The following is a 71,052-nucleotide window of genomic DNA, read 5'->3' as shown; positions in this document are numbered from 1 at the left end:
CTTTTAATTTTTTTTATTTTGAGACAGGGTCTCCAATTCACCATCCTCCTGCCTCAGCCTCCCCAACCACTGGGATTCCAGGTGTGCACCGCCTTGCCCGGCAGATATTTTTATAGACAGGGTACTAGATTTAAGGACCTATGAACTTTGCAACAGCTGAAGAAAAATACAAAATTCATAAATGACTACAAAATGTGTCATCATGCTAACTGGCATCTACAACTGGTAGTTTTTAGTAGACTTTCAATCCCAAGAGCAAAATATTCTTTTTTTGGTGGGGGTAGGGGTTACCAGGGATTGAACTCAGGGGCGCTTGACCACTGAGCCACATCCCCAGCCCTATTCTGTATTTTATTTAGAGACAGGGTCTCAGTGAGTTGCTTAGTGTCTTGCTTTTGCAGAGGCTGGCTTTGAACTCACAATCCTCCTGCCTCAGCCTCCTGAGCCGCTGGGATTATAGACGTGCACCACGGTGCCCAGCCCAAGAGCAACATATTCTAACAAAATTATCTTTTTTTTTTAAGAGAGAGAGAGAGAATTTTTAATATTTATTTTTCAGTTTTTGGTGGACACAACATCTTTATTTTATTTTTATGTGGTGCTGAGGATCGAACCCAGCGCCCCGTGCATGCCAGGCGAGCGCGTTACCGTTTGAGCCACGTCCCCAGCCCACAAAATTATTAACTGCATACTTAATTTTAGAACATTTCAAAAATCATATGTTTCATTGGACATGGAATGTGGTTGTGCTTTAGTATTGGGTGTCATATATGGTAGGGGCCACCAAACAAGGGAGCCTGGGTCTATTGCGTTTGTAGGTAGTATCTCCAAAACTGCTGTGACCTCGTGTGGACTGCAGGAAAAGACCCTTGGTGAACAAACCCCATCTGCCCCTCTCCAGGCTTGCTGAAGTCACAACGTGAATTCTGCTGTTTTGTTTTTACGTCACTTCTGTTCTCTCTCCTGTAATGTACTGATAGCAACTGGACTTAAAATTTCATTAAGAATGGACACATGGGCTTGGGGTGTGGCTCAGTGGGAAAGAGCTTGCCTAGTGTGTACAAGGTCCCAGTTTCACCTCAGCACTGCAAAGAAAAGGACAAAAAAACAGGAATGTGTCTCCTGAATGGAGCATAAAGCACAGTGGGTGTCCCAACGGGGTGCAAGACTTGGGACAGGCCTCTCAGGTTTCCCAAAACTTGCAAAGGCCCCCAGCATCAAAATGGCCACTCCAAGAAAAACCCCTGGAGGGAAACCCGCAACCTGAATTTGAAGGTGCACCCAGGAGATACAAAAGTGCCCTAAAACTTATTTAATAACGGCATTAACTAAGATCTAGCTCATGCATATTACAATTCACAAAACATTCAAAGTGTACAATTTAGTCCCAGGCCTGGCGTGGAGCAGGAAGGCCATCAACTGAAAAATATAATACGATTTAGCCAGAGGAGGTAGTGTACACCTGTGATCCCAGCAACTTGGGAGGCCGAGGCAAGAGGATCCCAAGTTCAAGGTCAACCTGGGCAACTTAGCATGACACTTTCTCCCTGGATATGCAGCTCAGTGGTAGAGCACCCCTGGGTTCAATCCCCAGCACCACACACACATACACACACAATGTATGGCGTGGGGCTGGGGTGTAGATCAGTGGGTGTAGATCAGTAAAGCACATGCTACCAGAGGCCCCGGGTTCCCTTCTTAATACCACAAAAACAAAGCAAGGCCTACAACTTAGTGATCTTGGTATATTCATAGTCACTGCAACCATTACAACTATCCATTTCACCACATTTTCTTCATCCCAAAGAGGAAACTGTACTCATTTCTCACTACCCCCGACCAGCTCCAGGCAAATATTAATCTCCTTTTGTGTCTATAGATTTCCTTATTTCTGGACATTTCATCAAAATGGAATCATACAATAATGTGGTCTTTTCTGTCTGGCTTCTCAGCCTTGTGTTTTCAGGGTTCATTTGCGCTATGACATGAATCAGAACCCACCTGCCTTTTCTCCCCCTAAATTTTGAGGTCACCGAATTGGAGGTTTTAAAGTTCTCCCAGAACATTCTGGTGAGGGTGTTTTGTTTGTTTGTTGTTTGGGGGGTTTGTTTTGTGCTTGTTTTTTTACAGAAGAAACTCAGAATTTGAATAGAGTAGCCTGGTTTGCCAAGAGAAAACGGATGCTTAGACAGGGGAGGTCTTCTGTCCAAGTTCACCGAGAGAGCCTCGAATTGTTCTGGTTCTACAGCCTCTATTTTTTAATTTGTGAAGTGTACAATCGTCTACCTTGGTGGAAAAGCCTAATGGATTTAATATATGCTGTGCACATAAACACCTATAAACACAGACAGGTGGAAACCTACACACTTTATCTATATAATACCTTCTAACCAAGTAAGTCATATGTGACAGAATATGACAGAGTTGTATAACCAAGCTCAAAGGGCTGTTTATTTCACTCGGTCTTGTAGCGTAAACAATGAGACAGTCATTGAAACATTCCTGGGAAGTGTTTATCTGAATTTAAAAGTTCCCCCACCAGAGATAGAAACGACTCTTGGCTCAATAATAGATCCAGAAGATACTGGCAGAAGCTTCCTCATTTGGAAAAATGGGTGGGAGAGTGATAAAAAGCCTTGCATGTCTTCATAGCTAAGCAGAAAGAGAGCTGGGCGCGCTCGGAGGGCGGTCAGGGTCTCTCCTCTGTGCTCCTGGAGCACCATCTTGGCCCACAGAGTCCCTTTTATTAAGCTGTCCCCTTGCCTGCTAAGTCATGGTGAGCACCTGACTGGTGCCTTCTTGAAAGTCCTTTGGAGAGTCTCTCTATAAATTGGGACTCAGTGAATCAAGCTCCTTGGAAACTTCCTTAGCCGGTTCCATTCACCTAAGCTTTATTTTCTATCTATTTCCCCCTTCAGGCACAATTCAGATCTGAGGGAAGAATGCAGAAACAAGAAAGGGGGGGCTGGGGCTCCACAGTCCTTTTTATTTTTATTTTAAGACAAGGTCTCCCTAAGTTTTTGAGGCTGGCCTCAAACTTATAATCCTTCTTCCTCAGCCTCCTGAGTACAGGTATGTGCCACCATGCCCAGCAAGAACTTTCTAATTTTAATTCTGGAACTATCTTTAAAGAAAACTAGTGGGATCTTTAAGAAAAAGAGCCAAGTCACATAAAACGAGGACGACAAAGAAATAATGGCAATAAAGAGAGCCCAGGGAGGTGTGTGTGTCCCTTCAGGATGAGAATGTCCCTCTCCTCCCTTCCATGGGAAACCTGCCCCTGGGTTGTAGACTTACAATGAGTTCCCCAGATGTCGTTCCCATGAGCGAGGGCTCTCAGAGGAATGAGGGGACTCCAGAGGCTGTGTTTGCTTTGGCTCTTCTTGTTTTAGTAAGGTTTTGAGTAGGTGATCCCTCCAAGTGGCCAAATACTCACAAAGCACATCAAATGCTGGAACTTAACACTGTCCTGTAGCGGCGTGTTGCCCCCTGTCGCGTGGCCAAACACGGCTTTTGAAATATTTTGCAGAGTGTCCTTTTGGGTTACCTTGTGAATATACTATAAATATATATTATGTTCTCCCCTTTTCACTCAGATTGGCCCCTGTACAGGTGTCGGGCACCGTGGGCCTCCACTGTTCCTCTGGACTCCTGCACTGGCTCAGTACGCACAGAGCCTCCTCACCCCTCCCCATGGCCAGCATGTCCCACCCTCAGCATCTTTGACCTGTTGAGTCAGTTCCCACTGGACGGGCCTTCTGCGTATCTTGGGTCTTCTACCGCTGTGCCCCTTTGACTCATCTGGGTTGTGGCTCATTTCACATTCCAAAGAGTTCATTGCCCATTGGCCAGGAGGAAAACCTTGTGCCTGTGATATGATTCACACTGCCTTTTCGTGCCTTCAGTTGTGTGTGTGTTGGGGAGGGTGGGGGGTTGCTTTGATTTGGTTTTATGGTTCTGTTTTGGTTTAGTGCCGGGCAGTGGTAGGGATCAAACTCAGAGCCTCAAGCCTTCTAAGCAAGAACTCTACCCCTGAATTACCTCCCCAACCCAGTCATGCTTTCTTATGCTACCTTAATATTTGTATTCAAGTTACTTAGAGTGCACCTGTGATCCTCCAGAGGCTGAGGCAGGAGGATCACAAGTTCAAGGCCAGCCTCAACAACTTAGTTAGACTCTCAGCAACTTGCTGAGATCCTACCTATCTCTAAATAAAAAAATAAAAAGATTAGGGGATGTGGCTCAGGGGTAAAGCACCACCGGGTTCAATCCCCAGTACAAAATAAATAAATAAATAAATAAATAAATAAATAGACAAATAAATTCAAGTTACTTGCCAGGCATGGAGATACACACCTATAATCCCATTTATCTCAAAAAAAAAAAAAAAACAGCTGGGGAGGTAGCACATGTGGTAGAGCTCTGCCAGGCTGAATCCCCAGTATGGGGTGGGGCAGGAAATCCATTCACCTCAAAATTGACCGTTATGATCAGTTTAATGCCTGTAATTCTAGGCTTTCTATGCACTTAGGTTTTCATTCATACACACGTATCTGTGTATAGTCAGCCTCCACTTCCAAGAGCTCCATGTCTGTGGATTTGACCAACTGCAGATCCAAAACATTCAGGGAAACAGTTGCATCTCTGTTCCCAAGATGTGGACCCTGTTTCACGTTGCGATTCCTAAACAACACTCTACAACCGCTGCTCACCGAGCTTTTGCTCTGTCTTAGGTATTGTAATAATCTGGGGATGGTTTGAAGTGCACGGAGGATGTGTGCGGGTTCTGCGAGTCCTGTGAGGAACTCGAGCATCCTCAGATCCCGGGTCATGCGTCCTGGGGCCAATTCCCTCAGGTACCGAGGGATGACCTGGATCTAGTTAGGCAGGTAGACAGGTATTTACCTGTATAAGACCCAGGTATTTGGTGTGTGGAAATATCAACTTCCGCAGCAGTGCTTTTCAAACTTCAGTGTGCCAGGGAATGGCTGTGAGTCTGTGTGAATTTGTTAGGATGTTAGGATGCAGGTTCTGGATCTTGGGCAGGATCTGAGACTCCCTGTTTCTTTTCTTTTTCTTTTATTTATTTATTTATTTATTCATTCATTCATCCATTCATTCATTCATTCATTACCAGGGAGCCACATCCTCACCCTCTTTATTATTTATTTTGAGACAGGGTCTCTTAAGTAGCTGAGACTGGCTTTGAACTTGCAATACTCCTGCTTCAGCCTCCTGAGTTGGGATTGTCAGTGTGCCCAGTTTTGACTCATTGATGAAATTAGGCCTCCAAGTCCACGAGTGGCTTCTGATGAGTTCACTACCCTCTCTGGGCTCGGAGGGGTAGTGTGTCTTTTAAGAATGCAGCAGACCGAAGAGAGGAGGTCAAGCTTCTCGACACGATCAACTTCATTGGCAAAAAAACAACAAACAAAGTTTCCACCATGTGTTAACTAGCGCATAGAGAAGTACACAGGACCACCAAGTCCCCTCTCCATGCGTGCTGTTCCTCACTCGGGCAGGGTACTCTCCACCAAGATGAAGGCGAGGGCAAAGCATGTTTCTGGAGAGCGTCAGCGCCTCACCAGGACGTCCAGCCTGAAGATGCGAAGACCAGGCCATGTGCCTGGCTCCATGGATGCCCTCACTGCGGCGGTCACACTGTGGTGGCCTTAGAGCCTAGGATGATGCCTGGCATTGTGCAGGCACCAGGAGGAGGCAGAAGTGTCCAGCGGCCTCAGCCTCAGGGCCTTGCCAGAGTGTGGTCAACAGCCAGGAGTGGCTGCTTCCTTGGGTGTTGTGCCAGGTGCCTGGCATGTGGCAGGTGCTGACTAAATAGCTGTCAAATGAATGAATCCAGGTCTGTGGAAAAGGCAGATCTCTGAGTCCCCCTTTCCCCAGATGTTTTGACTTCTGCTTTGAGCAGCCCAGCACTAACCTGGTAACTCTCTCTGACTCTGGGCCTCCCAGGAGATGTTGATATTGTCATCACCCAGATACCTGTGGTGACAGTGACATCCAGCCCTTCCAGACCTTCACATCTCTGTTCTCTCCAGCTCTTGCTGGACCATTTGACAAGTGCTAGGACAGTGAAATCGGTCATTCCTCATCCTTGGAAAGGAGCCCATTGTATTCCATTAAGTGAATAGTCCTTAGGAGCCAATCCCCTGTGGATGAACATTCATGTTAGATTATGTGTAACCATGAGCGGAGGGCTGTGGTGCGCACCTGTGATCTCAGCAACTTGGGGGCCAAGGCAGGAGGATCACAAGTTTGAGGCCAGCCTCAGCAACTTAATGAGATTCTGTCTCAAAATAAAAAAGGGCTGGGAGTGTAGCTCAGAGGTAGAGTATACTGGGTTCAATCCCCAATATGACAAAAAAAAAAAAAAAGATTAAAAGTAATTCAGGATTCCAGATTTTTTTCAGATGTTTACACAGACCTGATTATTCCTGGCTTGTTTTTCTACCCCAAAAAAAATGTTCTTTGTGAAAAAAAAAATTTAATTAAATAATATAAATAAATAGAAAGTAAGAAAACCTGCATCTATACAACCTTCAGTTCTTACTCCCTGGAATTTTTAACCTATCACTATTAAATGTTTGACAATTATTCTTTCAGATCTTTTTGCGTTCACATATAAATATATTCAAATAATTTGGAACACTTTTGCAAAATATTGTATCAAAAGTGTTAATTTTTGCCAGGAGTTGGGGCACACACCTGCAATTCTAGCTGCTTATGGGGGGCTGAGGCAGGAGGATTGCAAGTTCAAAGCCAGCCTCAGTGACTTAGTGAGGCTCTAAGCAACTCAGAGAGACCCTGTCTCAAAATAAAATACAAAAAGAGGTGGGGATGTGGCTCAGTGGTTAAACACCCCTGGGTTCAACACCTACTGCCAAAAAAAAAAAAAAAAGCTAATTTTTTTCTGGAATGTTTTGTATGTGTTTGTGGTTTTGAGGATTGAACCCAGTACCCTGTTCATGCTAGGCATGTGCTCAACCACTGAGCCACATCCCAGCCCTTAGAATGAATTTCTCAAACATTGTGTCTTAGGCATTTTTTTCTATTGCTACCTATGATTTTAACCCTTTTAAAATTTGTTTTTTTTTAAATATTTGCATAGTATTGTAGAATATTAATACATTAATCTTGGGGCTGGGGATGTGGCTCAAGCGGTAACGCGCTCGCCTGGCATGCGCGGGACACTGGGTTCGATCCTCAGCACCACATAAAAATAAAATAAAGATGTTGTGTCCACCGAAAACTAAAAAATAAATATTAAAAAATACATTAATCTTTAAACATTCTTGTTGATCAGAACAAAGTTTTTAAAAATAATTCATTTCAGAAAGAAAATTTTTAGTTTATTATGATGGATACAGACAATGGAGCAAAGGACGATTATTTATTTATTTTTTTAAGAGAGAGAGAGAGAGAAAGAGAGAATTTTTTTAATATTTATTTTTTAGTTATCGGCAGACACAACATCTTTGTTGGTATGTGGTGCTGAGGATCAAACCCGGGCCGCACGCATGCCAGACGAGCGCACTACCACTTGAGCCACATCCCCAGCCCAAAGGAGGATTATTATGCAGTAATTATAAGGAAAGAATCACATTTAACTTCATCAATAGATCTGGAAGTTTCCATGATAGCACCTGAACATAAGAGTCAAGGTTAACATCACACATCATAAGACCCTGGCAGCACCAAGTTCTTGATCTGATTCACTGAGGACACACCACCTCCATGTATTCTTGCCAAAGATGCATAACCTTATTCTACTCATGAGAAAGCCTCAGATAATCCTGAACTAAGGCACATTCTAGGAATACTGACTCGTATTCCTTAAAATGGCAAGGTCATGAAGGACAAGGAAGACTGGAGGAATCGTGGCAGATGAAATATGGGATTCTGCACTGGCTCCTGAAACAGAAAGCAGGGAGGGGGGACATCAGTGGGAAAACTGTCAAAGTTTGGATGAAGTGTGTAGTTTAGTTAATAGTATTGTACTAACATGCATGTGCTGGCTATAATCACTACAGCATGTTACATAATATATCGTCATAAGGGGCAAAGGCTACCAAGGAATCTCTGTAATATAACACTTTTGAAAATCTAGAAATCATATAAAGAGTAAAAAAAAAGACAAGAAAGTGAAGTATGCAAATTATTCGCAGAAATTAAACATATACAAATCAACACTATATATATATGTGCATTACAGATACATGCATATTTAAAGATATACAGCATAAATAAAGGTAGACATACTGATTCAGGTACCATGGCATGCACCTGTAATCCCAGCAGCTTGGAAAGTTGAGGCAAGAGGTTGGAAGTTTGAGGCCAGCGTGGGTGACATAGCAACACCCTGTCTCAAAAAATACAAAGGGCTGGGGATGTAGCTCAGTAGTAGAGTGTCCCTGGGTTCAATCCCCAGTACAGAAAAAGGAAAAACAGTGTTACCTTCCGAGCAGAAGTACTGGGAGGAGGAAGTGAGATCTCCCCAGGACAGCTCTCAGATGCTCCCCGTGCCTGGTCTTTCACTGTCTCTCAAACACTTCATCAGAGACAGCTTCTGGAATCTAGAGCACCAAGCAAGAGGAGGAGAAGACAAAGCCTAATTCCAGAGGTGGCTACAGACCCGCCCCGGGTGGGGCAGCTTCGGCTCTCCCTCTTGTCTCAGTCCTCTGCACAGAACTGAGGTCTACAGCCGGCACAAGCTGCTGAAGGCCATCATCGGGCCAGGGCAAACCTGGGCCATCCATTCTCCCTCTTTCCGCCTGTTCCTGTGTTTATACTACCCTGTTTAGTTTAATGCACATCCCAAGATTACCCCTAATACACATCCTCAGAAATGTTTATGGAAATTCTTTATAAGCAAACGGTTTTATTTCCCTTGAGTATCTGCAGATACAAAGCAGCGGTCACTTTTTTTTTTTTTTTTTATTGACAGGCTTAAACACCTCAAATGCCCCTGGCTCCCACCCTGTGTGGATCTGTTGCCCCAGCCCACCCACGCTTCTGTGGGGGGGATGGCAGCTATGAGGGGCCAGCGCTCACCCAGTCCAGAGGGGTCCTGGATTCCAGCCCCAGCCGTCAGTCCAACGCAGGACTCTTGACGACTCCTTGATTCTCTGGTTCTTGCCTCGGGTTTTGTTCAGGTAGGAGGAAGAAGGGCAAGGAGATCACATACCCTTTTTCATTTGTCCCCATCCACCCACACCAAGATTGACTGTCCCCTGAGTGCCGGGCACCTTTTTAGGGGTTGGAGATTCATCAGTGAGCACAGCAGTCGTCTGCCTTCAGATACATCCGTCTGATGGCAGAGGCAGGCACCAAAGAAACACGTGGGTAAATATGATGGCTCCTGAGGGTCACAAGTGCTCCAAGGGCAACAGTATCAAATGACGCAGTTGGGAGTTGAAGGGTAGGCAAGAAGGTGGGCGAGAAAAGCTCAATCAAGAGGTAACATCAGAGCAGGAACTTGGGACAGGGAGGAAGCCAGGGTCCTGGGAAGGGCATTCCGGGCAGTGAGGACAGCACAGGCAAAGGCCCTGAGGTGGGTCCCCTCATTACCTGGGAGGAAAGCTGAAAGTTCCTGCAGCTGGAAAGCGGCCATCAGGCAGTGGAGGTGACACTGGAGAGGCACACAGAGCAGGTCAGTAGGCCTTGGAGGCCAGAGCACAGGCCTGCAGACTGTGGTCTCATTTCAGTGAAAATCTACCAGGAGGTTTGCGCAGGGAGAGGCATGATGGGATCTGTTCTGAAAGCCCCCCTGGCTCGTCTCTGGGGACAATCAGCAGAGAGCCGAGTCTAGGAGACCACTGACTTGTTCCAGAACAAGATGCCGGCTGGTGTGGAGGTCTGACTGGCGAGACGGGAAGAAGCGAGCGGACTCGAGACGGGAGGTGTCCGCGGGGATCTCCAGCAGCCCTCCAGGGCACTGGGAAGGAGGGCAGTTACCAGAGCAGCGTCAAGGAGGGCTTGAGTTCCTGGAGCCATACCCAGGATGGATAAGAGTGGAAAGGAGCCACCTGGGCAGCATGATCCCCGATGCCGGCGGCCATCGAGTGGCGATGGCATCGGGAGTGAGCAGCTCAGCCTTCTCGGCAGTAACAGCCCACACTTCACACTGGCCATGACCCAGGCTCTTGGGAAGCACTCCCCACCACTGTTCCACGGCATCCCTGCCACCATCCTCAAAGTGACTGTGGCAATGTCGTCCCCTTCCTCAACAATGACACGGAGACACCAAGCAGCATGGATAACTTGCCCCAGGAGACCCCGCCTGGATTTAAACTCATATATCTTGGACTCTGTTGTGTGTGGAATTGTGTCCAAATGTTGCAATCCTCACCACTACCTGAAAGTGTGACCCTATTTGGAAACAGCATCTTTACAGAGGTAATCAAATTAATGTGAGGTCATCGGGATGGACCTTAATTTTAACATGACTGGTGTCATTTGGGGGAAATTTGGACACAGTGGCAGACACAGGTACAGGGAAGAAACCATGGAGGGGGTCCCAGGGAGGGCAGCCATCCACAGGCCAGGAGAGAGGTCCCGCCCTCACTGCCCTCAGTAGGAACAGCCCCGCTGACCTCATCTTCTGGCCTCCGGAACGGCAACAGTACATCTCTGTGGCTTGAGCACCTGGTTGCTGTGCTGTCTTACAGAAGCGCCGGGAGACTGATGCGGACGTGGAGCTGTAAGCTTGTATGCTCCTTCTGGGGTGTCCTCCCCACTGAATTGCCCACGGCTGAAAGGGCTGAGCTTATGCATGGCGTGAATCTCTGGTCCCTGGTTTGGGGGTGAAAGGCACCTGATAGATCTCCAATGTCTGTTGTTTGACTTTAACCTTGATCTTGACTTCTCTGCAGTAAGGACTGTCTTCCCACTGGGTCAGGAAGCCACTATGACACACGGGCTCAAGCACTTATGAGAACTTATTTCTAATCACAATATGCTGTGAATAAGCCTGACCATTCAGGGTCTCCGAAACACTGAGGCTCAAACGGGGTGCTTGAGAAGTTTCTTCTCTTTCTTTCTTTCTTTCGTACCAGGGATTAAACCCAGGGGCACTTTACCTCTGAGCCACATCTCCAGCCCTTTTTTTGATTTTTAGAGACAGGGTGTCACCAAGTTGCTTAGGACACACTAAGTTGCTGAGGCTGGCTTTGGACTTGAGATCCTCCTGACTTTTGCCTACTAAGCCACTGGAATTACCTGAAGGTGCCATCTCCGGCTCTGAGGAGAGTTTAATAAAGGGCACCTTTACAAAGATTCAGGCAGAGTGTGGAGAAGGATGGAGAAGCCCCCTGCAGCTGCCAACAGCAGGGAGCCCTCACCTGTGGTGGGGGGAGGGGCTACAAAGGTGGAGTGGGGGGAGGGGCTACAAAGGTGGAGCAGGGAGTGGTCAACACCAAATTTCAAGAGCTCTACCCACAGGAGCTGTGGCCTTCAGGAGTAGGTCCCTAGCTGGCCAGGGAGGAGATAGATACCCAGCCTCACTCCTCCAGGGCCTCCCAACACTACCCCCTTGTTCCCTATTGGCCAAACCCAACAAAGAACCAAGAGATGTTATTCCTGCAGGTCAGCCTCTTGGACACAGAGCAGGGAAGATACCATAAGGAGTGGACCAGAAGGTGCAAACAGAATATTCCACACACTCAGGATGTCCCTGGGGTTAAGACTGGATGGTGGACAGATCCCATTTATTGAAAATCATCCTCTCCCTGCTGGTTATTTATGTTGTTACCCTTTTGCAAGAACCACATAAAATATTTTACATGCTTTTAAAACTCATAAATGTAATGAAGCCAAGATGTTTCCTCAAATGTGCTCCATAGACAATTCCTGCCAAAGATCCGCTGTTAGCTGACGTCAGGGCAAAAGGCGCACCTCGAGACCCACAGAGCATCTGACATTGAAGCCCATAAACTCATCCCCTCGACCCACGGGGCTTCCAAGATGTCCAGGCTGCGAGTGGATCTTGCAAATATATTTGTTCCTTTATTCACTTCCTGCTATTCATCCCTCATGAACACTTGCTGCTCTCTAAAAACCCCAGTCATCCAGTTGGAAATGCATCTGTGGAGAGAGTCTCCTGTGCTGAGTTCAGGCAGAAATTGTGCACAGAGCCCCCGGTGCAACTTCCCTGAGACGTTGGTAAAAATACATGCAGCCTAAAACTTGTGCTGAGAATCTCTCGGGGTTTGGCATAAACATCAGTAAGGGTGTAGCATCAGGTTCCGGGGGGCAGTGAGGCTAAGTTGTCTATGCACCATGCTCCAAGTCTGGTTCTAGCCTCTTCTGTGTAACGGCCACATCCATCCTCCTTGTGATGGGCAAGTGAGAGCCAGCAGAGAGTAGAGCAGGGAGTCAAATCTGATTCCAGAGGACACTCCTGGTCTCCCACACAACTGCACAACTGCCTCCATAAATGTTCATGCAAAACCAGTCGAGAGCCGGGCACAGTGGTGCACGCCTGTCATCCCAGCGGCTTGGGAGGCTGAGGCAGCAGGATCACAAGTTCCAAGTCAGCCTGGGCCAGTCTTGACACTGTCTCAAAATGAAAAGGGCTGGGAAGTAGCTGAGAGGTAGAGCATCCCTGGATTCCATCCCAGTTGAGAGAGAGAGAGAGAGAGAGAGAGAGAGAGTGAGAGAGAGAGAAGATACTAATACTCAGAGGCACCTACAGTCTGGAAAAGGAAAACTCTTGGTCAAGTAATTTCACAAATACAGCAAAACCATAATTGTGATCAATGGTGTGGTCAGGGAAGTTCTCTGAGAAAGGAAGACGTGTGAGAGCCTCAAAGAAGCAAGGGTTGGGCCACATGAATCTCTGCAGCAGAAGTGTCCCGGGTAGAGGGAAAGGTAGGCCAAAGACAGGACCTGGAGGAGGACTCGGGGCAAGACCAGGGGCTGGAGCAGAGAGAAGAGGGCGGGGGAGCAGCCAAGGCCAGAGGAGAGGGGACCGACCCTCCAGGAACATGTTCGGGCCCATGTCTTGGGCTTGGCTAGGTGCACGGGCTCCTTTTCTGCCACCCAAGGCCAACTCTGCCCCACTCTCCCTGCCTCGTGACTACCCAGCTTCCCTGCTGGATCCCTTCAACACTTTAAATCTCTCCCATCTTTAAAACAAAAAAAAAAATGCCCTCCCTTGACCGCTATTTCCTCAGCCACGGCCGGGTCGCTCTCCTCCCTTAACAGCCTCACTTAATCAAAGGCTCACCTGCTCTGTCTCCCGGCTTCCCTCCCTCAGCTCCACTTTCATGGAAACTCTCCTGACACAGGTCACCCAGGGCTCTCCCTGGCTTCCCGGCTCTTATCGCTGAATGCAGTAGGCATTTCCCCAGTTCTTATCAACACCACTTAGCAGCATCAAGATACTAGCGAGTGTGGACAAGTCCTGCCTTCCCAGAGAGCCCTGCTGACTCTCACTCTCAGGGAAGAGGCCCACCTCTCCGTGCCTCCTCCTCTGCCTCCACCTGGGGACCGCACTCCCTGTAGCACCCCAAACCCCAAAGCCAGTGTTCAGGGAAGCACCCAAGACTCTGCTCCCTCTTCTGGGTACAGTTTGCCCTCCATGTCTGTGGACTTCGTGTCCGGGGATTCAACTAAACTTGGATCAAAAACATTTGAGGGCTGGGGATGTGGCTCAGTGGTGGAGCACTTGCCTAGTATGTGCAAGGTCCTGGGTTTGATCCCCAGCACTGAAAAAACCAAAATAAAATGGCATCTCTACTAAACATGTATAGGCTTTATTTTTCTAATCATTATTCCCTAAATAAAACAGTATGACAATTATGTAGGTAGCACTTACATCATGGTGGGTCTTATAAGTCATCTAGAGATGATTTAAAGCATGAGGGATGTGCGAATGTTCTGGGACTTGAGCATCTGAATTTGGTTCTGGGGGTCCTGGACCAATCCCACCACACTGAGCAGCAACTGCACTTTCTCCCAGTGACCACCTACTGCTGCTGCTCCACCATGTATGAACCAGCACCTCCCGGTCCCATCTCCATCCCAGATCTAAATCTGCAGGAGCGACGGTCATCTGCCTTCTGTCGGACAAGCCCTGCCCCACATGCTGGGCTTCAGAGCTGGGACAGTCCTGAACCCCAGAACCCGCAGTTCTAGTGAAGGAGACAAAGGTGTGTCATAGCCTGGTCCCAGCTCCTGTGCCTGGGGCACTCCCTCCTGCTGGGGTGGACCTTGGAGCGCTCATAGAGGCATTCGGGCACAACCTGTCCGTCAGAGCATCAGGGCTGTGGTGTTATCAGAAGAATTATGAGGGTGAGACGCGCCAAATGCCCCACACTAAAGAGAGAGGTGACACGCGGCAGTTCATCATAAACATTATTTATGTATTTGCGATAAATATTTTGAACTAGTACAATTTTATAAAAACATGGTGTTTATGACAATAATATTTGCCATTATTCCTATAGTGTTCTTGGGGTTTTTTCCCCCAAGACTTTATTTGACTCTTCAAATTAGGCTGAGATGAGCAGAAGTAGCTAGAGTCAGGGGTCTCCATTGAGGGGCGGTAGCACAGCCAGGTCCAGAGGAGCATGGAACGGGCAGGAGTCACACATGTCCTGCCTGTCTTATGGGCAGGAGTGAGTGACACATTTCCTGCCTGTCTCAGTGTCACACGGGTAGTGTGCCATCTAGACAGGGGCTCTCAGGGGCAATTCCCTCCTTCCCTGGGGGCACATAGCCATGTCTGGGGGTGTTTTTGTCATACCAGGGGGGTGGGGGATGCTCCTGGCATTGAGTGGGTGGAGGCCAGGGCTGGGCACTCCACAGTCACAGGACGATCCTCACAACACAGAATGACCGGACCTCAGACATCAGAAGTGCTCCGGTTGAGCCAGGGACAGGAGCGTCACCTGCGATTCCAGCTGTGAAGGCTGAGGCAGGAGGATCCCAGGTCCAGGCCATCCCGGGCACCTCAGCCAGACTCTGTCTTAAGTACTTAAAAGAAGGGCTGGAGATGCAGCTAAGGGGCAGAGTGGCCCTGGTCTCAACCCTCAGTATTGCAAAAAAGAAAAAGAAAGTATGTAAGGGGTCCTGCCCCCACTCATTGTACTCCCCCTTAACCAGCCAGGAGGGCCCCGGGAGGATCAGACGGAAGCTGTTTTCCTCCCTGATCTCAGGGACAGACCTGGGCTGGGGCAATGGTGTCCATGGAGGGAACCGTCTCCACATGGCCTCCACCTTGTCTTCTTCATTCTCTTCTCCACCAGTGCCCAGTCTGTTTCCAAGGTACATCAGGTCACATCCATCCCCTGCTTAAACCCTCAGGGGCCCCCACGATGACAGAGCTTGTAAGGCCCCTGTGGTCTGCCGCCCCCCCTTGCTGACTGCACACAGGGACGGTGGCCTCACTGCTCATGCCCCCAAGCTCATTCCTGCCTCAGGGCCCTTCGCTGCTTTCTACAGCATTCTTTCCTCAGCTGACAGACTCTCAGGTCCCAGGGTTACCCATGAACACCCCAGTTCCTTCGTGATTCATACGACAACTTGGATTTATTTTGTGTCTCCCTCCCCATGGGGCTGTGAGCTCTATGACATGGGACCTTCATTGCAGAATCTAGGGCAGCTACCCTTGCCCGCCCCCATCTCCCCCATGGATTGCAGGAGGGACAAATGGATGGCCAGCAGGTGGACAAGTCAAAGCACAGGCTGATCTTCATATTTCGGAATCACGTACCTTCCGACAGGACACACCCCCATCTCAGCTTCTGTCTCTATCTGTAGAATAACAACATCTGCCCCTCAGAGTAGAAATCTCCGTAGATATCTGAAGGTAATTACATGAGGGCCCTAGCACATTGCCTCAAGTAGAGTTGAAACCTGAAAGATCCTGGTCTTTCCACAAAGTCTCGGAAGACTGGCTCTCCAGCATCTTCCCCCTTGCCCTCCAGCTCCGGCATATTCTCTATGAAAATGTCTCAGAGGTGGCTGGTTGCAGCAGCGCACGCCTGCAATCCCAGTGGCTCAGGAGGCTGAGGCAGAGTGATCGCAAGTTCAAGGTCAGCCTCAGCAATTTAGTGAAGCCCTGAGCAACATAGCAAGACCCTGTCTCAAAATAAGGACTGGGCCCTGTGGCTCAGTGATTAAGCACCCCTGGTTTCAATCCCTGATATCAAAACACAATAAAATACCCCAGGGTGTATTTTAGCCCACAGGATACCCACGTGTAGCTATGGAATTTTCCATCAGGGGTAGATACTGAGACAGTGGTGGCTTTGCCCAGACTTTAGTTACCATTCTCTGGATTTTGCTGACCTGGGCAGACCCTGTCTCCAGTGACATCTCTGAAACTGGACTTGTGTGGCCCCTCCTGCTAAGCTCCCTGCCCTACTGAAAGATCCACCAAGTTCAGCCGCCAGCCCCAACTCCCCTCCACTCCTCACAGCCCCTCATTCACTCATGCTTTCCTCCTCATTCCCTGCCCACTCGTCCATCCAAACCCCCCAGGGCTGGCATTGAAGCCAGGATCATCTGTGAGTTAGGCGCCAGTGACGAGGACAGTAACCTCAACCATCACAACCAAGATTCTTGAGCATTGCCTCTACCGACTTGTAACTAGGGCCCAGAGGTTGGCAAACGCTCTGTAAAGGACCAGGTAGAAAAATTTTAGTTTTTATGGGCAAAGAGGGCATTATATAGTCACACAAGAGAGAAAACAAATCATCACAAATTTTCAAAGGGTAAAATTCAAAATGCATTAGTAATAGATTGCCATTTCTTCGAACACAGATCTATTAAGGAGAAAAATGAAAATTTTAATTCACTTGAATTGAAAGTAAATGTTTCCTGTCGTTGAATATTGCAGATGTTCCGCTGTGAAACCTGCTGTGTGATCTCCCTTAAGCTCACCATTCCCCTGAAGCCCCCACAAGAGCCCCAGGAAGCAGCTGTAGAGCAGCGACACCACCCCCTCTCTCCCACCCCCTCTCTGGGTCCCCCTGGCTCCCTGGCTACCCTTTCCCAGTCACCTTTGTAGTTTCCTCCTCTACGTCCCTCTTTATTTTTTTTATTTTTATTTTTTGGTACCTGGGATTGAACCCAGGGGTGCTTAACCACTGAGCCCCATCCCTAGCCCTTTCATGAATTTTATTTAGAGACAGGGTCTCCCTGAGTGGCTTAGGGCCTCACTAAATTGCTGAGGCTGGCTTGGAACTTGGGATCCTCCTGCCTCAGCCTCCCAAGCCTCTGGGATTACAGGTGTGCCACGGCACCCTCCCTCTTCCCTCTTTAAGCCCAGTCGCTCCCCATGCCTCGCCCTTACTCTGTCTCTTCTTTGTCCACCTTCCTGGCCTAGATGATGCCAGCCAGCCCTGCGACTCCCATACCATCTTGTGCTGATGCGAACAGCCTCCTGGTCCTCGCCCTGGACTGCAGACCCTTGCATCTGGCTACTGGTCTGACTTTTCCACTTGAATGTCTGAAGTAGCAAATCAAATACATCCCAAGTGAGTGAAGCCCCCCTCCCCAACATCTGCTCCTCCCTCAGCCCTTCCTATTTCTCTACCTGTTACTTGCCTCCTTCCAGGTGGTCAGGTCAAAAATGTTGGGGTCGTCCTTGACCCCTTTTTCTTACATCCACGTCATCCAATCTGTGCCCAAGTCCAATCAGTCACGTGATTACGACACATTCCCAGACCCCAGCATCTCTCGCACCCCTACGGCTTCCATCTTGGTCCACCGCCATCTTCAGGTCCCTGGACCTCAGCAATGGTCCCCGCACTGCCCTCCACGTCTGCCTTTCTCCCCCCTGTTCTAGTGGATCACAGCATTTGGGGTTCTTCCTAAAAAACAAGAAAGATGACATCCTTCCTGTGCTCAGCTTTTCATGTCACTAGAAAAAAGCAAAGTTTTTTTAAAAGTGGGAGAAAGTGTCAGGATCGATGGTGCATGCACCCCTATAATTCCACAACTCAGGAGGCTGAGGCAGGAGGATCAACACTTTGAGGCCAGCCTGCACAACTTAGTGAGGCTCTGTCTCAAAAACAAAAAGGGCTGGGGGTGTGGTTCAGATAAAGTGCTTGCTCTGGGTTTCATCCCCAGTACCATAAATAAGTAAAGCCCTTTGGCTCCTTTGTAGTAACACTGAGCTTAAAACACAGACACATTTTACAGCAGTACAAAAATATTTTCTGTCTGCCCTTATTCTTTTTTCTTTTTTTCTTTCTTCTTCTTCTTCTTTTTTTTTTTTTTTTTTTTTCTGGTACTGGGGATTGTTCCCAGAGGGCTTTACCCCTGAGACACATCCTCAGCCCTTTTCATTTTCTATTTTGAGACAGGGCCTCACTAAGTTGCTCAGGGCCTCCATAAGGTGCTGAGGCTGGCTTTGAACTCGGGAATCTCAAGCTCCGGAGCTGCTGGGATTATAGGCACGCACCATGGCGCCCAGCCTGCCCTTGTTCTTTAAGCTTCTAGTTTAAAAAAAAAATTTTTTTAAGTGTTTTACTTTTTAAACTATTTCTCATTTTCTTTCTTTCTTTTTTTAAACAAAGAAAACACAAGCACACACCCTAACCCACACAGGATCAGCTCATCATCTCCATGTCTCCCAGTTTCACATCTTGTCCCACTAGAAGGTCCTCAGGCAGTAACACCCATGGAGCTGGGGTCACCTATGATAACAAGGCCGGCTTCTGAAATCCCCCTGAAGGGCCTGCCTGAGGCTGTTTGGAGTTACCTTTTTTTTTTTTTTTTTAATAAGCAAAAGTAGTATATCCTAAACTAATAATAATACAAAGCGTGGGCAAATACTCTACCACTGAGCTACATCCCAGCCCAAACTTTTCCACTTTTAAAACCCTTTGACTTTGCTAGGCACGGGCCTGATCCCAGCTACTCATATATGGGGTAGGCACACCAGCTCCACAGTTGTCCAATAGCATTGCAGCCATTCCATGCGGCAGCTGACCATATTGCTCTTCTTTTACGGGCACTGCAGTAGGTCTATCCACACCAGTATCACCCCACCTGCTCAGGTGCTGTACCACAGGGACATGATGTCACCCAGCCACGGGAACTTTCAGCTCCTTTGTAATGTGATGGGACCATCATGTCCAGGCAACACATAACTGAATTTGTTTATCCGTGTTGAAGGCCAAAGCCTCTCCTGTCCTGGAACGTCTATTCTAGAAGGGGCTGTGTCCTCAGTATGTCTTTCATGACTTCATCCCACCCAAGCCCTATTCTGGGCAGAGCCAAAGTACCCTGCATCACCATTTCCACACAAGCCCACAGTGTGGACATGGATCTACACATTTAAGACTTGAGAACCCCTTGAGTTTTTCATCTCTGAATTCCCAGTACTAAATCTAAGGCCTGGGTCATTACTGGACAAAATGATTACCACTTAGATGAATGTGAATGATACAATGAAGAACCACATAAATAAAATAGCTCTGACCCCCAAACTACCATGTACATTGTTTGTCTACTAAGTATGAGAAAACTGGGATTCAACATTCCTGCTGTCGTCTAAAATAACTTGATAACACAGGCATCCCGAACACCAAGCATGTCAGAGGCTTTAGGCGAATCCTTTCCGGCTTTCACAGCAAAGTCGCAAACAGAGAGATCAGACTCCCCATTTGTAGGGGAAGAAATCTAAGTACCATGAGGTTGACACCCTGGTGAAGTTATATATTAGATGCAAACTGCAAACCCAAGATCCACCTTGGGCTGTCCCTGCACGCATGTCCACCCTGCTCTCTTGCAGTAGATACAGTTTTTCCTGCAGTGCTAGGGATAGATCCCAGGGCCTCCTGCATGCTAGGCAAGTGCTCTACAGCGAGCTACACCCCCAGCCCTTCCACCCTGCTCTCTTTAAGAAATTAGCTTTCCTATCGCCTGGAGGGCAAAACCAATAGGTAAATACAGAGGGATGTTCTTACTTTCTTGCATCTTCACTGTTTGACTCTTGATCCCAGCAGATCCTGTTCCCTGGCACCTAGTTCCTCTACTCTCCCCCACCCCATCCACCCACCCCTGTCCCCACCTTTTTTTTTTGTTCCCTCTCGGGTCCCTTCCTTTGTTTCCCCCACCACACCTGGGGCCAAGTCATTTGTTTACTTGAGATGCTGAGCCAGGGGTGTGTGTGGGGGAAGAAGCTAAAATCTCTCTACACATTAAAACAAAGAAAAGAGCACTTTCTATTCCTTTTCAGGGCCAGAAGACAGTCCTCTCCTCTGCACAAAACCCACTGAGGGTTTATAGGTGGTTAGTTATCTTAACAATAACCCCCTTTGCTTTTCCTTGTGCCAATTAACATTCTCAGTTGGCTGGCTCTAACTGTCTCACTTTTTGTGATTGGGGGGGGGAGGGGGGCAGAATTTTCTGACCAGTTTATTTTCAACTATAATTTATCTTGCAAAGATAGTTATCAATGACAGGAATGTTTCCAGTGTGCTGGACTTTTAACTCCTGAAGCTTTGTTATAATGAAGAAACTTGAGGCAAATTTACAAAAGTGCCTTCTCAGTGGATTTTTTTTTTTAAAAAGATGAGGTCCGCGATAGGCACTTTTTGGGTTGGGGGATAAGGACAGGATTTGAGCTTGGTAGATTTAAAAAAAAAAACAGAAGAAAATCTTTAAGAAAGGTTTTGGGATGTCAGTAGAGAAATATTTAAGAATGAATCAGAGCTACTTAAAAAGGGAATGAAATGGACCGGTTTTCAACCCAAAAATTATTCAATCAATTGACCCTTCGACTTGTTTTTGAAAATCTATACATTTATCTTGTCCACTTACGCAATATGTGAGCAACCTGATAAGCATGTTTTTGGGATGACCCATTTAGCTGGATCACTCAGTTACTGAGTCTCTGGTCTTGCACAAGAGCCCATGAAGGAACTAGTACAGTAATACTGCAAAAAAAACTCCTAAGAGCTGTGAATCCATGAAACACCAGCACTCGTTTCAGAAAGACTGAAGGTATTAGGTCTTCAGGGAAGAAATCCAACATTCCAACAAAACGTCATCTGAAATGAAGACAAGGAACTCAAAATGTATGACAGAGATTGGTGAAGTCAATTAAAGTCCACCCACAGAGTGAAAAACTGTATTGTAAGGGACGTTTACAAAGATTTCTTTTAATGCAGAGGATAAAGCCTTCTAGTATCCTGTTCAGAGGAATAAACAAAATTCCAAAATGTTATCTTTCTTTAATCTCCAGGGGAAGCAGTTAAATTACTCAAATCACACCACGAGTGCATATAAGATCTCAGTTGTGCAATCTTGGGGGGAAAGGGTCAGAATGCAGAGGTTCAGTTTAATTGGGAAGATTAAGAAGCTCCCCAAGAGAAGATAGGAAGACTTGATTGTGATTTAATACTTAACGTTTTGTGAGAAAGTCCTTAACTATTTTTTAAAAAAACAGGTAGATGCTATCATGGCTTTTAAATCACACTACCTGTAGGCTTGTTTCTCAACCCTGGCTCTGTTGACATTTTGGATCAGGTAACTCTTTGTTGTAGGTCCCTATACGATGGTCAGCATGGCCCCCTGCCTCTACCTACCAGGTAGTTGTGATAATGAAAAACATCTTCAAACATTGCCAATGTCCCCTGGTGCAGAAGAGGACAAAGCTGCCGCCCATTTAGAAGCGCTGGTATGAATGAATATAGAGAACCACCAACCACCATTCCCCACAGCATGTTTGAGCCTGAGATGGGTCTAAGGACCACGTGCGTGAACTAGCTTGGCTAATCGAGTGGTTGAGGCCCGAGCAGCCAGAAGCACAAACTCTTTGTTCCTAGCCATCTCATTTTCCACTGAGGAACCGACAGCAGGAAGAACACTTCCTGACAATCATTCCTGCTTTAGCCAACTTGCTGGAATATTCTTACTTGGGACGGGAGGTGGGGGGGGGAGGGGAGTAGTACAGAGCTGTGGACTTCAATACATCAGTGCAACCAGGAAGACTAATTGGAGCTAGAAATTGTTCGATACCAATTTGGAATTGATGAAATGGCAACAAGCAGGGAGATATCAAAATGGGGAATGGGAGAAGACATCCCCAGTTAAGTGGTGATTATTGCAATTAGCCAACTCTGCAATCATAAATCACGCCAGCAGAAGGGCTCCAGGCCAGGACACTCAGAGTGGACATTTGGCCCCATAACAATTCAGTCTTATTAAATTCGTAGTGTGATCACAGAAGCAGCATAAGCTCCGTATGGAAATCTCTAGAATTTGAGAACTGCACTCCAGGCACAAAGCCTTCCTTTGTAGGAAGGCAGATACCAAATCGATGAAAGTCCCTCGCTTCCAAGAGGAAGAAGGCCTCATCTAGGGACTCTTTTCATATCGTAAAATGCACTTATAGTAAGTATATGGTTCAGTGATGTTAAGTCAGTTTATACTTCCCAAATCCAAACCTTACATTTGCCAAACTAAAGCAGCAGCAGCTACAAAGTCAACTCTGCTTCCTGGCATGAGCAAATGGAGACCCAAAGTGGGGTTACTTTGACAGTGGCAGATCATGATTTATAGGGCCCAGCCTCACCACTTAGCCGTTTTGAGCTGGAATTGCTGGGAATCCTTCATAGGAAAAAAACACACATGTAGGGACTGGGTTGTGGCTCAGTGGTAGAGCGCTCCCTCAGCATGCACGAGGCACTGGGTTTGATTCTCAGCACCACATAAATGTAAAATAAAGATATTGTGTCCATCTAAAACTAAAAAATAAATATTAAAAAAAAACCACATGTAGCTGTCATCCTTTCAATCATGTTAGGCATGGCCAAATATTTAGCTACCTTCTTAAAAACAATTTCATCTAGGGACTCTTTTCATATCATAAAATGCACTTATAGTAAGTATATGGTTCAGTGATGTTAAGTCAGTTTATACAGTGGTGCAAGCACCATCACAACTCAGTTTATGATTGCCTTTGTATTCTCTATTTTAATAAAGTATATTTAACATAAAATGTATCATCTTAACCACCTTCAAGTGTACTGCTCAGAAGTGTCACCAACATATTCACATTGATGGTCAACCAATCTCTAGATTACTTTTTAAAAGAGCAAATTTTATTGTGTAGATTTTAAAAATACAATGTGGGCTGGGGATGTGGCTCAAGCGGTAGTGCGCTCGCCTGGCATGCGCTGGGCGTTGGGTTCAATCCTCAGCACCACATAAAAATAAAATAAAGATGTTGTGTCCACCGAAAACTAAAAAATAAATATTAAAAAAATTCTCTCTCTCTCCAAAAAAAAAAAAAAAAAAACAATGTGTCATGGGATACACATAGTAAAAAGGTACCAAAATGTCACAAGTGAAATGTCTGTCCTCTCACATTATAATCAAACTTCATTCTTTTTCTAACAAGAGCAATTAAGATTCACTCACTTATCCAGATCCCTTTATATCTAGAGAAATTGGAACTCCAGACCCCCATTCAAAGATACGTCCCCGTTGCCCCTCTACCCAGACCATGGCCAACACAATCTACTTTCTGCCTGTGTGGATTGACTTTTCTGGGTACCTCATATAAGTGGAATTACGCAGTATTTGTTGATGTTTTGGTATTTGTTGTTTTGTGACCGACTTATTTCGTAATGTTAAGGTTCATCCATATGGTAGCATATGTCAGAATTTCCTTCCTTTTCAAGAAATTGAATAATATCCCATCGTATCATAGGCCACATTTTGCTTATCCATTCATCTGATGATAAACTCTTGGGTGGCTTCCACCTTTTAAATATTGTAAATACTATCACTATGAGCACAGACGTACAAATAATCTCTTAGAGACCCTGCTTTCAATTCCTTGGGGCTATATACCCAGAAATGGAATTGCTGGGTTATATGGTAATTCTATCTTTAATTTTGAGAAACTGCCAGACTGTTTTCTATAAGGGCTGCTCCACTTTACGTGTCTACCAACCATTGCCTTTAACATTTTATTTTACATTCAGCTCCAGAGTCATCCGCCACTGATTCATTATCCACTGGGTGGGTCTTCCACAATCCATCATGACAGTGAAGTGCTTGGGATGGACGTGGTGGTAACGTCCACTGTGTGGACTGGTGTAGCCTGCAGTGTGAAAGCCAAGCAAGGGACAAGAACTTATGTCCCTTCTCTCACAACGGTTGTGTCACATGGAGATATGAAATATGGTACACTGAAAATAAAGAAGTCAAAATTGCATTAATTCAGGAGAAGCAGGAGTCAGAGATGGGCATTCTGTAGGCATGCTGGGTTGTGAAAACAAAATATCTAAAACCACTGGCAACACAGTATCTATTTTTACTCTCTTGATTCTGTGGCTAACAGGCAGCTGGAGTCCCCTGCTCTGGCCCAGCATCTCAAGAGAGCATTGGAATCTGTATGGCTAGCTTGGGAAAGATCTAAATTCAAGTTTTGAAGCATGGTTTCTAATGAAGGCCTATGCTTTCACATCATTATAAAGTGGAAAAATTGTACATCAAATCATAAATCAAGGACCATCTGTATGCAATGACATCTGACTCAAATTTTGAATCACAGTATACGCTATGAAGGGAGAGAATTGGCTTCTATAGGTACCACAATAATAGGTGGTGCCTTGTTTGGATGAAGGAAGGCTGGGTTTTTTTTTGTTGTTGTTGTTGTTGTTGTTGTTGTTTTTGGAGGGGGGTTGGGATTTGAACCGAGAGTGGGGCCAGGCGAAGGGAGGTGAGGAACAAGAAGGAAGACATTTCCTAGCAGAAAGAAGAATTGGAATTCTGTAGAAAGAAGTAGATCTGCCCTCCAGTGAGACCTACACACTTCACCCAGACAGTTCCTGGATTCATAATTCAGCCCACATTTATTTGCTAGTGTTCACAGTGCCAATGGGAGCTACGGGGCCTCAACTTACCCATCATTGAAATGGAAATTGGAAAAAAAAATAAAGAATTTTAATGAAGATGAAATAGTAAAACTTCAATATTCACAGACTGCTGAAAAATATACCAAAAAAGCACATTTCCTGAAAATTCCTTTCTGGAACAAAGAAATTGACTGGATTTTAAAAACTCAGTTGTCTAAGAAAAGATATTGAGTAGTTTAGTATCATCCTCTCCTTGGATCACTTCCCTTTTCTAAATCCCTTCCCACCCAGGGCTCTTTGTGGCTTAGGGAATTCTGGATGATTAAATGGTAACCTTTGGTTAGGGACTCCGGCACCCTCCATTCACGCTCCTCTTTGCTCCAGGGTCTTACTTCCTTTTCTGGCTGTCCTATTAAAGGAAGATGCAAAACACGGACTCTGTCCTTTTCTGGATAGGACATTCGTGAGAGCCTTTCACTTGGGGGAAACTTCTGGACATGTGTTGGGGTGATTTCCATAGTCCCTAGCTTTTTCCAGGGCAGTTTGGTTTTCCTCCACCACAAGTGTTCCTGTTTCCAAGTCGGGTGTGTAGCCAGTTGTAACTGGAGGACAGGTACTGAATGTCCTAGAAAGCTGGAGTCAGCCCTAGGAATCCTCACAGCTCAGCGACTTTCTAGTTAAGTCACTTTGTGTCCTTGGGTCTCAGTTTCCTCATTTTCAAAACAGGAAACAATAGCATCTGGGCTGGGTTGTGGCTCAGAGATAGAGCGCTCACCTAGCATGTGTGAGGTCCTGGGTTCGACCCTCAGCACCACATTAAAAAAAAAAAAAGATACTGTATCTACCTATAACTGAAAAATAAATATAAAAAAAATAAACAAACAGGAACACAGTAGCATCTTACTTCTAAAGATAAAAAGAGAATGTGTGTTTTATGCAGTGTGCGATATTTACCAGGGGCCCAATCAATTATCATCATCACTTGGAGATTCATGTACCACAATTTTAGCAGAAATGTTTTAATTATCACCTACTAAAATACATATAAACAACCATACCTCACGTGAAGTTTTCCTTAAACTTCTAGTATGTGTTAAGCTGTAAACCACTGTACATTCATTTAGGTTTGTAACTTATGTCTTCTGCCACACAGAGAAGGTGTTGGGAATATCAGTAAATTAGTTGGCAAGGGAAGAGTTAATTAGCCTTTTTATTCAATAGCAGAACTCTAAACAGCTTAGATATCGTATTAAACACATTCTTATTTCCAATTCCATCCTTGGCTGTAATTCCATCTTATTTGCTTTAGACAACTTACATAAACAATATATGACACTTTCAAGCAGTGGCTCAGAAACAGGAAGTCAGCCTTTTTGGATAAGGCTTATTGATAGCACCAATATCAAAAACGTGATCAAGCTTATTGGTTTTCTGCTTTGGATTGTCCAAACGCCCAGGTGAACACATTTATGAGCCCAGCATTTTATTCTGCTTGCATTCCTTCATGAGCTGGAAAGCACCTCTTACAAGCCGAGAACTTACCAAATAACTAATCAAGAAAATGTAATGCACAGATGTGGAAGGGTTGTATATTTGCACAGTCCCTTACAATGAAGTAAATGTCAACTAGAGGCATCAAGGAAACATCGAGCTTAGAAGAATGAAGATTTCGTCATTCATTCAACAATTTATTGAGCGGTTACATTGTGCAAGGCAGTGAGCCACATTAAATTTATGTAGATTTATGATGTAAATACACACATACCTATCTTCAGAAAATTCCAGGCACCCCTATATATATCGTTTCTGTAATAAACTCTGTATTGCAAAAAGGCCCAATGATAATTAGTAACACCCAGCTACTCTGAGACTGCCTGTTGGGATTGCATGGTAGATGTAAGAGCATTGTCTCAGTAATAAAATATGATGTTATCAAGACATTCATGCCTCACGGGAGAAAAATGCAATTGCTTACTGTTTTGATATTATCTCTGACTATGCTTGCTTTTAATCTGTCTTTTCTATATTTAGTAGCCAGTCATTTTAAAGTTAAAAAAAAAAAATCAAAATCTACACTGCAACCACAGACCAAACCTTGTGAATATGAATGGGCGGGGTAGGGGGGTGGCATTATTCAGCATTTAAAGGGGGTAAATCACGGTGCGTAGTTATATGAAACCCGCACATTGGAGGGCCGCTTTAAGAGTTGCGATGGGTGGAAGGTGAATAAACCCCCATTCACCCTTCTTCTGTGGTTTCTAAACTCAATTTAAGCAAGGTCAATCACGAAAAAGGTGGAAGGCCACACAGGTCACATCTCAGGGTTTTTTCTTTCTTGTTTTTTTGTAGATATAAGAATTGAATCAAAGTATTTCACTGTGAGAAGACCTCCCTCATCAGCTGGTGGATATCAACCTCAATTTTTGGAGCTCATTACTGAACACCCACCCACGTTCCAAAATTTAGGAATGCCTCTGGTTCTTTGGTAAGTATACATAACCCCCTTTTTCCTCTCCAAGGACTCAGATAGTTGGAGCGAGGATGGGTCCCCTCGGATTTCGTCCACGCCCCAGCCAATCTGAGCCCGGATGCTAATTAGCTGAGCTCCCCAGATGAACACGCCTTTGTCACATGTAGGGCCGGACTACAAAGCCCAGAATGCTTCGCCCCTCCCTGATCAATGAGGGCTTATTTAAATGATCTCTGAGGTCTTGGACCCAGGCCAATCAGCTGTCAGGGCTCATGATAAATCGCAATGCATTATTGATAATAATAATTACTGGGACATGCGCGTTCTGGCTGGAGGGGGGTAAATTTCCCAACTCCAGGAATTTGTGGCGGAGAGGGCAAATAACCGCGGCTCTCCCGGCGCCCCGATGCTCGCACCATGTCGAGGCGCAAGCAGGCGAAACCCCAGCACATCAACTCGGAGGAGGACCAGGGCGAGCAGCCGCGGCAGCAGCCGACTCCAGAGTTCGCAGATGCGGCCCCAGCGGCGCGCGGGAGCCGGGTCGAGTGGGCTGGAGGCGCCGCCGGGCGGNGCACGCGCCCCTCCCAGGCCAAGTGGGGGAGGGGGCGCGACCTCTGCCCACCCGCAGGGGTTGGGGTGCTGGCCACCCGCGCTGAGGAGGGGGCTGGAGCGCCCTGAGAGTTGGTGGAGAAGAAAACTCTATTTCTCCTTTCACGTTTTTTTTCTTTTTTTCTGTTGGTTTTCGCCTTTTCCCCGAGGCTACGCCGCCTGCCGATCTTCGCCCTAACCTTTCGGGGCCTGACCTCCAGCCATCTTTGATTTCCGACTTCCTAAAAATAACCGCGGTAACCAGAGGGGTGCTGGCCCCAGGGGACCTGGGCAGCCGGCGCACAGCCACCCCGCCGTGGTGCACCCGCCGGGCTCCTTGCACGTTTTTTCTGGGGAGCTGGGCGAGGTGAAAGGGGCGAGGTCGGGCCAGGGTTGGGCGGTCGCGGCCAGGGCGAGTTCCTGGGGCTGCTGACCCGGCCCACGTTTCCGCGGCCAGCGCCTCCGGGTCGAGAGGCGTTCGGGACACCAGTGTAGCCGGGATTCTGGGACAAACTCCCATTCTCCCCGGCCGCTTAGCCGAGGAGGTTTAGGAGCGAGTCGATTTCCCACTATCTCCTCTCCGTCGCTGCCCGCCAAATTGTCGCCTGATAAATTTTGAGCCATATGCGTGGGGGGAGGGGGCATTTTTTAACCTCCTCTCGGAGCCTGCCTTCTAATTTCCCAGTTGATGGGCTGTGCGTTGCAGCCCCGGACACCAAGAAGCCAGTTCCGACACTGGTTTTGGGGAGAAGACGGTTGCTACTTCTTGGTTCCCGTACTCTCCTTTGGTCGGGGAAGGAATGCAATTTTCCAAATATATACTAGTTAAAATTAAGTCACCGCGTCCCACCACCCCCTAAACAAAATTTCCAGGGCAAATGAAAAATACTGGCTTGCCCGAGGGGGTGGGCGTGGGATTTCGGGGCTTCTGATGGTCAGAGCAGGGCACACTCGAGGGCGCAGGAGCCGGAGTGGACTCCCTTTGTGCCTCGGCTGGGAGGTGGGGGGAGCGTGGAGAGGCTTCGTGGCCTGGCCCACCTGGAACAAAAGGGTTAACCCTCCGCCTGCCCGCCCGCCCGCCCGCTTCCTCCCTAGAGGAGGGGCGAGCTCCTGGCGCTGACCCCTCCCCTGGTCCTGCTTTGACCTCCTCTTCCCTCTTCATTTTGGGTGGGCGCACACAAGTGGGGCTTTGCACCTTTTAGGGAAAGCTTGTTACCGAGGGCTTCCGAAATTTACGTTGGCCGGAGCGTAAGTTAGCTGAGCTCGGTCCGAATCTCCGGCCTGGCTGTGCGCTCCCACTGCGATTTGGGAGGGAGTTCACTATTGATCCGCAGGGTTTGTGCAAACCAGCCTGGCCGAGTTGCGCGCGGTCGCCCCCTGGAGGCGAGTTCTGAAGCCAAGCCCTCTGTTGGGAGGCGGGTCCCAGCACCGCCGCTGGCTCACACCTGGTGAGTGGGGCCGGCTGAGGAGGGTGTTGTGCAGAGTGCTAGGTTAGGCCCAGGACGGACACCCCTGGGGATTTCTGCCAGTGACTCCAGCCAGTGCCCTCTGTGCCCATTATTCATCGCCAAGGTTTTGGAATTCTTGGAAAGAATTCCTTGATCCTAGAATGTATTTGCAGAGCCCTCAGTTGCCGCTTTGGGACAGTATAGTTTCCCCAAGTAGGACTTTTTTTTTTTTAATGGCTACATTTTGGATGTTTGCATTTGACGAACCTCATAAATAAATGATAGGTATGATTTTAAAAAATTGGACTGGCTTTATTTTGCCACGCTCTTTGAGAATGCAGTTGGGGTGGGGTAATAATTAGCAGGTCAAAAAATCTGCAGGTGGTCGGGAAGGGAGCTAACACTACTTAGGGAAAATTAGCATTTTCTCAAAAGGGTTTCAAATGCCCTTTGTGCTAAACTGGATTACAACCATCAACGATTAAGATTCCCAAGTTTCAAGTAACTTCCTAAAATGACCTACACTGGCTTTAGTGAGGTTTCAGGCCAATTCATCTGAGTTTCCCCCCCAAAAGAAGAGGGGACTGCAATTTGCCCACAACCCCTTTTTATTCATTAAAAATAAATTGCATCGTTAAATCCGTTCTTCAACTGTAAGAACCGGGCCCCCTACACTCCTGGGCTCAAGTCAGTTACACTTGTGTGGCTCCTGCAGTTAGTTTTCCTGTAGGTAGGAGCTGGGAACCATTTTGGGAGGCTGGAGATGGTTATCTTTTCCTCTTTTGAAATGTGAAGTGTTGGTGGGTGCTTAGGGAACTCGGTGGTGGTGTTTTTTTAAGGCATTAGAGCAGGGGTTGTGTTCCTGTCTGGTTGCATGAGCTTCAGCAGTGTGAACAGGAGGCTAACTTCATTTTTTTTCCCCTGAGTTTTTGGGTTCCTTATTACAAAGGTGATAAGATGATAGTTAGATTATTTGAGTTGTAGAAGTGTGTTAAGAATGTGATCAATAATTTTGTTAAAAAGAAAATGTTTTTACTTTTACTATTGTGTCAGGATGGTGTGGTGCTGCTCACTGAAATAATTCTGCAGAGAAAATAGCCTACTCTGTGGTCGACCCAGTCTGGACCTCAGGATCATGATCTTTAGTTCTCACAACCAATTGTGGCTTCAGGTTGGGATGACTTTGCCCACGGTGCCTGGCCTGCTTGGTTTTTTTCAGCCTTGCCCTAAATCCAAGGGGTTGCGTTTGTGGTGGTCTTTGAGCAGTTGGTGGTGGGATGGGGTTATCTTCCTTCTTCCCCAGATGAAAAAGACATGTCTAGTGTTTGAAGCTGGTTGGGTTTGGTAATCACCCTTTCAGTTTTTCAAATATGCCCTTCTAGGCTTTAGATGAAGAGGTTCTAGGGAAGCAAGTTGGAAATGATGTTGGCACTTGGTTTCTTTGGGCCTTACTGCCCTGGAAAAAGTGAGAGGGAACTAATTTCTTGAATTCTTTCCCCTTTCATAGCACTTTTAGCCTATTGTACTTTGGATTATTTAAAAATAAAAATTCTAGACATGTTTAAAGGCCTCTAAATCCAGACAAGAACTGCATCACTAGTCACTGCCATTAAAAAAAATTTTTTTTTTTTCCACACTCTGGTCAGGCTTTGTTCGGGAGGGATCCTCAGGAGGGAACAAAGCCCCTTGCCCTCTGGAGTCTGCAAATTTCAAAATGGGGCACATCTCTAACCCCGATGGCCAGATAGATCACACACCTTAGCAGTCTTTTTTGATCTTCTTACTCTTCCTTTTTCACAGAGCCTCCCTGGACGTTGATCCAAGGCTCCTTGAAACTTTTAAAAAATTTTAATTAAGTAGAAATTTAATTTGGGGTCTAATTTGCCATCTACACATTTTTAAAATTAAACTGGTTAACAGGGCCCTTGCCACTGGCTCAACAACACTTGGGGACCTAATTTCCTTTTGTTTTTTTGGTAAGCCCTTATCTGGGTGGTGGGGGAGGGTAGGAGATGTTGTGTGCCTTAGATAATCTGCTCATAGTCATTCTTCTAATATAGGAATGAGAAAGCAGATAAGCCTGAGTCATAATGCTTCCCTCAAGATACACAGGTTTTAATTTTTAAGCGTTTTAGCGTCTCCAGAATTTGATTGGCCTCTAGCAGATTAACTTTCTTCCTGCACAATACCAGGAGTATTCTCTATCCATTTGGCTGTGATTGAATCTAAGACCCCTGCTGGGTTACTGCATTCTTCCAACTTATTGGATAACTAGATGCTGAGAGATAACATTCCTAAAATTCGGGGTGGGGGTGGGGCCCAGGGATGGAAGAAGGAGTTGTTGTGTAATCCCTCTGAACTTTGCTTTTTTCTTTTCGGGTTAACTTAAGCATACCCAGCCATTGTTCCTCACGGAGTCCTCTTACTCCTTGGCAAATACGCCCTCAGGATGTGCCAGGGGTGGTGGGGATGCACGAGTACTTTTTACTGCACAGGCAAACAGAGCTGCTGCTGTTTTAAGACTCAAGCGGGATGTTGCCGGTGCGGCTTCCAGGCTTGTGTATACAGTGAAGGCAGCTGGTTTTCGGGCTGTAAATCACTCTGGGAACCAGTAGATCCTTCCAGCAGAGGAGCTTAACCTTTTTTATGCCGTCGACATGTTGAAGATCCACGGGATGCCAAGGGAACAGAAGTGCTGTTCCCCAAAATGAGACCTTCGTGATGTGCGCCTGGCCCTCCGTGTCTGCGGGCTCTGCATCTGCAGATTCAACCAAGCACATGTCAAAAAATGTTTGGGGAAGGGCTGGGACTGTGGCTTAGCAGTAGTGCACTTGCTTTGCATGTGTGAGGCACTGGGTTCGATTCTCAGCACCACATATAAATAAATAAAATATCAACAACTAGGGGGGAAAATGTTTGGGGGAAACCTTGCATCTGTACCCACATGCACAGGCTTTTGTCTCTTGCCCTGGCTCCCTAAGCCACACACTTTAGAACAAGACTTCCCCTACATTTACATTGTATTAGGGGTATTGTGAGTCACCTGGGGAGGATTCAAAGTATGCAGAGGGATGTCCACATTATATGCAAATGCTGCGCCATTTTGTATCAGGGACTTTAGCAGGCATGGATTTGGGTATCCTCTGCGTTTCTGGAACTGGGTCCTGGTCCTCCTGCTTGTACCCACGGGCCTATATTAATTAATATATAACAATTCCTAATACAATAAGTAACAAGATCAGCATCCTGCCAGGTAACCACCAAATTGTCAAGTCATTGCACCAACTGTAGGCCATGTGAAAATGTGTGTGTTTGTGACAGTGTCACAGGCTCTGCTGATACCACTGTCACTTATTCCTCACATGCCAAATTAAAAGAAATGCCCATTTTCAGTTCTTACGAAAGTATTTTTTTCCTAATTTCATGAACCCCTGCTTAAGAATGTCTGCTTTAGAAGCTAGGGCTGTGGCTCAGCGGTAGAGAGCTCACCTGGCGTGTGTGAGGCACTGGGTTCAGTTCTCAGGAGCAAGTAAAAATTAATTATTGTGCCCATCTAAAACTAAGAAAATTAAAAGACTGCTTTTAGGAGCTGCGGTTTGTGTAGTTCATTGATAGATCGCATCTTTAGCATATACAGGGCTCTGGGTTCAATCCCCAGCACTCTGCCCAACAACAAAAATTCCTGCTTTAGAATGTACCTTCAGTGAGAGAATATTGCCCCTAAAAACGATTAACATCTACCCGGGAGAGGGACAGAAACATTTATTGATATGATACTGGTTTGTGATGCTCCAAAGAAACCACAGTGTGATATACTTATGATACATTATAGCAGGACATGGTGGGTCAGCAATTTACAGAGACCCGTCTAGAAATAAGGGGCTGGGTATGTGGCTCTGTGGTAGAGCACCCCTAGGTTCAATCCCAGTACCATGCGGGGGTGGGGGGGTGGACTAGGTCCCTTGTCTTATTGTCCTCCTCAACTAGTATCTAAGAACTCAGTACTTATTTATTTTTAGTTTAGCTGTATGTCACCTTGAGCCACTTAATTATTTCTGAGCCTCGGTTTTCACATGTACAAAGCGGCAGAAAGATGCTGGTTTGGTTAAGTGGATTTGAAGATAAATGAGTTCGGGCACAGGCCTTTGACGAGTATGGGTGGTGGGTAGAGGTTTGCCTGGGCCTAAGGAACAGCGTGGGGAGCTTGACATTTTTGCGGGAACTTTTGGGTCTTCAGAAGCAGGAGAGAGACACAAGGGTGACGAGAGGAGTTAGCTTGACCCAGGAGTTTTAGATGTGTTTTAGATGTTTAATGTCAGTCTAAAAGAAGCCGTAGGACAAAGGTGGGTACAGTTTACAGTTTTCTCTTCCACCTGAGTTCCCAGGTGCATTCTCCAGGAGGTGGATACCAGCAACTGTTTCTCTTGTATCATTTTCCGTTTCCATGTACATATTTATGTCTTTATCTGTGAGCCCAAATGGGAGCACATTATATACACATCCTGTTCTCTTCCCTTTTTTTCCCTCTTATGAAATAACTCCTGGGCGGTTGTTCTGTGGAGGAGCACACTAACACAGTCTACTTGTCTTGGTAGGATACAATGTTCATCTTTTGTGCACTCTAATTTATTTAACCAGAAACTTCCTGATGGACAGTGTGTGTCCATTTGTGTACTTGTTTGTTAATATGAGAAATGCTGCAAGAAATACCTTGCAGTACAGGAAGTAGATTCCTAACAAAGGAATTGCTGAGTCAAGGAGAATTAAACTAAAATTAAGATGTTGCCAGATGACTCCCTGAAGAAGCTATATCCATTTATGTTCCCACCTGTGGGTGTATTTCCCCCAGAGAAAGTTTTTGACACATAATTACAAAATTGCTTTTCCAGAAAGATTGTGCCAGTTAACACCACCCCCATTACCTACCCATACGCACTGCATTTGAGCACATGAATTGCATTAACAGATACCATTGATCTGGGAATTGATGAGATTTTTTTTTCTTCGTCTTTGTTTTTTAACTTGACTCTTAACCTAGGACTGAGTCAGAGTGCTATGGAGGCCTTAGGTCTTTGTGCTCTGCCTCCCCTATGCAACTGTCTCTGGAAGCAGCCTTGTGGCATCATATCCCTTCTGGGGCTGAGGATGTAACTTAGTGGTAGGGCACTTGCCTAGCATGCATGAGGCCTGCGTTTAATACCCAGTACTGCAAAAAAAAAAGAAGGATGTGGAGGGAGGAATAGTGGTGGCACATGGCTAATCCCAGTGACTCAGGAGGCTGAGGCTGGAGGATTGCAAATTTGAAGTAAGCCTGGGAGAATTAGCAAGGCTCTGTCTTCGTATGAAAAATAAGCATCCCTGGTTCATCCCAGTGCCGTAAAGAAGGAATGTGTGTGGTTTTTCTTGTGTGTGTTTTACATGTGTTTGTGTGTTGAAAAGAGGGATACTTTTGGAATCTCAAAAATATCCCTGAGAAAAAATAGCTGCAATGTAAAGACATGAAAGGAAACATACAAATGGTGGGTCCATCCTTGCCCCCACAGCCCTGCTTCCTCTGCACACAGTAGGTGGTGAGCATGGTTGGTGAGGTAGGCACTGGATGACTTTGGAAGTCTTCTTTTTACTCAGTCTGAAATTGGTAAAAATGAAGTCAGTTTATTAAGGTTGTTCTTCAAGATCCATCCTTCCTCCAAACTATTGGAAGCTTTTCAGTCAAAATCCATGGTTTACTAACATAAAAAGCAATTGTTTATTTATTTGAAAGTGGTGTGCAACCTTGCCTTGGCTCCATCTACATGGAAAAGTCACACATAGGCTTCATTTTAAACAAAAGAAGTCCTGCTACTTCCTGCTTCTGGGGCTTACATCACCTGACTTGTGCAGCATGCAGAACTTACACTCTTTTTTTTGCACTGTGGGTGAACCAGGATTTCCTTTGTCACCACTGTAAACAGTTTTGCCTTTACAAACAAACAAACAAACAAACATGTGCACACTTGATAACATGGATCTTTGTGCTTGTGCAAATGTGTGTATGGCTCAGGTTCACAAGCCCAGAGGTGCTAGGTCTAAGATGTGCCTTTTGTCCTGAGACTCCAAGCTCCAGTGCCTTCTTTGGGGAGGGCCTAGCCTACCTGATAGGGTGGCAGGGGGCTGGACAGAGACTCCCCACCAGGCTTCAGATTCCTAGGACCCAAGCCTCTGGGTACAGCACAGTCCTCAAAAGGGAATCAGAATGTGTACGCTAATACTAACCCTAATCTGGATAGGATCCACTTGCCCAAAAAATCTACGGGTCAGTCAGTTTTAAGAAGATAAGACTCAAAATAGGACTTAGCTTTTGTACACAGATGTTCCTTGACTTATAGTGGGATTATATCCCAATAAACCCAGAGTAAGTTGAAGTTATCGTGAGCAGAGAATGCAGTTAATATACCCAACTGACTGAGCACCCCCACCTAACCACGCTGTGGTGCTGAAGATCTCACTTGCTGCTGGTGATTCTGTGGATTTCCAGCATCACAAGAGAGGATTCCCAAGCAAAGGTCAAAATGCAGAATTCCAAGTACTGAGCCTGTGTTGCTGTCACACTGTCATAAGTTGAAAAAAACAGCTGAAGGATCCTAGATCAGGGATCGTGTATTTCATTTCAGAAAAATAGAATTATAGCAGAAGTTGTTAGTATGTGTGTGTGGTGGGGGGTCCACCATTTCTTTCCCCTACTTCCATACTTCTCACTTTCTATAATGGCTTCTTTTTCCTCTTAAAATCCTAAATGTTAAGACACTGCAACGGGTTTGTCGTAATCCGAAAAGTCAATGAAGTCTTTCTACGTTTGTGTCTTGCTTGGGCATTGCAGTCTTTTTCCGTGTGTTTCCCACATATGAAGCTGTTCTAGGAACATTCTTCTTGTCCTTCCTATCTCAATTCACCCAAGTTGCTGTGCTCTGTATTTCAAATGAATTTAGTGTTACCATCTGAATTGTTGGCACCTTTAAGCTTTTGTTGCCCCTGGAAAGCGGGTGCCGGGTGCGTTGGTTGAATGAGTCATTGACTGCCTTTCACTTACTATGGGCTGAAGAAGGAGGTCAGCATCCATGATCTGAGCAGGTTTAATGTCCTTCTCTTAGACAGCATAACCCATCTGTTTGCCTCTGTAAGCTGACTCTGAGAGAGGTGCAGGGGTTGGGATGGGATTGTTTTGATAAGTTATTCCTTTCCTAGGGTTGCCATTAACCGTCTTAGACTGGATGACTTAAATGAACTGAAATTTATTCTCTCACAGGTATGGAGGCCAGGCCGGTCCAAATGTAGGTGATAGCAGGTTTGGTTCCTTCTAGAGGCTCTGAGGGAGACATCTGGTACATCTCAAATCTCTCTTTCTCAAATAACAATACCAGCCTTGGATAAACCTAGGCCCAGTCTAGTTACATTTGCAAAGACCTTATCTGATCAGGTCACATGCACAGGTCACATGCTGAGTTTGGAACCCAAGGCCTCACATGGGCCAGGCGCACGCTCTACCACTGAGCTGGCGCTGGCCATATCTTTTGGGGGAGCATAATTCAGCCCACAGCTTTGTTCATTCCGACCTTTTGGGTGCCTCTGTCTCCGAGTCCAGCCTTCTCCCGTGGGAACACCCGAGGAGTGCCTGTCATTGAAGTCTGGTTCTTTCCTAGGTGTCATGTGTCCTTTCCTTGGGTTGAGTTCTTAGCTTTTTTCTGTCTTGTGACAGGTGCTTCAATGAACCACACGGGCAGTGGCGATGAAGCAGGTGGGGACAAAGCCACTGCGAAGCGGCTCCGCCAGGAGGACACTCATATCTGTGAGAAATGCTGTGCCGAGTTCTTCAGCCTCTCGGAGTTCTTGGAACATAAGAAAAATTGCACTAAGATTTCACCTGTCCTCATCATGAACGACAGCGAGGGACCAGTGCCTTCAGAGGACTTCTCCAGAGCGGTGCTGAACCACCCGCCGCTCAGCCCAAGCAGTAAGGATGGTCACCAGGGGAGCAGCGGCAGCGCCAAGGAGAAGGCGCCCGGCGTGTACTTGAAGGCAGAGGCCGCCCTGCCGCCCTCGCCCCAGGACATAAGCTATTTACCCAAAGGCAAAGTGGCCAACACTAATGTGACTCTGCAGGCACTCCGGGGCACCAAGGTGGCGGTGAACCAGCGCAGCGCCGACGCGCCGGCCGCCCCGGTGCCCAGCGCCCATGGCATCCCGTGGGTCCTGGAGCAGATCCTGTGCCTGCAGCAGCAGCAGCTCCAGCAGCTGCAGCTCACCGAGCAGATCCGCGTGCAGGTGAACATGTGGGCGGCGCACGCCCTGCACTCGGGCGGGACCGACGCCCTGAAGACCCTGGGCAGCCACGTGTCCCAGCAGGTGTCCGCCACCGTGGCGCTGCTCAGCCAGAAGGCCGGAAGCCAAGGCCTGTCTCTGGATGCCTTGAAACAAGCCAAGCTACCTCATGCCAACATCCCTTCCACCGCTGGCTCGCTGTCCCCAGGGCTGACCCCCTTTGCCCTGAAGCCAGACGGGACTCGAGTGCTCCCGAATGTCGTGTCTCGGCTCCCGAGCGCTTTGCTACCTCAGGCCCCAGGTTCTGTGCTCTTCCAGAGCCCTTTCTCCGCCATGGCGCTAGACCCATCCAAGAAAGGGAAAGGGAAGCCACCGAACATCTCCGCTGTGGATGTCAAACCCAAAGACGAGGCGGCCCTCTTCAAGCACAAGTGTAAGTACTGTAGCAAGGTTTTTGGGACTGATAGCTCCTTGCAGATCCACCTCCGCTCCCATACTGGAGAGAGACCCTTCGTGTGCTCTGTCTGTGGTCACCGCTTCACCACCAAGGGCAACCTCAAGGTACACTTTCACCGACACCCCCAGGTGAAGGCGAACCCCCAGCTGTTTGCCGAGTTCCAGGACAAAATGGCAGCAGGCAATGGCATCCCCTATGCACTCTCTGTCCCCGTCCCTGTAGATGAATCGAGTCTCTCTTTAGACAGCAAACCTGTCCTTGTAACAGGGACCCCTTGCATAGGGCTACCTCAAAATCTCTCTCCGGGGACTAACCCCAAGGACCTCCGGGGTGGCCCACTGCCCGGCGACCTGCAGCCTGGGCCTTCTCCGGAAAGTGAGGGTGGACCCCCACTATCTGGGGTGGGACCCAACCATAATTCCCCAAGGGTTGGTGGTTTCCAGGGGAGTGGGACCTCCGAGCCAGGGTCAGAGACCCTGAAGTTACAGCAGCTGGTGGAAAACATCGACAAGGCCACCACGGACCCCAACGAATGTCTCATCTGCCACCGAGTCCTAAGCTGCCAGAGCTCTCTCAAGATGCATTACCGCACCCACACCGGGGAGAGGCCTTTCCAGTGCAAGGTCTGTGGCCGAGCTTTTTCTACCAAAGGCAACTTGAAGACGCATCTTGGGGTTCACCGAGCCAACACATCTGTAAAGACCCAGCATTCGTGCCCCATCTGCCAGAAGAAGTTTACCAACGCGGTCATGTTGCAGCAGCACATCCGGATGCACATGGGTGGCCAGATTCCCAACACGCCTCTGCCAGACAGCCCCTGTGACTTTACGGGTTCCGAGCCCATGATGGTTGGGGAGAGTGGCAGCACAGGTGCCTCCTGCCCCGAGGAGGTCGAGAGCATTGATGTAGATGAAGTAACGTCCCAGGATGCCCCCGCTGGCTCCTCAAAGGTCCCTGCACCTCTTCCCAGCACCCACGTGGCATCACCCACCCTGGGGTTCCCTGTGATGGCTTCCCTAGATGCCCCAGTGAAGGTGGGTCCTGCCCCTGGGGGCCTGCAGCGCCAGAGCAGCCGAGAAAATGGCTCAGTGGAGAGCGACGGCCTGACCAACGACTCGTCCTCGCTCATGGGCGACCAGGAGTATCAGAGCCGAAGCCCAGATGCCATGGAAACCATGTCCTTCCAGGCCGTGTCCCCGGCCAATAGCCAAGCAGAAAGCATCAAGTCCAGGTCTCCCGATGCTGGGGGCAAAGCTGAGACCTCCGAGAACAGCCGCCCCGAGATGGAAGGTGATAGAGCTTTGGATTTCACTTATGTCCCTTGTGGGCTCAAGGTCATCAAAAAGGAACCTGGGTTGAACTTTTGCAAACGGAGTATGATGTGAAGCAGCTCCTCTGTAGGGCAATTAGCTTTCCTGTACTTCTGGGTAGAGGGACATAATAACCACCTCTGTCCTAGCCGTGAACAGGCTTTTTACTTATAGTGGTTAATGCAAATTGGGTATGGACAAGCATCATTATTGTTGGTTTTTATTTTTGTTTTTGACCCCATGGGGATCTAGGGGTAATCTTAAGCAAATCCCAGTAGCAGTGGGCAAAACTGCTTTTTGGTCACTGAAATGAACTATAGTTTCTTGATTCTGAGGTCTTGCTCCCTAATGGAATGTTCACAAGTCATTTATGAAGGGGGGGGGGAGTAATATCTTAAGTGTACAAATCAATTTGGGGCATGTATTGATGTCATTAATAGTAAGATAGGGTAACAGGTGCATCATAGAATCAGATAGATAGGTCCTGGGCAGGTTTTAAAGGTAACTCTTGATGCAGAAACTTGAACTTGAGTTACGTGTATTCCCATGTTGCCCATTCTTTGATGCAAAACCGAAAGGGTCCGTTTTCCAGTCTCTATTCTTTGTGCAGATGAACAATCCAAAGGCAAGCTGCTGGTGAGGTGTCATTTCCTGTAAGCCATCTCCTCTGGTTTAGTGGGCAGTTGTTTTCAAAGCTGTCTTGTTTCTAAGGATGAGTGGGTGTTGGATGATAAAGGTTTGGATTTTCTTCCCCTCACATACTAGGTCGTAGCAGTCTCCCATCAACGTTTATTCGAGCACAACCCACCTATGTCAAAGTTGAAGTTCCCGGCACATTTGTAGGACCCTCCACCATGTCCCCAGGCATGACACCTTTGTTAGCGGCCCAGCCACGCCGACAGGCCAAGCAACATGGCTGCACACGGTGTGGGAAGAACTTCTCATCCGCCAGTGCCCTTCAGATTCACGAACGCACGCACACTGGAGAGAAGCCTTTCGTGTGCAACATATGTGGGCGAGCGTTCACCACCAAAGGCAACCTGAAGGTGGGTTTCGCTGTGCTTTCTGGCAGGGTGATTTATCGGTGTGTTTCGTGATAAATTCCACTTAAGGAATTTTGCGTGTGTTTGAGACAAGGGAGGTGCTGGGGGTGTAGCTCAGTGGTAGAGCACTTGGCTTAGCATGTGTAAGGCCCTAGGTTCCATCCCCAGTACTGCAAAAAAAAAGAGGCAAGGGATATATAATCACATCTCATAAGTGATGGCTCTTGAAATATCTTTTTTTTTTTTTTTTGGTACCAGGGATTGAACTCGGGTACTTGACCCCTGTGCCACATCCCCATCCCTATTTTGTATTTTATTATTAGAGACAGGTCTCACTGAGTTGCTTAGCCCCTTACTTTTGCTAAGGCTGGCTTTGAACTCGTGATTCTCCTGTCAGTCTCCCGAGCCTCTGGGATTAGAGGTATGTGCCACTGTGCCTGGCTCTAATTTTCTTTTAATAGTTAAGGGCTGGGCTGTAGCTCAGTGGTACAGCACTTGATGGGACATCGAGCATGCATGAGGCTCTGGGTTTGATCCCCAGCGCAGCCAAAAAAAAAGCTAAGTAGATCCATAGAATAAGTCTGGAAACAGAAGATCTTTGTTATTAGTTGTGAGCTGATATTGATCATTTATGCATTGGTTTAACCTTCCAGGCTTGACAACCACTGAATTTCTGTTTCCTGGCCTGCTAAGTTGAGTTAAATACCATGATTAAATATGAGTATTATATAAATGCATGTCCGGAAGCACTGGAGTTTAAAACAAACAGTAGCCTCCAAGTTAATAGCCGTGCAGCTGAGTCCTTCCAGAGAGTGGTCTGTGCTATTACTGCTGTAGGAGGAGCTGCCCCCGTGAAGGGTGAAAGTGTCCTGCAGATGGGAAGAGGGCTCTGGGGTTTTCCACCTGGCCCCACCTCTGGTTTGCTGTATAGCTCTGAGCAATGTGCATCCCCCTGGATCTTTCATCAGTGCGTAAGCCCCTGGCTTATTTGGGCAGGTGGCTTGCTGTGACTCGGTCTCCCTGGCTGCCCTGGATGGTGGTAATGATGAACTCCAGGGTTATTCTGGAGCAAGACCAAGTGCTCTTAAGTAGAACCTTCGCAGTCACTGCTAGCAACAGCAGTGAGCAGCGCTAGTGATGCACAAGCAGCCTCTTCTGTTCCGCCCCCCGTGGGGTGGCCACTGGTCTCCAGGGTGTCAGTAAAGATGCATTGAGTGCCTGAGAAACCTGATACCTCACACAAGGGTTTTTAAAACTTTTAAAGAAGCTAAAAAAATATTCGAAAACTTGAAGGGCAGGCAGGAGAAATAATTATGGAAAGCATCCAGGGGACAGGTAGTAGGGTCTTTCCTTAGGAAGACCTACATTGAATAGCATCTCCTTCTCATCATGGCCTTCTGTGGCTTTCCCAACCAGATTTCAGTTTTGTTTTTTCCCAGTGCTGGGGATAGAACCCAAGGCCTTGGTTTTTGTTGTTATTGTTTTTTAATGGTACCAGGAATTGAATCCAGGGGCACTTAACCGCTGAGCCACATCTTTAGCACTTTTTGAGACAGGGTCTCGCTGTGTTGCTGAGGGGCTTGCTAAATTGCTGAGGCTGGCCTTGAACTTGTGATCCTTTTGCCTCAGCCTCCCAACTCCCAAGCCACTGGGATTACAAGCGGAATAGGACAAATATTGACCTTGACATTTGGAACAGTGCCTGGCATGTAGCAGGTGTTTGCATAAGTACACACACAGAGACAAGAGTCTAGGCACTGCCTTGGTCTCTCTAGGCAGGAGTGCTGGCCAGATACTGCCAGATCTCTGCTTCCCCCTTACCCAGTATTTGAATTTTAATTTTTTTTATATAATCTACTTCCTGAATAAAAAAAAAAGTATATTGAGAGACACTCGTTGGGTAGAACCAAAGCCACATGCAGGCTGGTTTGGTCTTGCTGGGGAGCAGTAGAATATTTGCTAAGAAACTCTGTCCTGTCCGCAGGTCCACTACATGACACATGGGGCAAACAATAACTCAGCTCGCCGCGGGAGGAAGCTGGCCATCGAGAACACCATGGCCCTGTTGGGTACGGATGGAAAGAGAGTCTCCGAAATATTTCCTAAAGAGATCCTGGCACCCTCGGTACGTGTGGACCCTGTCCCTGTCGTGTGGAACCAGTACACCAGTGTGCTCAATGGTGGCCTGGCCGTGAAGAACAACGAGATCTCCGTGATCCAGAGTGGCGGCATTCCCACCCTACCGGTTTCCCTGGGGGCCAGCTCTGTGGCCAGCAGCGCCACGGTCTCCAAGATGGACTCCCAGTCTGGGGGCAGTGCCGAGGTGGAGAAGCCGGGTGTTGCCGACAGCGTTGCCAAACACCAGTTCCCTCACTTCCTGGAGGAAAACAAGATCGCAGTCAGCTGAGCCCAGGAGAACCTGCCAGCCAGGAGAAGTGCAGATCTGGTGTAATGGATGGACTGGTTTTTGGTTTTCTTCAAGAACCCATCTCCTCTTTTCTTTATTCTTACTGATATGCAAATGATGTTTACGGTTGTGACCTCAACCTTGGGCAGTCCTACAATCACGATTGTTGCTATGCTGCTTTGCAAAAAAAGGAAAAATTGAAAAGCAAAAATAGGCATACCAAAACAGACTAGAACCTTTTTATTTTTATTTTTATTTTCTTTTGGAAAGAAGCGGGTCTTGCAAAGTAGCTTTGTTACTTGCAACAAACTGTATGTATACATAGAAGCTTTGTACAACCTAGAGTGACTTTCCAAAGACTGTTGCCTCTTTCAGGGTGAAACAGTTGGAAATTACTGAGCACCCTGGTGGAAAAGACAACTACTTAGCCTAATTGGGTGGGTGGGGGGTACACTCTACCTCCAGGGCAACCAAATGTGCATAAATAAGTGGATGGACACCTTCTGCCCTCTACTTAGGGGGCCTGTTTTACATGACCTTCAATCCTGTGCCCATCTTTTTTTTTTTTTTTTTTAATTTTTGAATGTACTTTAAAAAAAACAAAACAAAACAAAACAAAAAACCCTAAGGTTGTAGAATGAACAAAATTCCTTCAACCTTAGAATCTTAAGTAGGATGCCCTTTCCTGGACTTATTTTAGTCCTTAGGGAGCCAATGTGTGTTGCTGCTTATTTAAAGACAGTTCATCTGAAGCCCCAAGAGTGCCAGCTACTCCCCACATGTCCAGATGCCTTGTCTTCCCAGATACCAGAAGAGTGGGGGTTCTCAGGTGACGTGATGTAGTTTGCCAGTGCCTACTCTATTGAGGAACTACATTCTCATTCTCAAGAAGAAGCTCATGGAAGGGCGTACTTCTATCACAGGTTCACATTTTCTTCTTCTTCTTTTTTTTTTTTTCAATTTCCCCAGTGCAACTTACAAGTAATAATGAAGATTTTTATTTTTCCTTGAGTTGCATGAAGGCTACGAAGTTGAAACAGGCGAGTCCTGGGTGTGAAAGCTTTAATTTATCTACCTCATTTATTTTTTTATGTTAGTAGCCATAGTCTTTATTTTCCTATTTTATGACCGCTGAAGTATTCCCAGGCCCTGTCTTAGACCTAAGAGTTGACGTATTGGTGGGAACAGCCAGACATTCACGATGTCTTTGTGATTCCTTTTTCAAATCCCCTTTCGTGCATGTGATAATGTAGAGCAGAGGCCGAGACACTGCTCTAATGGTTGAATGAAGAAGGAGAAAGAAGGACCCGGCCTTGGGGCCGAGGATTCTTTCCCTCTGTTCGGATGGCCCTTGTTGAAACGTGGATCAAGACTGTTACCCAAAGTTTTGTCTTAGTTATTGCACCTGGCTTTAGGATCCAAAAAAGAAAGAAAAAAAATATATGTTTTTGCCAAGTTGTGCCTTTCCTTCTGGAATTGTAAGTGAACACAGTCATAGCGCCTGTTTACACTGTGACGCGGATATTGTTACGGAGAACACCCCAGTGGCTCTCACTGCTGAGCTCACAGTGCCTAGTGAATGTGTGACCAATGGAGAAACCCCTGTAGGACCTGCTGATGCTGTTTGTCTGTTGCAAAATAAACTTTGAATGTTTTTTTTCCACTTACCAGGTGTGTATGTTTTCTGATAGTTTCAGTTCCAAACCTGAGAACTTGACCATCATTTTCAGTTTTCTTGTGACCTTCTGTTTCCTAAAGATAGACAGCTGGTTACATCCACACTGGACCTGCTTCCCAGGCATACATGAGACCTTTCTACCTGCGGTTTTTAACCTCACCGCTACTACTTCTTCTTTATCTTCTTTTTTTGGTACTGGGGGTGTACTGTGCACTTAATTTAGGTCTTCCGTTAAGTGTTCTTGCCATAATTAAACTATATTAAAAGGGAATGGAATCGGGTGTGGTGGTGCACATCTATAATCCCAGCACTTCTGGAGGATGGCACAGGAGTTCAAGGCCAGCCTCAGCAAATTATTTATTTTTTAGTTATAGGTGGACGCAATGCCTTTATTTTATTTATTTATTTTTATGTGGTGCTGAGGATCAAACCCAGGGCCTTCACATGCTAGGTGAACGCTCTACCACTGATCCACAACCCCAATTCCAGCAATTTAGCTCAGCAACTTAGTGATACTCTTATCTCAAATTAAAAGGGCGGGTAATGTGGCTCAGAGGTAAAGCACCCCTAGGTTCAATCCCAGTACAAAAAAAAAAAAAAGAGATTGTGCTGAGAGTCACACAGGAGGGAGTATTTAGTGCAAGGGAAGGTTCTCAGGGTGGTGGAGAACCTATTTTCCCAGCCATGTTTTCAGATGTCTTCCCAAAGTCCAACCCATTTCTGGCTAATTCTTTTAAAATATCTGAAATCCCTACTTGCTCTGGGCAGAATAGCTTGCTTCCTGGGATCTCAGGTTACCTTGCATACAAAGCAGATCTAACACTGGGTGCATGGAGTTAGAGTGAGATGGTGTAAGAACTGTTTAGAATTTGCTCCAGCTCTGGATCAAATGGATTTCTCTGGTACTGATGGGGGAGGTCACGGGTTAAAAGGCTGCTGGCAGTGGACGCCATCTTTACCTTAAATGTGGTCCAAGCTTATGAACATCCATTTCCTGGCATATCTCACTGTCTCCTGATTGTTGGCTTTAAAAATACAAAATTGAATGGCCAAGCACGGTGTCGCATGCCTGTAATCCCAGTGGCATGGGAGGCTGATATGGGAGGATCATGAGCCAGCTTCAGCAACAAAGAGACTAATCAACAGTGAGACCCTGTCTCTAAATAAAATGCAAAATAGGGGCTGGTGATGTGGCTCAGTGGTTGAGGGTCCCTGAGTTCAATCCCCAGTACCTAAATAAATAAATAAATAAAGCAAAAAAGTCTCAGGGGCCAGGCATAGTGGGAGGCTGAGGCAGGAGAACTGCAAGTATAGGGAGGTCCTGAGCAGTTTAGCAAGACCTGCTATAAAAAAGAAAAGGGAGGGAGATGGAATGTGGTTGGGTGGTTAAATAACCCTGGGTTCAATCCCCAGTAACCACTACAGAAACAAAAGCAGCAGCGTCAGGGGTGTAGCTCAGTGGTAAAGCATTCAAGTTCAGGCAACTAGGAATATTGATTTGAATTTAAAACTGGGCAAAACATGGACTGTAGCCACAGGGCAGATAATGAGCTATATTAGGGGGAAATTCATTTGCATTTCTATAAACAATCATTTGCATTACTATCAATTTTCTGCAACTTACATAGTTGCAAAATAGCTCAAAGGCGGTGAAGGGCACTGCTAATCTTGAGGAGTCCTTGTCATGAGGTCCTTGTTACCTTTCAAGGTCGTTTACAGCTCCTCCAAGAAGCAGGGTTTGTTTCTTATTAACTGTCTCTCGCACCTGGAACATTCTAAGACCTGAGTGATGGCCTCTTCTGTTGGTTTTCTCCTGGTGCTGACTCAGCATGCAAAAGGCCCAGGGATCCATCCCCAGCACCACACACACACACACAGTTTCCTAGCTCTATATGTTGATTGTAGAAAGCTATTAACCTAAGGTGTTCTTAGTGAGGGGGTGGACAGGATTACCAAGTGTTCAGAGACAAAGGTTTAAAAATTCTTTAACATCACCTATGGCTCCGTGATTCTCAAGCCAGGGATAATTTGCCTCCACCTGACGTTTTACAATGTTTGAACACATTTGTGGTCATCACACTGGCACAGGGCTGCCACTCGAATCCAGTAACATCTTTCCATGCAGGATGGTTCTCTAACAGAGACACTCAACCCAATGTCAATGCTGCCAAGGCAGAGAAGTCACTCTGGGGAATACCTAGAGTGTCCATTCAGAGATAATACATTCAGGCGGAAGATTCTAGGCTGCAAGAGGACCTCAGGTCCTCTGTCCCCAGCCTCGACTCCTTGCCAGCTCACCACCAAGCACCGCCTCCTTAAGGCAGATCCTAGCAGCCACCGGCCAGCATGGAGGTCTGTGAACTGAGGCTTTATGGGGTCAGAACGGGGAGTCTCAGGGATATTCTGGCCCATGCCTGACATCATGGGGTATGTTGTGTGAAGTCTATGGACCAGTTTCTTTGGTTTCTGGAAAGCAAAATTCCCAGTCCTTTTCTTTCTTTCTTTCTTTTTTTTAAAATTTTGAAACAGTTCTAGCTAAATTGCCCAGTCTGGTCTCAAAACTTGCGAATGTCCTGCTTCAGTCTCCTGAGTAAACTGGGATAAGTGTGCACCACCTGCCTGGCTAGACTGGCTTATCTTTCAGAGACCTTTCCAGGGGTCTAGGAGTTAGACTTCTTGCACCCAGGGCCTGTTGGTTGGAGAGAGCTGTTATGCACCCCCAAAAGGGGAGCTGTTCCTAAGAAGGCTGAACCATGAGGTGGGACCATGGGGCCAGGAAGAGACACTGTGTCCCTGGAGGCACACCCCTGTCTAACCTGCCTGTTCTGTCGCTGCACAGACCCTGCCCCTCTCCTAGGGTTGGAGGGATTCAGGACAAAAATGAGAACATCTAAGAAGCACTTAGTACAGTGCCTGCCACATGCTCAGTCCTTCCCCAAGGTCTGCTCTTAAGCTCCTACTGTTATTACCATGAACCATATTAAACTGTGTCATTAGATCACATGATGTACCACATTAAATACCTCCAGGAACTGCCCTGGAGGAACTCCTGACCTTTTTCCTGCTTCATGGAACCATCTGGATCTTTCTCACAATGAGATAAAATGAAACAAAAGCCTTTAAAAGTCTTACTTCCGCAGTGACATAAGCCTGTAATCCCAGCAGCTTGTGAAGCTGAGGCAGGAGGATTGCGAGTTCAAAGACAGCTTCAGCAACATTGAGGCACTAAGCAATTCAGACCCCATCTCTAAGTAAAATATAAAATAGGGCTGGGGATGTGGCTTAGTGCTTGAGTGCTCCTGAATTCAGTGTCCAATACCTGCCCCTCCCCTCCAAAAAAGAGTCTTGCTTCCTGAGGCAGCCTTGCTGGAAGGCAGTATTTAAAAAATGCCTTCTCTCCTATTAAAAAGAATATTTGGAGAAGCAAAAGCAATAAAAAACCACCCATGATTCCCCCCTGTTTTATATGCAGGTGTTATTACCTTTGGAGGGGCTTCATAGGGACTTTTTTGGTCTTTAAGATTTTCTGTTTAACAAAAAAAAGTAAAGAAAGTTTCTATGTAGAAATTTTATTTCAGGCTGGGGTTGTGGCTCAGTGGCACAGCGCTCGCCTAGCACATGAGAAGACCTGGGTTCGATTCTCAGCACCACATAAAAATAAATAAATAAAACAAAGGTTTTGTGTCCAACTACAACTAAAAAATAAACATTAAAAAAAGAAAAAAATTTATTCCAAGAAAACATTATTGTGAAAGTAGTAATATATGTTGACTAGAGAAAAAGTATATTGACAAAATGAAAAGAAAAAAGTTTCATCTGGATGTGCATACATACTAATGCAAAATGTTAATGAGAAAAACTATGAGTCAAGCCTGGGGTTGATTATGGAACATGTGGCGGTCTCTTTACTGTCTGCTCTAGTTTTCTGTAAATTGAAGACTACTATGACCAAAAAACAAAACAAAAGACTATTAATTTTGTTTCAAAATCCATCTGGCCCATCCCAGTAGCACATGTTGGTAATCCCAGTGACTGTGAACTTTTTTTTGGAGGAGGGGTACTGGGGATTGAATGCATGGATGCTTAACACTGAGTTACATCTCCAGCCCTTTTTTTTTTTTTTTTTGGGTGTGTGTGTGTGTATGTGTGTTTGGTGCTGGGGATTGAACCCAGGGCCTTGTGCGTGTGAGGCAAACACTCTACCAACTGAGCTATATCCTCCCCAGCCCTTTTATTTTTTTATTTTTTTGTGGTGTTGGGAATTCAACCCAGGCTGTGCATGCGAGGAAAGCACTCTACCAAGTGAACTATATCCACAGCCCCTTCCCCAGCCCTTTTATAGAGTTTATATTCTATTTTGAGACAGGTGCTCTATAAGTTGCTTAAGGCCTCACTAAGTTGCCCAGGCTGGCCTCAAACTTGTTGTTCTCCTGCTTCAGTTGCTGAGTTGCTAGTATTACAGGCATGTGCCAACTTGCCCAGCTAATTTCAGAGATCGGGAAACTGTGTCAGAGGGACCATAAGTTTGAGGCCACCCTAGGCAACTTAGTGAGGTATAAACAAACAAACAAACAAATCTATCTGAACTATTTTATCCATTGATAACCATTGATAATACTGGGCATTTATTCTTGGATCGGGGGTGAACAATGTTCATAGCCGGAGTAGTAGCAGTCGTAACAGGTGACTTCCCATGCTCTCATGGCACTGAATACTTCCAACACTCTGTCGTGAGGAGCCTCACAGAGCTTCCTTTGTGCCAGGCACCCTCTTAACATGCATGATCCACTCATGCACTCCTGAGGATCCCGGGAGACTGTTACCATCACTATCCCCATTTTAAGATCAGGAAGCCGAGGCCCTGCAGATCTCCTAACTTGCCTCAAGCTCCATAGCTGGGAGGTGGTGGAAGTGACATTAGGACCCTTGATGAGGGGGCCATGCCTGGTACCGCATATTTTAGAAAATAAGGCAGTTGGGAAAGTGGACATAGGTTCCTTCTTAAGGACCAGAGGGAGACTGAATGTACTGGAATCAGGATTAGTTAGTGCCGGAAAGTGTCATGAAAAGTGTGGGTCCTGCTTTCTGGAGCATAAAGCCTTTAAGCCCAGCCTAGCTGCTGGCTGACCCGTGGCTTTGTGCAGCCACTCTGAGCTTCTGTGTCCTCACTTGTGAAGTAGGTTGGATCGTTCACACTTGGATTACAGTTGGGGGAACATGGAACTCTGTGCAGGTTTTAGGTGCTTGATAAAAACAATAGCTCACGTTTATTGCATATATCAACTGGTTGCAGCTGATCTGAGGGTGGGGCTTGAAGGGGCTGGCACAGGGAGATTTAGCGGGTAGCTATGTGTCCTACATGTGGAGCATCCTTCTGGATGTAGGAGAGAGAGAGAACAGGAAGCACAGGCCTATTAGTCAAAGAATGCTATTTCCTCCTCAAAGTTACATGCAGGAGCTTCTAACGACCGTTTCCTTCCGTTCTTTTTTTTTTTTTTTTAATGGCAGCCTTGGAGGATTGAACCCAGGGCCATCCCCAGCCCTGACATGCTTCCTTTCTTAAGCAACTTCTTTAGGACATAAGTCACACATCCCAAACTTAGTTGGGATCCTAATAGCGCCACATTTTTTTTTTCCACACAGTGCCCCAGACAATGGGGTATTTGGTGGTTCCACCCTATACGGAGGCAAGCATACTAAAAGCTGTCCACATCCAACATGAAATATAATTACGTGTAACTATTTGCTTTAAGCTGGGCTTGGTCACCGCATGCTCTGTAATCCCAGTGGTTGAGGAGGCTGAAGCAGGAAGATCTTAAGTTCAAAGCCAGACTCAGCAATGGGGAGGTGTTAAGCAACTCAGTGAGACCCTGTCTCTAAATAAAATACAAAATAGGGCTGGGGATGTGGCTCTGTGGTTAAGTGCCCCCGTGAGTTCAATCCCTGGTACTCAAAAATAAATAAAAAATAAAAGTTTGCTTTAGTTTTAGATTGACTTATTATTACATTTTGAGGCTTTTTACATATTGACTTTTAACCTCCTTCCTCTTTCCCAAACTTTTTTCCTTGTGTTCACAAAACTTCATCAGCCCTTTGGAAATTTTGTGGGTCGTAGACATTATGTGGGTGCAAATGTGGATGTGGAAGGGGTCGGGTGTGACTGTGAATCACAGGACACATGGTAGAGCCTGACTCCATGTCTGAGGACTGAGTGTGGGGCACATTTGTAAGTCCGAAGAGGTGGCTGGTGGAGTGAATGTGGGAATAGAGTGTGCCAGGTAGTGTGAGGGTGTTCGGATGAATGAGGCAGTGTGTGCAGTTGTGCATTCCAGGAGTATAGGTGGAGAGTGAGGGTGTGGATCCAGACAGGGTGAATAAAGGGTGAGGCAGTCTGAAAAGCTGAGTGTGTCAAGGTGTATGTCCCCATGTGACTATGATTCTTGGGGGGCACACATGTGTGAGATGTAAGGTGTACGGACTAGGGTGACCAAAAGGGGGTGAGATGTGGTTGGTTGTGCCTGCGTATGCAGTGCGCGTAATTGAGGATATGGGGTGTTGCTGGGGGTTCTGCGTGGCAGGATGTGTGCATGTGTGAACATGACTGTGCCTGTGATGGAGTGAGTGTGGAAAGGTGCGCGCGTGACTGTGATCGCTGGAGATGGGTGGGCCTTGAGCAGGGCTGGCCGGTGGGTGGATGCCGGGGGTGCGGCGGCAAGGNGTGGAACAGGCGGGCCGGGCGGTGGAAAGGGACCCTCTGAAGCCATCCTAGCCTGAGCCCGTCCCTTTGGGCCCGAGCGCCTGGCTGCCTCCTCCGTCGCCCACCTTCCTCTGGAAACCCTGGGAAGCCGGCCTGCCCAAGGCTGTTTACAGGCGTGCGGAATTAGAATCCTCCGAGCCTTTTCCTCGTTTTATTGTTTCGAGATCACTCCCTGCAGTTGTAATCTCGACTGGGTCTGGAGGAAGGCTTGCTGTGCTCGGGGAACATTCCTCGCGAGCGCAGATATGCTGCCTTATGGGGGGGAGGGCGCGGCCTTCGCAGCGGGTCCCCCATCAGCGCCTCCAGGTCGCAGTCAGTCGAGGCTGCGCGGAGACCGCCTGCCTCCCGACCTTAGGTGGGTCGGAACTGGCAGCTGCAACACGGTGGGAGGGGCTCCTGCTGGCCGATTGACGACGCTGTCCCCGCAACCCTCCCCAGTTTTGGGGAAGGAGCCCCCTGGTAGGGACAGGATTTGCCAATGTCGTGCCCTTCCCGCAGCGGCGGACCGCGAGGGCAGTTTAGGTGTGGAACAGGCGGGCCGGGCGGTGGAAAGGGACCCTCTGAAGCCATCCCAGCCTGCTGGGGTTTCCCTTCCTTAGAGAGAGCACGGGTTGCTACTTTGTGTCTTGCCGCTTTCCCGTGCAGTGGATGCAGGTGACCTGTTGAGGTTTTGAGGGGCTGTGGCATCGCCTGGAACAGACACACCTGGGAATGAGGACTGGGGGAGCTCATGAAAATGCAGATTCCCTGGCTTCGCCCAGACGCGCCAATCAGAGTTCCCGGGGGTGGGACCTGGAGATGTGCATTTTCACAGGCCGCGCAGGTGTGGGTGATGCCCATTGACGGCTGAGAACGCAGCGGGGCGGGGTCTGCGGCCTTAGGACCCGCCCTCTCTGGGACTTCTCTGGGGCAGCCGCTTCTTGCAGCGTCAGTAGCTCGGAACCGAGACGCAGGAGTGCGGCGGGACGGGTGACATCCTAGGGTGACTTCCCTCGGTGTCAGTGGAATTTTTAAAAATGTAGAAATATATAATATACATATACACGAGTATGAATTACATGTATGATCATAGACACGTGTGTAGGTTCTGTTACCCGCGGCCGGATGGGGCCCCGCCCCTGGCTCTCCCGAGTCTTCCGGTGAGAACGCCGGGCTGATGTTATATTGAAGAAACAGGCTTGAGGTTAAAGTCTGCACCCGGGTGCAGGCGCGTGCCGCCGCAGCGGCTGCTCTTCTGTGTTTTTTTTCCCTTGGGTGTTTTGTGGTGCTGGGGATCAAACCGAAGACCTCCTGCCTGCTAGGCGAACTTTCTTCTGCTGAACTACATCTCCAGCCCCAGTTCTATATTTTAATTTTTACATTCACTTGGGCTCCAGGCCTGGAATCGCCAGTTTTGGAATTGATTTTTTTTTTTTTTTTTTTTTGGAACTGATGTATTTTCTAAACAGTGATGTGGACTCAGATTCAAATCATGTATATGGAGTGCTATGCATTGCCCCCCCCCCCCCTTTTTTTTTTTGGTAGTGGTGGGGATTGAAGCCCGGGCCTGGAACATGCATAGCCCACCCGCAGTAAATCTTTTAATGAGTTGAAATGATAAGCAGACTCTAAAGCTGTGTCACGAACGATTATCAAACGCCTACTAAGTGCAGGATCTGTGCCAAGTGATTTCACCTGCCCAACAGGTGTGGGTGCTCTAACTGTGTAATTTCCTGGGGAACTTAAGGCCCATCCCAGACCCCCTTCTAACAGTTGGCCCTCTGTGGCTATGGATTCAATAAACTGGTTGAAAAGATTTGGGTGGAAAAAACTGCCTCTGTACCAAACATGTACAGACTTTTTTCTTGTCATTATTAACTACACAGTGCAAGAAAACAGTGACATACGGAGTAGCAGGTACATTGTATTAGGTGATCTAAGTCACCTAGAGATGATTTAGAGCACCGTGGAGGATGTGCCCTAGGTTCTATGCAAATACTACACCATTTTATATAAGGGACTTGAGCATCCTCAGATTTTGGTATCCGAGGAGGTTCTGGAACCCACCCCCATGCTTACCGAGGGATGACTGTATATGTTTTTTGAAAGCTTCCTCATTATTTTTATTTTTTTTTTAAAGAGAATTTTAATATTTATTTTTTAGTTATCGGTGGACACACATCTTTGCTTGTATGTGGTGCTGAGGATCGAACCCAGGCCGCACGCATACCGCTTGAGCCACATCCCCAACCCTCCTCATTATTTTAATCTGATTCAGTGCATAAGTCTGATTCAGTGCATAAGAGAAAAATGCAAGGAATTTTTAAATTAAAAAAAATTTTTTTTAGTTACAGATGGACATAACATCTCTATTTTTATATGGTAGCTGAGGATCAAATCCAATGCCCCACGCATATTAGGCGAGCACTCTACCTCTGAGCCACAACCCCAGCCCCACAAGGAATTATTCTTAATTGATAATAGAAATATGCACTGCTCATGTGGAGGCCTGGAGGTTGTGCTGAACATAATTTTGTATTTTAAAAAGTAAGATTTCTGGTTGGAATTGGAATGGAGGGTAATATCCATTTTAGAGTTTGCCAGTTTGGGAACTGATTTTTTTTGGGGGGGGAACTGATTTATTTTCTTCTTAAAATATTTTTATTAGTTATTGATGGAATTTATTGATTTATTTGTTTTATGTGGTGCTGAGAATCAAACCCAGCGCCTCACACATACTAGGCAAGTGTTCTACCACTGATCTACAACCCCAGCCCAAGAACTCATTTATTTTATATACAATGATCTGGATTCAGATTCAAATCATGTATCTGGAGGGCTACGCATTTGCATTTTGTGTGTGTGTGTGTGGGGGGTAGTGCTAGGGGATTAAAGCCAGGGCCTGGAGCATGCTAGGCCTGCACTCCACAGATATACACCCCTAGTTCAGTTATAATCTGCATTTTTGGAGAGTAGCAATGTCAATGTGGGAATTCTGGTGTTTGGAGTACCTTGGGAACAAAGGCTTCCTGAATGTAACTGTGGGGGTGGGAGGGTGTGCTAAAGGAAGGAGAGACTCCTGCTGGATGGTCAGCCTCTGCTGGGCACTTGAGATGAACGGCCTGTGTCCATCCCCACAAAAACAACATGTTTTTGAGGTCAGTTTCCAGTTTCTTCATTGTGTAGACAAAGATGCAATGATATTAAATGTTCAAATGATCACAGAGATAATCAGTGAGGGGGGCATAAATGTGGATGCAATCTACTCATTTCACCTGATGTCCCTCATAATAAAGCCATGGGGGGGGGGGCTGGCAGCAGTGGCCCATGCCTGGGAGGCTGAGGCAAGAGCATTGCAAGTCTAAGGCCTGCCTAGCAATTAAGCAAGAGCCCGACTCAAAAACAAAAGAAAAAGAAGAAAGGGCTGGGGATGTGGCTCAGTGGCCAGGCGCCCTGTGTTCAATCCCTAGTCCCCAAACCAAAAGACAGAAAATGCTGTAGGTTGGGATTTTGGTGAAAAGTCAGAGAAAAGGTGCCCTATGCCCCAGGGGACAGTGTTACCAACACTTCCCAAGATTTGCCTGTTTGCTGAGGCCTCTGGCCCCAAGGTTCTTTCCTCCGATGAGAAAGGTTCCGCATCTGGGGACCAAGGACTGTCGAAATGGCTGAGTTGGGAAATTAGGCGCTTGTGCCACTCTGCTGGGAAGCATTTTATGACGCTGCGACCTTTGCTTCTGGCGGTGTGGAGTCCCCCTGGATGGAACACCAGGGACTGGGTGTCAGGTGCCTGGTCTCGGGTTCAAGGAGCTGGGTTCCAGTCCAGGCTCTGCTCCTTACCAGCGGGCTGATCTTGGGAAGCCTGGGTGGGTCTGGGTCTTTCATCTGTTCAGTGGGAGTAAATTGTACGATGGCAGGGTCGGACCCTTGGTGCATGTAGAGTTTGGAACAGTGATGTTCAATTTGCCTTAGGTATTTACTGGGGCTGGTAGTAATAATTACGTGTGTGTGTGTGTGTATGTGTGTGTGGTTTGCCTTTGGGGATCTCCAGGATTCTCTATTAAGAGGAGGGCCTGCCTTTGCTGGTAGGAAATTTAGAAATGTCACAACTTCATTGCTCTTTTCTTACCAAATTCAGGGAAATAAATAACCATGTCAAGTATTTCCTCCAGGTATGTGGAAGCCCTGTGTTACCCGGGAGGTGCGGTGAGCTCCCGCCGACCTGACCCTTCACCTGGCCACGATAATTCCAGGTGTTGTGGCCAGGTCGGGCAGGGGTGCTTTGATGTTTGATGTACTTGCACTTGGGAAATGAGGAAGTCTGGCAGATGAAGTAGGTTGAGAAGGAAGAGCCGATCATCTGGATTAATATTCTATCACTAGGATTTTAGAAAACAGCTTCATTGAGGTGTTCCCATTGTAAGGCTATGGTTCATTGATTTTCTTTTAAAAATAAACCCACAGAGTCATGCGATCCACTTTGTGAACATTTCCTTATCCCCAAAGTCCCCATTAATCCCTCTTGTAAGTTCCAGGCAACCGCTGACTGCTTTCTTTTCCACACGTTTGCCCTTTCTGGAAGTTTATATAAATGGAACCTTACTTCGTTTGGCTTCTTTCACTTAGTAGAATGTTACTGAAGTCCCTTTTTATTGCTTACTAGAGTTCCATTGTGAGGATGTGCCACCTTTGTTTATCCACTGGCCTTGATGGACGTTGGGAAAGTCTCGAGCTCGGGGCTTCGTAAATAACGCTGCAGAGAACCTTCCAGGCCTCGTGGGCCTGGTGGGCGTGTGCTTTCATTCCCCTGGTCCGCCCTGAGTCGTTGAGACCCTGTGTCTGGTCCTCTGTGTCTTCCCCGCCAGCGCTGTGGGTGCTCCTGCCCCACCACCCTCAGTCGGCTCCTACCCGTGGCAGTTGCCCATGGTTTGGTCCTGGACCTCCTCCCCTGCGGGCGAGGGCATCTGCACCCACGGCCTGAATGACACCTCGCTCAGGTACCAGGCCCTTCTCTCCTCCCCCGACTGCTCCGTAGGGGACCAGACTCGGGGCATGCTGCTGCCGGAGCCTAGTCTTCTATTTTCTTGATCCTCCGGGAATGTGTGGCCTGTCCCTTTCCAAGGCCCCTGGGTCACCCTGGAATCTGCAGATGTCTCCCTCAGCACTGCCAGGCATCATCCTCGTCCCTGTCATTCCTGCCGCTTGTCCTCCTGCGTCTGTGCTGCTGACTGGTCATGAGTGTCCACCTTGCAGCAGGGCAGTTGGCGCCCGATGCTTGGATCATGAAAATGTTCTGCTCAGAACCAACCTGTGGCCTGGAGGCTCCGGGAAGCGCTGCCGTGCTGCCCTACGCTGGGCAGCCACCCCCCCTAGGGGCTGCGGAGGTTCTGATGTCACAGTCTAAGGGGCTGGGAGTGTAGCCCTGCGTGGAGTCCTTGTTTCGCATGGGTGAGGTCTTGGGTTCCATCCTCAGCGCCACCAGCACCAAAAAGTAGCAACAGCGAATTCCCAAAATGACATCATTAAAATTGAATGAAATTAAAAGCTCCGTTCTCAGGGACACTCACCGCCTTGCAGAGCTCCAGCCCCAGGTATGTGGTGCCTTCCGTGTCACCGGGGGTTCCGCAGTGCTGCGGTGGCCCTGCCCACTCCCGGCTCCTCTCAGCACACTCCAGGTCCTTGCTCATCCAGCTGCTCCTCCTGGGCTCCCTTGTGAAGCAGGCTCTGTGCACGCGGTTTCAGATGTTCTGCCTGGAATGTTCTTCTGTACCTCTTCCCCTTAGGTTCCATTAAGCTTCACTGGGGTCACATGTTACCAACTAGAGATCAGATCCAACTCTGGGAACCGCTCAGAGCACCTGCTCCTCCTCTTTCTCATGCAGTTGCAGTTTGACATGGGCTGGCATGATCCTTCAGCTGGGGGCACCACAGGGCACCGCTGGCCAGAGTGTTAATCCCTGTCCCACCGAAGCTGGCATATAGTAGGAAAAATAACTGGGGCCAGGCTCCAGATTACAAGAGGAGAGTGAAACCTCGCTTCTAGGAAGGGAGAGAGAAAACCCCTCCTGGTGAGTGCAGGCAGGGTGTGTCTGCTGTTCACACACTGTGGCTCATTCTCCATCTTTTCTCTTGATGGTTTAGAAATCTGCTGGTTAGTGGAATCAAGTCTGCGTCTCTCTCTCTCTTTAATTTTTTCGTACTAGAGATTGAATTTAGGGGTGCATAGCCACTGAGCCACATCCCCAGCGCTTTTTAAATTTTATTTAGAGACAAGGTCTCACTGAGTTGCTTACAGCCTGGCTAAGTTGCTGAGGCTGGCCTCAAGCTTGAGATCCTCCTGCCTCAGCCTCCTGAGCTGCTGGGATTACAGGTGTGCACCACCATGCCCAGCAGACCTAAGTCTCTTTAACACATGGATTTCAGAGTGTGGGTATGCATTTGGGGGTTCTTGGGAGAAGGAAATGGCAAGCAAAGAGGTGACCCTGGGTCCCCTTGGTTTGCCCTGTTCTCTCTCCCTCCACTGAGGACGGGTGGGAGTGTGTGGTTTCTGAGATGGCTTGATATCCATATTCGAGACCCATGTCTAGTGAAGGCTGTTTTGAGGGGAGAGTTATGTTTTGTGTCCTTTCATGATCTGGTCATCACGTGTGGCCCTAAGAGGAGGAGAGCCGAGGCTTATTGTTCTAGACACAGGAGGCGGCCACGTGGGAGTGACAGCAGGGCGGTCAGAAGGCAGTAGACGGGGCCAGGGGAGCTTCAGGTCTCGGTCTTCAGTGAGGGTTCCATGAGGAAGCAAGTGGGGCAAGTGCCCGGCACCGTCTGACTGGCTTGACTAGTTTCAGTGGATGCTGGCAGCAGAGATGTCTCTGGGTGCCTGACCCTGGGATGGTCAAGGCCAGGAGGAGGCCTCCTGTGTGTGTGGGGGGGGCCAGATAGAGGCGGTGTGGCTCTAGCGGTCTGGCTCTCGCGGGTCAGCCTGCCCCTCGGAGCTGTGCTCCCTGCAGGTTGGACACCCCGGAAGTTACAGCTTGAGTGGAGTGGTTTCCTAGCTTAGTTCACCTGATGAGGGTTAGAGTAGGCAGAGGACCTTCCAGATGAGAGGAAGTTCATGACCTTGAGATGGAGAACCATCCTGGATTGTCCCTGTGAGCCCATGGCAATCTCAGGGTCCTGAAGAGTCAGAGACAGAGCTAGGAGGGTGTCAGGAAGATGAGGCGGTGCTCTGCTGCTTCCCGGAGAGGAAGGAGCGGCCCGCACCCTGGGGAGGCCACGAAGCCAGTTCTCCCTGGACGGAGCAGAGCCTGCTGACGCCTCAGCGTTAGCCCCGTGAGACCCGTTTTGGAGTATCACTCTCTGGAACTGTCTGGAACTGTATCAGAAGCCACAATATGTTTGCTTTGCTTTATTTATTTTTTTCCTTTGGTGGTGCTGGGGATGGAACCCAGGGCTTCAGGCATTCTGGGCGAGCCCTCTGCCACTGAGCCAGGTGCCCAGCCCACATATGCATTATTTTTAGCCACTAAATTTGTGGTAGTTTGTTACAGCAACCAGGGGAGCTGGNTACTGGGATTGAACTCGGGGCACTTCACCACTGAGCCACACCCCAGCCCTTTTTATTTTTTATTTTGAGACAGGGTCCTGCTGAATTGCTAGGCCCTTGATACGTTGCTGAGGCTCCTTTGAACTTGCAATCCTTCTATCTCAGCCTCCCAAGCCTCTGGGATTACAGGTGTGCCCCGCTGTGCCTGGCTGGGATTTTCCATTTGTTGCATGGATTTAGAGACCGTCAGGGTTTGGAGTGTGGATGTTTCGAGTGCAGGTGCTCAACCTGTTCTTGTCTACCCCAAGCTCCCTTTCCCCCCTGTGCCTCAGTTTGCTCTTTTGTAAAGCAGGGCCGTGGGGAGGGTGGCCGTGGGCGTGAAGCTCACAGAGGATGGAGAATCCAAATGTCAGGAACTCTGCAGCCCATAGGGGAGGGCTGGGCCTCGAGCGAGTTCCCATCCTGGGTGACACGACGCTCTTTCTAGGACACTGCGCAGGGTCTGACAGGAGCAAGAACTTTGGTCAGCAGTGGCCGCAGAGGAACCAGAGCCACCAGAAGTGGTATTGGACCCTCATAAATACACCTCAGGTTGCTGAGACTGACCTTGAACTTGTGATCCTCTTATCTCAACCTCTGGAGTCCATGAGATTCAGGTGTGTATCACTGTGCCTGACTCATTGATTTTTAACTGATAGCTGAAAGCACAAAAGTTGGGCATATTAACAAGCTGTAATTCCCAGAACAGGATGTGGCTTCATTGCCTGTGGTAAAGAGTTTGGCTCTAGGGTTGGAGAGACCTAGGTTAGTGGGCCAGTTTTTCCCTTCTCCTGAGTGTGGAGAATCTGAAATGCTTGGAACTAGAAGTGTTTTAGACTTCTAGTTTTTAAAATTTTGAGATATCCTGGGGCTGAGACTCAAGTGTAAACACAAAATTCATTTGCATTTGATACATCCTTGTATACATAACTCAAGGTTGTTTTGTACAGTAACTTATTTTGTTTTTTTGAGATGGGGCCTCTGTGTTGCTCAAGCTGGTTTTGAACTTGTGGGCTCAAGCAATACTCCTGCCCCATCCTTCCACATAGTTGGAACTACAGCTGGATGCCACCATGCCTGGATTTTTAGTATTTTATTCTGCAACCTTATTGTTATTATTATTGTACTGGGATTGAACTCGGGGCACTTCACCACTGAGCCACACCCCAGCCCTTTTTATTTTTTATTTTGAGACAGGGTCCTGCTGAATTGCTAGGCCCTTGATACGTTGCTGAGGCTCCTTTGAACTTGCAATCCTTCTATCTCAGCCTCCCAAGCCTCTGGGATTACAGGTGTGCCCCGCTGTGCCTGGCTGGGATTTTCCATTTGTTGCATGGATTTAGAGACCGTCAGGGTTTGGAGTGTGGATGTTTCGAGTGCAGGTGCTCAACCTGTTCTTGTCTACCCCAAGCTCCCTTTCCCCCCTGTGCCTCAGTTTGCTCTTTTGTAAAGCAGGGCCGTGGGGAGGGTGGCCGTGGGCGTGAAGCTCACAGAGGATGGAGAATCCAAATGTCAGGAACTCTGCAGCCCATAGGGGAGGGCTGGGCCTCGAGCGAGTTCCCATCCTGGGTGACACGACGCTCTTTCTAGGACACTGCGCAGGGTCTGACAGGAGCAAGAACTTTGGTCAGCAGTGGCCGCAGAGGAACCAGAGCCACCAGAAGTGGTATTGGACCCTCATAAATACACCTCAGGTTGCTGAGCCTTGAGTGATAGGGCTGCTGCAGGCCGGTGCTGTTTGTAGCCATCCTCAGTGTGGTACCAGGGCCAGGGTCCATCAGATGGGGGGATTCACTGTTCATGGCACTAAGAGAAATAAGGCCAGGGAGGGAGGAGTTCTTACTACAGACAGTACAGATAGGGCTGTTTTTTGTTTTTTTTTTTTTCTCTTCTTTCTGTTTTCTTTTCTTTTTCAGGACTAAGGATTGAATTTAGGAGAGCTGTACCACTGAGCTAGACTCCCAGCTCCTTTTATATATTTATTTATTTATTTTTAGATAGTATCTTGCTAAGTTACTGAGGCTGGCCTCAAACTTGTGATCCTCCTGCCCCAGCCTCCCTAGTCATTGGAATTATAGGCTGCACCAGCATACCTGGCCCTGCAGATNTTTTTTTTTTTTTTTTTTTTTTAATCCTTGTTTTACTGATGAGGAAACTGTGGTTCAGAAAGGTTAGGCAGTTATTTAAAGCCAGGAGTGAGTGGCAGAAACGAATTAGAACCCAGATCAGTCTTGAAAACTGCTGTATAAAAAAAAAAAAGAAAAGAAAAAGAAAGATAAGAATGTTGTAGATTAAAATTTTTTTTAAAAAGATTCATTTGTGTGTGTGTGTGTGTGTGCGCGCGCGCGCGCGCATGCACATGCGATAATAGGGATGGAACCCAGGGTGCTCTACCACTGAGCTGTACCCGCCTTTTTTTTGGTACTGGGGATTGAACCCAGGGGTGCATTATCACTGAGCCACATCCCCAGCCCTGTTTTGTATTTTATGTAGAGACAAGGTCTCACTGAGTTGATTGGCATCTCTCTTGTGCTGAGGCTGGCTTTGATCCTCCTGCCTCAGTCTCCCGAGCCGCTGGGATTACAGGTGTGTGCCACTGCGCCTGGCCCCAGTCTTTTTTATTTTTTATTTTGAGACAGGATCTTTCCAGGTTGCTGAGACTGACCTTGAACTTGTGATCCTCTTATCTCAACCTCTGGAGTCCATGAGATTCAGGTGTGTATCACTGTGCCTGACTCATTGATTTTTAACTGATAGCTGAAAGCACAAAAGTTGGGCATATTAACAAGCTGTAATTCCCAGAACAGGATGTGGCTTCATTGCCTGTGGTAAAGAGTTTGGCTCTAGGGTTGGAGAGACCTAGGTTAGTGGGCCAGTTTTTCCCTTCTCCTGAGTGTGGAGAATCTGAAATGCTTGGAACTAGAAGTGTTTTAGACTTCTAGTTTTTAAAATTTTGAGATATCCTGGGGCTGAGACTCAAGTGTAAACACAAAATTCATTTGCATTTGATACATCCTTGTATACATAACTCAAGGTTGTTTTGTACAGTAACTTATTTTGTTTTTTTGAGATGGGGCCTCTGTGTTGCTCAAGCTGGTTTTGAACTTGTGGGCTCAAGCAATACTCCTGCCCCATCCTTCCACATAGTTGGAACTACAGCTGGATGCCACCATGCCTGGATTTTTAGTATTTTATTCTGCAACCTTATTGTTATTATTATTGTACTGGGATTGAACTCGGGGCACTTCACCACTGAGCCACACCCCAGCCCTTTTTATTTTTTATTTTGAGACAGGGTCCTGCTGAATTGCTAGGCCCTTGATACGTTGCTGAGGCTCCTTTGAACTTGCAATCCTTCTATCTCAGCCTCCCAAGCCTCTGGGATTACAGGTGTGCCCCGCTGTGCCTGGCTGGGATTTTCCATTTGTTGCATGGATTTAGAGACCGTCAGGGTTTGGAGTGTGGATGTTTCGAGTGCAGGTGCTCAACCTGTTCTTGTCTACCCCAAGCTCCCTTTCCCCCCTGTGCCTCAGTTTGCTCTTTTGTAAAGCAGGGCCGTGGGGAGGGTGGCCGTGGGCGTGAAGCTCACAGAGGATGGAGAATCCAAATGTCAGGAACTCTGCAGCCCATAGGGGAGGGCTGGGCCTCGAGCGAGTTCCCATCCTGGGTGACACGACGCTCTTTCTAGGACACTGCGCAGGGTCTGACAGGAGCAAGAACTTTGGTCAGCAGTGGCCGCAGAGGAACCAGAGCCACCAGAAGTGGTATTGGACCCTCATAAATACACCTCAGGTTGCTGAGCCTTGAGTGATAGGGCTGCTGCAGGCCGGTGCTGTTTGTAGCCATCCTCAGTGTGGTACCAGGGCCAGGGTCCATCAGATGGGGGGATTCACTGTTCATGGCACTAAGAGAAATAAGGCCAGGGAGGGAGGAGTTCTTACTACAGACAGTACAGATAGGGCTGTTTTTTGTTTTTTTTTTTTTCTCTTCTTTCTGTTTTCTTTTCTTTTTCAGGACTAAGGATTGAATTTAGGAGAGCTGTACCACTGAGCTAGACTCCCAGCTCCTTTTATATATTTATTTATTTATTTTTAGATAGTATCTTGCTAAGTTACTGAGGCTGGCCTCAAACTTGTGATCCTCCTGCCCCAGCCTCCCTAGTCATTGGAATTATAGGCTGCACCAGCATACCTGGCCCTGCAGATAGGTCTGTTCAATCTAATGCTTTGACCTTTTTTTTTTTTTTTAAATTCTGGTAGTGCTGGGGCTTGAACCCAGGGCCCTGTGCATGCCAGGTAAGTGCTTAATCACTGAGTTATATCTCCAGGCACTAAAAGTTCTGAACATTTTATTGAAGGTGTCACTTGTAATTTTTGGTGTAAAAACGCCCTTTCTGTGACGTGATGAGGTAGCATCTGTCAGATTCTCATTATTCATAGGAGTTGTACTCTGTTGTCCCTGTGAGCGTAGAGTTACCAAGTGCTGACCTGTGGCTTCCAGGGGAAATATGGGGTTTGGTTTTCTCAAGCTGCTAGTTAGTTTTCATCGGCAGATAATACAGAACCCTGCTGGGGGGGGGTTGTTTGAAGGCCCCATGTGTGAGACACGCTGTTGACTCACTAATGCTCAACTCACATCTGTCTATCACACATACCTGCTCTGTGGGGCACCTCCCGTCTTCCTCCTCCGAGGAACACTAGACAGTTCAGCCCTGCACTAACAGGCCGTTATTTTATTTCTATTTAATTAATTAATTAATTAATTACCAGGGAATGAACACGGGGGCATTTGACCGCTGAGCTGCATCCTCAGCCCTATTTTGTACTTTATTTAGAGACAGGGTCTCACTGAGTTGCTTAGCACCTTGCTTTTGCTGAGGCTGGCTTTGAACTTGTGATCCTCTAGTCTCAGCTTCCCGAGCCGCCAAGATTCCAGGCATGTGCCACGGGCACAGGCTTGTTTTATTTGATTCTGAGCCAGGGTCTCTCTGGATTGCTGGGGCTGGCCTGGCAGGTGTAATCCTCCGGCCTCGGCCTCCTGAATAGCTGGGAGCACATATAGGGGCCACTGAGCCCCAGAGACCGTCTTGTTATTTATTTATTTGGGAGCTGGGGTTGAGCCCAGGGACTCACTCCTGCTAGCCAAGTGCTTTACCTCTGAGCTGTAGCCCCAGCCTTCTAGAGACCATTTTCAGTGGTGAAATCACCCAGAAAAAGCACAGACATACAGAAAACACAGCTTACAAAACATCTCCTGTCGGGAACGTGAGCTGCAGCCAGGAGACAGGTGGCCTGGCCGGAGCAGCCTGTGCCGGGCCCTCCTTGCCTTGTGCGCATGTCCAGGGATGACTGTGACAGTTTGGGGTCGCAAACTTTAGGGACTGGGTGAATTCACAAGTGGGGAAGCTGCAGGTTGCCGGCATCCACCATGCAGGGTGGGGGCAGGGTGGGGTGCGGAGCTCCAGGGTTGTTCTTTAAGGAGCTCCTGGGAGGTGTGTACAGTGGGGGTTGGGTTTTAAAGCCCTGCCTCAGCTGTGCCGTGTGTCTGGGGAGGAGCCATGCTGGTGGGTGAGACCCAGCCATGCCTGAGACCAGAGCAGAGGGCTCAGAAGGAGCCTTGGCAGTGGGCCATCAGGAATTGCTCCCTGGGCCCTCTGCCAGCTGCCCAGCTGCACCCACGTCACCCACTGCCCCACCCCACCCCACCCCCAGCTTCTGCCCACTGCATCATTACCAGCCCTGTTAGGAGTGTGGCCATGCCTGCTGGGCTGCCCAGCTTTCCTGCAGGGAGGGCTCTTCCCTGCCCAAGGTGAGCAAGGAGACCTTGACCTTGGCCACATGGGCAACACATTGGAAAGAGGAGGCAAGGCTTCGAGCCATCCGTCTCTGGACTTTTGGTTGTTATTTCTCAAAACACAAAGTTCTTGGGGTATCTTCACTCAGATGCAGACATTGAAAGTCAATGACAAGGGCCAGACATGAAGTGGCTTTCCTCAGGGCAGTGAGTGGACTTTGTTTTCTAAAAATCATTTTTTATTTTTATTTTTCGTGGTGCTGGGACCACTAGGGCCTTGCTTCACATTAGGCAAATGCTGTGCCACTGAGCAACACCTCCAGAGCCCAGACTTCAATTTAATTTAGAAAGAAAAAGACTTCTTATCGTTTTGTGGGGGGCAGGGACTAGAGATTAGACCCAGGGATGCCTTACCATGAGCCACATCCCGAGTCCTTTAAATTTTTACTTTGAGTCAGGGTCTTGCGAAGTTGCTGAAGTTGCCCTCAAGCTGTGATCCTCCTGCCTCAGCCTCCCACGTGGCTGGGTTTACATGTGTGCGCCACTACGCCTAGTCATGACAAACCTACACAATTAGGATGGTGCTAATTATATTAACTATTGTTTTTGTTCCTTATTCCGTGTGGGTTTCAGATCTTGATCTATATATAGATGGAAAGTTTGGGAATAGATATAGATAGATAGATAGAGAGAGAGAGAGAGAGAGAGAGAGAGAGAGAGATGGGAAATATGACCAGAGCTCACTTGCAAAAATTTGGAGTTTAGATTAGTAGTTATTTTTAGGGTTCCTTTGGGTTGTGCCAAGGAATGCTTGATCTCTCTTTATAGTGTGCATTGTGGCAGGACATTTCCTTCTAGAATACATTTAAACAAAAGCAGGGAATCAGTTGAAAGAAAAATATGCAGTCAGTAAAGTTCCTGTGGCTTCTCTGGTGCCCGGCCTGACATTTGGGAGGCAGTGGCCTATGCCCAGGTGGCTTTGTCTGAAACACAGTATTCTTGCTGTGAGGGCAAGAATCTCGCGATCTGGTCTTGCTCGGAGAGGACAACAGCTGTGTGTTTTGCCCGCTGATCTGTGGAGAGCCTGACTTTTAAATAGCGGTTCGTTTTCCAGGTTGCCTTAGTGCTTAGTGGTCTTAGTGCTGTGTCGTGAGGTGAGGACGGTAGGAAGGGACTCTCTGCGGGAGGAAAGGCTTCTGGTGAGAGCTGGGAAGGAGGGCTGGGCCGGAGATGGATGCTCTTCCCAGTTAAATCTTGGTGGCATTTGCTGAATGCCAGAGAACCGCCCCCTGGCCGCTGTCCCTGGCACAGCAGCCGCAGTGTGCAGTGTCAACCCGGCTGGCAGCTCATCGGCCTGCTGAGCCGGTTCAGGGGGAGTCAGCCCGGCAGGTCGGCCTCAGCCCTTCTCAGTCTTGGTGCTGCTGACACGCCCTCCCGGGGGCACTGCATGACATCTGTAGCGTCCTGACCCAACCCTCTGGATGTGAGGAGACCTTCCACATGTCACCAGACGTTGTCAAGTCCCCCCCCCCCCCAGAACAAAATTGTCAGCTGAGGGTCTCCTCATTTTTTTCTGTTTTTTTTGCAGCCCTGGGTTTGATCCCAGCAACACTGCACCACTGAGAACATCCTCAGCCCTGTTCATCTTGAGGCAGGATCTTGTAGTTTGCAGCCTGGCCTTGAACTTGGGATCTTTCAGGCTTAGCCTTCCAAGGAGTTGGAATTACAAGCATGCGTCACCAGGAGTGGCTCGTAGCCTGTTTAAAAAAAAAAAAAATCTTGTTGGGCCAGAAATTTGTGTTTGGACTATTGTTCTTGACTCTGAGGTCAGCTTTTTGATTTTAGTAACCAAGGAAGCTTTGAGCAGAGGACATTTGGGGAAAGTGGACTGCACTGTGCCCCCACCCCCAGATCTGTGTACTGAGGCCCTGCCCCCAGGACCTCCCCCGTGACTGGGTTTGGAGGTGAGGCTGTGGGACAGATGACAGAGGTGAGGCAAGACCTGCCCCTCTGACTGGTCCTGATAGGAGTGGAAATGGGGACACAGACACAGAGGACACAACCCCCTGTGGCCAAGAGGAGAGACCTCGGGGAAACGGACCTGCAGATGCCTCGGCCTCACCGGCCGAGGTGGACTTGTGCTGCTGGAGCAGCCTGGCCTGGCCTGCTCTGCCCCCCAAGGGTTCTGGTGGCGGGAGTGCCTCCTGCGTGGCTCTGCTGGTGGGCGGGCGTGCTGTCTCTCCGCACTGTCAATCAACTGAACTTAACTGATGTGGGTGAGTTCACTGGCAATTTGATGTAGACAGTGCAATCCTGAGACCTGTCTGAAAACCTGTTACAAAGTTGCAGGCCTAGAGCTGAGGGGCGTGTTCCCCACCCACTCCCCAGGAGTAACCTGAACCCCTACTGTGTGCTCTGAAGGGCGTGGCACTGTCCCCAGATGTTTGTGCTAAAAGTGTTTACAGTACTCACAATTCCTGGTTTTGCTTCCTATGGTTGTTGGTATTTCTTGTTACTTTGGTTGTAATAATTAGATGAGAGTAATAATTGCTAACCACTATTGCATGCTTATTAGGTAAAGTTGGGCACTATTAAAAGGTTTTATAGGGATTGTCCCATTTAATCCTATTAATGACCCATTTTACAGATGGTAAAACTGAGGAATGGAGGAGATTTTTTTTCTTTTTTTCTATTTTAGGATTGTTTCGGTTTAGAATGATATTCAGGTTTTTTTTTTTTCTCCCCTGGTTCTGGGGATTGAACACAGGGGCACTGAGCCCCCTCCCCAGCCCTATTTTGTATTTTATTTAGAGACAGGGTCTCACTGAGTTGCTTAGCACCTCACTGTTGCTGAGGCTGGTTTTGAACTCACCGTCCTCCTGCCTCATCCTCCTGAGCTGCTGAGATTACAGGCATGCGCCACCTTGCCCAGCTATTTTTATTTTATTTTATTTTTCGATACTAGGGAATAAACCCAGGGGGCACTTAACTACTGAACTACATACCCAGCCCTTTTTATTTTTTATCTTGAGACAGGGTTTTGCTAAGTTGCTTAAGGCCTTGCTAAATTGCTGAGGTTGGCTTTGAACTTGTGATGCTCCTGCCTCAGCCTCTCAAGCCACTGGGATTATAGGTGTGTGCCACTGTGCCCAACACTCATTTCAGTTTGTTTGTTTGTTTGTTTTCTTTCTTTCTTTCGTGGTGCTGCGGATTGAACCCAGGGCTTTGTGCATGTGAGGCAAGCACTCTACCAACTGAGCAATATCCCCAGCCCTCATTTCAGTTTTTTAAAAGACTCGTTTTAATGAGAATCTCTGCAGCAAATACTGTTTCTATGCCTACTCCTATTAGAGATATTTTGCAGTGTCTATTTAGAGCAGATTTAAGAAAAAAATATTTTTGTATTTGTCAGTGGACCTTTATTTTATTTATATATGGTGCTGAGAATCGAACCCAGTGCCTCACACATGCTATGCAAGTGCTCTACCCATGAGCTATATCCCCAGCCCATAGAGCAGATGGTTTTTGTTGGGGAGAAAGGAATTAGGGATTTTTGAGGCTTTGGGGAATGGGAGATATGTGCATGTATGCTCTGTGAATCTTGGTGAAGGCTCATTATTAGCAGAAGTAATGTGACAGAGGACAGTTCTAGAAATTTCAAATTGTCCTAGTAGCTATAAGTTCTTCAGAAACAGGGTACCTGCTGAGCCTGGTGGCAGACGGTCTCCTGTCTTCTAACAGTGGAGATTAGCTTTGCCTGTTGTCCTGTTACTTCTTTGCAGTGCTGGGGATGGAACCAGGGCCCTGTGTGTGCTGGGCCACCTCTGCCTCGCCCCTGCCTGTTGCTGAACTCTGTACAGATGGGGTCATGCGGGGGGCTCACGGGTGCCTGGGTTGTGGTTCCACGTTAGGTTTGTAAGATTGAACCATGCTGTGTTGTGTGTGTGTAGCCGACCTTTGTCTAGTCCTTATGGACGCTGTAACAGAGCATAAGCTGGGGACCTTACAAATAGCAGATTGCTCTTCTCACATTTCTGGAGGCTGGAAGCAAGATCAGGTGCATATGGCAGCTTCTGGTGAGGGCCCACGCTGGTTGGTCACACACTTCAGTTTCCTGCTCTGTCCTCACCCTGAAAGGGCCAGGGCAGCTCCCTGGGTGTCTTGTATGATCCCATCCTGAGGGTCCCCTCTCACCAACTCCAGGGGCCTCTCCTCCTCATCTCGTCACCTTGTTGATTCCGAATTCAGCCCGCAAATTTTGGGGAGAGACAAACATTCTGACAGTAGCATCAATGCATGAGTGTGTCACGATCCGTTTCCCATCCCCCCTTGACGGAGAGCTGGCCTGTGTCCAGTTTCACCGTCCTGACCTTCACCTCGGCTGGCAGGTCCAGCTGCCCCCTGTGCTGGCCAGCGCCCGTCTGTCTTCTTCACTGCGCCACTCTGGTGAGGGTATTGTCGCGTCACAGTTTTCTTTTCACTTGTGATTTGAGAGTGGCTCCCTTCTCTTGACCTGAGGTTAGGTTTCAGGTATACAAGGTAGCCACGTCGTGGTCACACAAAATTGTCCCATCACGGTAGCCACAGCTCCCTGGGCCTCCAGGTTCTAGGCCCTCACCCAGTTCTGCCTTCCTGAGTCGTTTTTGCTGGAGGGGGACAGGGGAAAAGTCTGAATTTAATTTCCCCTTAATTGAAAAATGAGCATGTGTGTGTATAGGAAAAATTGGAGAACAGACAAAAGCAGTGGAGGAAATAACAGTGTTGCTTTCCCTTCAAAGCCAAACGCAGGCGACACAAACAGTGGAGCAGCCAATGTTTTCTCCCTGTTCTATTTCTGTTTGTACATTGTTTTTTGTTCTGCTTTTTCCACTTAGCATTTTAATGGTTTTTGGTATCACAGTGTCTCTGCAAATGGTCCTTTACATTTATTTGTTAAAAAAATTTATTTATTTATTTTTTTTGTGCTGCTGGGGATTGAACCCAGGGCCTTGTGCATGCGGGGCTAGCACTCTACCAACTGAACTATGTCCCCAGCCCACACTTATTTATTTAGATATTGGAGATCGAACCCAGGGTGCTTAGCCATTGAGCTACATGCCCAGCCCTCTTCCTCCCGCTTTTTTTAAAAAAATATTTTTCCTAGTAGACGGACACAATGCCTTTATTTTATTTTTATGTGATGCTGAGGATGGAACCCAGTGCTTCACATGTGCCATGCGAGCGTTCTGCCAACTGAGCCACAACCCCCACACCCCCAGCCCTTTTTATCTTTTATTTTGAGACAGGGTCTCTAAGTTGCTGAGGCTGGCCTCAAACTCGCAATCTTTCTACCTCAGCCTCCTGAGTTGCTGAGATTACACGTGTGCACCCCTGTCCCCCACTGCAAATGACATTTTAAATGACAACAAAGGCTGGGTAGCATGTGGGTGGGAGGTGCCGGGATTGATCCCTAACAATGCACATACACACATGCAACGTGGTGTTTCTTTGAGGAGACATCTTTCATTTACTTAACTGGTAACTTATATTTTCATAAGCTGATTAGTATTTTCACCTTGAAATAGTGTTTTCACTCTGAATATTAGCTCTCCAGCGCAGTCACTTTAAAAGCAAACAAAGGGAAAATTGGGGATGCACAGTTCTGAAAAGTCCCTTGTTGATGGGCCTCCAATTCCAGCTACTCTGGAGGCTGAGGCAGGAGGATCACAGTTCAAAACCAGCCTTCACAACTTAGACCCTGTCTCAAAATAAAAAGGGCTGGGGGTGTAGCTCAATGATAGTGCACCCCAGTATGGAGAAGAAAAAGAAGTCTGTCTGGGGTTGGATAAGCAGGAACACAAAGTGACCCAGAACAGTTTTGTACCTGACTCTGCAAAAAACTCATGCTTGAGAATCATGGCCTTGGATTTTGGACATTTCAGAGGGTTGCCAGCTATTTGAAAGGGTATTCAGATCTCACAGCTCTGTGCACTTAAGGGCACAAAACTAAAAATAGCTACTGTTGATTCATCCATTCATTCCTTCCTTAAATATTTACTGTGCACGCTTTCTTGGGCAGTTTTTTTGTTTGTTTTTCTTTTTTCTTTTTTGGTGCTGGAGATTGAGCCCACTGAGCTGCATCTCCAGCCCTTTTTTATTTTTATTTTTATTTTGAGACAGCATCTTGCTCAGTTGCCTAGATTGGCCTCCTGTCTCAAAATCCCAAGTGGCTGGGATTGTAGGCATGCGCCAGTATGAGAGGCTTCCCTGGCTACTTTTTTTTTTTTTTTAAAATACATATTTTTAGTTATAGTTGGACACAATACCTTTATTTCACTTATTTATTTTATGTGGTGCTGAGGATCAAACCCAGGGTCTCTCACATGCTAGGCCAGCGCTCTACCACTGAGCCACAACCCGGTCC

The 71,052-nt window shown here is 47.4% G+C and overlaps 1 protein-coding gene and 1 non-coding gene across 4 annotated transcripts; one reads left to right on the top strand and one right to left on the bottom strand.

The window, feature by feature from the left end:
• Window positions 1-27,571: 27,571 nt before the first annotated feature.
• Window positions 27,572-44,534, top strand: Sall4 (spalt like transcription factor 4). Of its 3 annotated transcripts, none has more exons than XM_015479668.2 (5): window positions 27,572-27,844; window positions 36,371-36,388; window positions 37,087-38,082; window positions 40,182-40,462; window positions 42,444-44,534. In XM_015479668.2, the coding sequence occupies exons 1-5, from the start codon at window positions 27,733-27,735 to the stop codon at window positions 42,864-42,866; spliced, it is 1,830 nt and encodes a 609-aa protein (XP_015335154.1). In that variant the 5' UTR covers window positions 27,572-27,732; the 3' UTR covers window positions 42,867-44,534. The 3 variants fall into 3 exon arrangements, with proteins under 3 accessions (XP_015335154.1, XP_015335147.1, XP_048666803.1); XM_015479661.2 differs by having other exon boundaries at window positions 37,087-39,396; XM_048810846.1 differs by lacking the exon at window positions 36,371-36,388 and having other exon boundaries at window positions 27,572-27,855; window positions 37,087-39,396.
• A 4,157-nt stretch (window positions 44,535-48,691) lies between these two features.
• Window positions 48,692-48,763, bottom strand: Trnav-cac. The gene has a single exon. It is a non-coding gene; the product is annotated as a tRNA-Val (tRNA).
• Between the last annotated feature and the right edge of the window lie 22,289 nt (window positions 48,764-71,052).

This window comes from Marmota marmota, unplaced genomic scaffold (genome assembly GCF_001458135.2).
Source record: "Marmota marmota marmota unplaced genomic scaffold, marMar, whole genome shotgun sequence".
In the NCBI taxonomy this organism is placed as follows: Eukaryota; Metazoa; Chordata; class Mammalia; order Rodentia; family Sciuridae; genus Marmota; species Marmota marmota.
This window is presented reverse-complemented; position numbering and strand designations above follow the sequence as displayed.

Excerpts from the sequence above, each read along its gene's own strand:
- Sall4 (XM_048810846.1), top strand. The coding sequence starts at position 27,588 with ATGATAAATCGCAATGCATTATTGATAATAATAATTACTGGGACATGC. Across the intron at positions 39,397-40,181 it reads CAGCCGCCCCGAGATGGAAG|GTCGTAGCAGTCTCCCATCA; the intron begins GTGATAGAGCTT and ends CTCACATACTAG. Across the intron at positions 40,463-42,443 it reads CCACCAAAGGCAACCTGAAG|GTCCACTACATGACACATGG; the intron begins GTGGGTTTCGCT and ends TCCTGTCCGCAG.